At 41.1% G+C, this 71,711-nt stretch overlaps 1 protein-coding gene, 1 long non-coding RNA gene and 14 other non-coding genes across 21 annotated transcripts; all 16 read right to left on the bottom strand.

Moving 5' to 3' along the window:
* Positions 1–15,484: 15,484 nt before the first annotated feature.
* LOC127440916 (uncharacterized) lies at positions 15,485–23,997 on the bottom strand. 6 transcript variants are annotated; one of them, XR_007897226.1, is made up of 7 exons: positions 23,472–23,627; positions 23,071–23,362; positions 22,759–22,888; positions 22,417–22,601; positions 22,191–22,307; positions 22,067–22,112; positions 15,485–21,960 (listed from the first exon to the last, which is right to left on the bottom strand). It is a non-coding gene; the product is annotated as an uncharacterized LOC127440916 (long non-coding RNA). The 6 variants fall into 6 exon arrangements; XR_007897222.1 differs by lacking the exon at positions 23,472–23,627 and adding an exon at positions 23,860–23,997 and having other exon boundaries at positions 22,417–22,888; XR_007897225.1 differs by lacking the exon at positions 23,472–23,627 and adding an exon at positions 23,860–23,993 and having other exon boundaries at positions 22,417–22,888; positions 23,071–23,338.
* An 8,638-nt stretch (positions 23,998–32,635) lies between these two features.
* On the bottom strand, positions 32,636–32,708 carry trnak-uuu (transfer RNA lysine (anticodon UUU)). Its single transcript has one exon. It is a non-coding gene; the product is annotated as a tRNA-Lys (tRNA).
* A 1,133-nt stretch (positions 32,709–33,841) lies between these two features.
* On the bottom strand, positions 33,842–33,923 carry trnas-aga (transfer RNA serine (anticodon AGA)). The gene has a single exon. It is a non-coding gene; the product is annotated as a tRNA-Ser (tRNA).
* Positions 33,924–41,706: 7,783 nt separating this feature from the next.
* On the bottom strand, positions 41,707–41,787 carry trnas-aga (transfer RNA serine (anticodon AGA)). The gene has a single exon. It is a non-coding gene; the product is annotated as a tRNA-Ser (tRNA).
* A 1,124-nt stretch (positions 41,788–42,911) lies between these two features.
* On the bottom strand, positions 42,912–42,992 carry trnas-aga (transfer RNA serine (anticodon AGA)). The gene has a single exon. It is a non-coding gene; the product is annotated as a tRNA-Ser (tRNA).
* A 1,466-nt stretch (positions 42,993–44,458) lies between these two features.
* trnak-uuu (transfer RNA lysine (anticodon UUU)) lies at positions 44,459–44,531 on the bottom strand. The gene has a single exon. It is a non-coding gene; the product is annotated as a tRNA-Lys (tRNA).
* A 1,136-nt stretch (positions 44,532–45,667) lies between these two features.
* On the bottom strand, positions 45,668–45,749 carry trnas-aga (transfer RNA serine (anticodon AGA)). Its single transcript has one exon. It is a non-coding gene; the product is annotated as a tRNA-Ser (tRNA).
* Positions 45,750–46,873: 1,124 nt separating this feature from the next.
* trnas-aga (transfer RNA serine (anticodon AGA)) lies at positions 46,874–46,954 on the bottom strand. Its single transcript has one exon. It is a non-coding gene; the product is annotated as a tRNA-Ser (tRNA).
* A 260-nt stretch (positions 46,955–47,214) lies between these two features.
* trnak-uuu (transfer RNA lysine (anticodon UUU)) lies at positions 47,215–47,284 on the bottom strand. Its single transcript has one exon. It is a non-coding gene; the product is annotated as a tRNA-Lys (tRNA).
* Positions 47,285–48,419: 1,135 nt separating this feature from the next.
* Positions 48,420–48,501, bottom strand: trnas-aga (transfer RNA serine (anticodon AGA)). The gene has a single exon. It is a non-coding gene; the product is annotated as a tRNA-Ser (tRNA).
* Positions 48,502–51,163: 2,662 nt separating this feature from the next.
* Positions 51,164–51,245, bottom strand: trnas-aga (transfer RNA serine (anticodon AGA)). The gene has a single exon. It is a non-coding gene; the product is annotated as a tRNA-Ser (tRNA).
* Positions 51,246–52,368: 1,123 nt separating this feature from the next.
* Positions 52,369–52,449, bottom strand: trnas-aga (transfer RNA serine (anticodon AGA)). Its single transcript has one exon. It is a non-coding gene; the product is annotated as a tRNA-Ser (tRNA).
* Positions 52,450–52,709: 260 nt separating this feature from the next.
* Positions 52,710–52,782, bottom strand: trnak-uuu (transfer RNA lysine (anticodon UUU)). The gene has a single exon. It is a non-coding gene; the product is annotated as a tRNA-Lys (tRNA).
* Positions 52,783–53,917: 1,135 nt separating this feature from the next.
* trnas-aga (transfer RNA serine (anticodon AGA)) lies at positions 53,918–53,999 on the bottom strand. Its single transcript has one exon. It is a non-coding gene; the product is annotated as a tRNA-Ser (tRNA).
* A 6,352-nt stretch (positions 54,000–60,351) lies between these two features.
* LOC127440554 (uncharacterized) lies at positions 60,352–61,884 on the bottom strand. Its single transcript, XM_051697227.1, has one exon. It carries the CDS (start codon positions 61,882–61,884, stop codon positions 60,352–60,354), a length of 1,533 nt encoding a protein of 510 aa, XP_051553187.1.
* Positions 61,885–69,963: 8,079 nt separating this feature from the next.
* On the bottom strand, positions 69,964–70,045 carry trnas-aga (transfer RNA serine (anticodon AGA)). The gene has a single exon. It is a non-coding gene; the product is annotated as a tRNA-Ser (tRNA).
* Between the last annotated feature and the right edge of the window lie 1,666 nt (positions 70,046–71,711).

Below are 71,711 nucleotides of genomic sequence, written 5' to 3'. Positions count from 1 at the left end.
TTATGGACCCCCAGGAGTATGTTGGGGATGCAATCAGTCAGGACACAGCAAAAAAGACTGCCCTGTTAATCCATGGCTAAATAGCCAGCCACCAAGCCCAAACAGCAACCCATGGCAACAAGAATACCCAACTCAAGCGCAAGGTTCACTCAAACCATGGCGTGGACCACTACAGGGCTTCTAGGGCTGCCCAGAGAATCCTACAGGGAGGGGTCAGCTTCCAATGATTTCATCTGATGCTGATCAAGAACCTATGCTGTAGGTTAAAATAGAGGGCAAAATAACACCAGTTATGCTAGATATTGGAGCTATGTTCACGTGTATAAATCCAAATTATGCCTCTCACCTCCCCAAGTCTGGAAAATATGTAAAGACGTTAGGATTCTCGGGACAAATGCAGCTAATTCCAATGAAGGGCTCCAGTAAGCATACGAGTAAAAGACACAGAGATAAAAAATCCCATTTTAATATCAGAACAAATACCTGTCAACCTATTGGGGAGAGATGCTATATGTAAAATGAATTTACAGATATGGTGCTCTCCAGAGGGAATATTCATAGATAGTAGAGGAATCAAACAAATGGTTGTTACAAAACCCCAAGATCTCCAAGAGCCCCAAGCCAACATTTATTGGTTAGGAGGTTTAGGGCAAGGGATAGTGGATACAATAAACAAATGGGGAAAATACATTGAAGTGCAGCTTGGTGAATCCAGTGTACCAAAAACCGAATATCACAGTACCCTAATATATGATCAGAGCAGGGACACAGAGCTTGAAAAGAAGTGGCTAAATGACACAAAAGAACAAAAAGTTCCCTTACACTCACAACATATAATTGTGGGACCAGAAAGAGCTGCGATACAAATTGAAAGAGGTAGCTTTATTGAAAAATGGTTTCAAGTATCAGACTCAACTCCACATGTTACCTTATATGTAAGTAAAGGAATTCAACAAAAAGAACTAGGACCAATGATGCAGAGAGCAGAACAGGTAAAATGGACAGGAACAGATAATCCTCTGATCTTTGAATCAACAAACAGAACATACTTAAAAATCTTATGTACCACTGACATGATAGGTACTCCAAGGGTTGTGGTTACTACTAAAGAAAAAGAAAAGCCAGAATCAAAAACAGCTGAATTAATGATGGAAATGGAGGAACAAGTACCAGTTAAAGTATGGTCGCAACATGACACAGATGTAGGCTTAGTGAAATCTGCTAATCCGATCGGAATTAAAATCAAACCAGGAGCACAACCACCAAGAAAACAGCAGTATCCATTAAAACAGGAAGCTATAGAAGGCATTAAAAAGACTATTGAGGGATTACTTAAGGCAAGAGTACTGATTGAAACATTGAGCTGTTGTAATACACCCATACTACCAGTTGCTAAAGCAAATAAATCAAAATGGCGTTTAGTGCATGATCTAAGGGCAGTTAATGAGGTAGTGGAAGATTGGCCCGCAGAAGTTCCAAACCCGCATACACTGTTGACTAATGTTCCTCCTGCTGCCAATTACTTTACTGTGATTGATCTGTGTTCTGCCTTTTTCAGCATTCCTCTAGCAGAAGAGAGCAGACACCTTTTTTCATTCACCTATCAAGGTAAACAGTATACTTACACCAGAATGCCCTAGGGATTTAAACATTCACCACATGTGTTCAACCAAGTACTGAAAACTGATCTAGAAGATCTCAGACTTGACAGCACATTAATACAATATGTAGATGACCTGCTGATTTGCTCATCAACAATAGAACAGTGCCACCAAGATACTATCAAAGTGCTTACTAAACTGGCTGAGGGGGGCCACAAGGTCTCTAAAGAGAAACTGCAATACTGCTTACCACAGGTAGAATACCTAGGAAGAATTATTGCACATAAAACCAAGGCTATATCACCCAGTCAGTTGGAAGGAATTAGTAAAGCACCTCAACCACAGACAGTGGGGCAGATGATGACCTTTTTAGGAATGACAGGGTTTAGTGCTGACTGGATAGAAGATTATGCTATCAAAACGGCCCCATTAAGGGCACTGATGAAACAAACAGGACATCAAAATCTGCGAGCTCAACTGACATGGGATGTGGATGCATTGATAGCATTTGAGTCATTGAAAAAAGAGCTACAGACAGCGCCTGCTCTAGCAACCCCAGATTATACCAAACATTTCACTTATATGTAGCAGACAGAAGGGATGGATATGCATCAGCAGTTCTAATGCAAGAAATCTGTAGTGGAAGGAAAAAACAACCAACAGCTTACTACAGTGCCAAACTGGCAATGTAGCGCATGGTTACCCACCATGTTATCAGGGGCTTGCTGCAGTACACTATGCTTATGACAAAGCCTCTTCTGTGACAATGAGGTACCCGGTAGTAATCTACACTCACCATAAAGTTACAGAATTACTGGAACAAGGGAGATTTGTGTTAACCCAGGCTAGATGTTTGGCATACTCAACGTTGCTAACCTGCCCAGACATTACCATAAGGCGATGCACAATGGTCAATCCAGCCAATTACATTCCTCTAGGAGGAGAGGGGACCCCTCATGAATGTGTAATGGAGTCCTTAGCTTTTACTCGTTTGAGACCAGACCTAGAATCAACACCAATCAATAATGCAGAAGCAGACTATTTTGTTGATGGGTCATGCTTTAGAGACCATTTGGGGAATCATGCTGGGTATGCCATTGTCAAGAGAGGAGACAAGAATTTCATCCCAGTTGTGGTCCAGCATTGTGAACAACCATGCTCAGCACAATTGGCAGAACTAAAAGCACTCACTGAAGCATGTCTGCTGGCTAAAAACCAAATTGTAAACATTTATACAGATTCAGCCTATGCACATGGAGTATGTCATCTATTTGGAGCAGTGTGGAAACAAAGGGGGTTTAAAAAAAGTGATGGCACTCCAATTCAGCACAATGAGCAGATCATTAAGCTAATTTCTGCAATGATGCATCCAAAGAAATTGGCTATAGTTAAATGTCAAGCTCATAAGAAAGGCAATGACTTTGTCATCCAAGGTAACAATGAAGCTGACTCTTATGCCAAAAGAGCTTCAGGATGTCAAGTAGCAGTAATGGCAACAGTAGAAATTTTGCTTCAGCCCCAACCTCAATTGGATGATATTGCACGAATGCAACACCAAGCAGGTGCTTACGAACACGCACTCTGGCAACACAGAGGAGCAAGTAGGGATGTAAATGGTATATGGCGGTCCCATGAAGGACACATGATTGCTCCAACAGCACTTCTTAATATTCTAATCTCAGATGCGCATGGGTTTGACCATTGCACAAGGGGGGAGGTGATTAGAAAAATAAAACGACAGGGGTATTGGTCTCCATATCTACAGGCAATGGTAGATGAATTCTTGGCTGAATGCGAAATCTGCGCTAAACATAATGTCAGGAAGGGCACATCTGCACCAACAGGTCACATACCAGTTCCAGAAGGACCGTTTAAACATCTGGTAATGGACATATAGATATGATAAAAGCAGTAAGATGCAAAAGGTACATGTTGGTAATAATAGACACATTTAGCAGATGGGTAGAAGCAGTACCATCAGTAGATCAGGGAGCACAAACTGTGATCAAATTTCTGACCAGAGAAGTCATTCCAAGATTTGGCATACCATCTCAAATTAGTTCTGACAATGGCTCAGCATTCATTCAAAAAACAGTGAAAACAGTGATACAACAGCTAAGGATAAAGCAAAGATTGGGATGTGTTTATCACCCACAGTCACAGGGAATTGTGGAAAGGGTAAATGGAAACCTTAAAACTAAAATTCTCAAGATCTGTGCTGACAATCAACTAAACTGGATGGAAGCTTTACCTCTTGCATTAATGCAGTACCGCATGCAGACTAATAGAAACACTAATCTGACACCACATTAAATTTTAACAGGAAGACCCATGCCAGTACCGTACCTGAGAGGTCCCTATGAAGGTCCACCCCTAGAACAGTTGCAAATGGAATTAGGGGCTTACATGAGACAACTAACTGCTATACATAAAGCCATCTATTCACAGGAACAGAGCAAGGAACCCAGACAAGAAGAAGAAGTGCCCTGTCCAATAGTGCCCGGTGACCGAGCATACCTGAGAGTTTTTAGAAGGAGATGGAATGAACCCAGAAGGGAAGGACCTTTTGAAGTAGTAAGGGCAACCCCAACAGCAGTACAGGTGAAAGGTAGCACAACGTGGTATCTTTTAAACCACTGCACTAGAGCTCCTATGCCAAGACTTCCACCAGATCAGGTACAGAGAGTAGAAGAGGAACAGGACAACTCAAGTGTAACTTCCCCTGAGGTTGAAAGAGAAACTGAAATTCATTACCATGAAAGAGAAGAACAAGGGGAAGGAAGTGAAGGGGAGGAAGAAGAAAGTAGTAATGATGTTACAACTCATTCTAGGACAACTGAGGATGCTGAGACAGGAGATGAAGGGCAGATGCAGGAGGATGTACCGCAGGCAGTGGAGACAGGACAGGAAGGTGAGAGAAGTCCTGACACTGATAGTAATGTTGATACACCTGATGCAGCAGCTACCCCAGACCCAAGGCTTTCCAGAGAACCAACTCCAGAAAACCCATGGAGCTTTGAGTTTCCCACACTCAATTTTGCCGACCTCAAGTGGTCTCCTTCATAATTCCAGTGGACTCCATGAAGGCATTGAAGCACCACAAGGTACTCGAGTAAACAAATCTATTAAAAAGAGGTATGCCTCTTACCCAGCATATGATGATTATGAAAACCCAAGAGGTGATTATGAAGACTATCAGAATGTACAAAGTATAAAACTACGACCACCCCCATGGTTATATCAGACGAAACAATCACCAGTACCAATGACTTATGAAGATACAGAATATGATGCAGACCTACCAATGAGCAAGGAAAGGCTGTTAAAAAATGCACACCAAAATGACTGGTTCAAATGGGCTGAATACACAGTAAAACAGTCAGGAATGCCTAGTTGCGTGTTATGTTCACCATCACCCATGAAAGAACTGACTATAGTCCCGAATAGATATGACTATGGGCATTGTGCGCAATATTACTCGAACAAATGTGCTGAAGGAGAAAGGACATCTTTTTGTCCTGCTGAATGTCTGGCATTTCTGGGAAATCCAGAATTCAACAGATACTATGACTCAGAAAGCTGGGGGAATGAATGCAGAAGAATAGATATCAGAATAAATAAGAGAAAAAGAGAAAGCCCTCTAACATATATAATAAATCGAGATATGGCATCTAAACAAACAAATGTTCAAGCAGGAAAATGTGATTACGTTTGGAGGGGACATATATGCAACAGCAACAATAGAGACAAAATTTACAATAATAAAAGGTATGAGATGTGTGGGCAGACTCACAGGAGATTGCCTTAGAAATTGTGAGAATCAGACTCTAGCTTCCCCTGTAGTAAAAATATATGAGGAACAAACAGCAGTTATAGCAGATTACTTTTGGTTATGTGGAGGAAGACAGTTGAGAGCAATACTACCAAAAAATTGGAAAGGAATATGTACCAGAGTAAGGTTAGTGCAAGAAGTAACCATGTTAACATGGGACCCCCAAGATCCTGAATCCCAGACTACACCCAGAAATATTGCCCAAAACCAACATAGGGTAAAGAGAGCATATAAGCCAGATCCTAATGTCTACTTAGATGCATTTGGACAACCCAGAGGGATTCCAAAGGAATTTAAAGCTAGAGATGAGATAAAATCAGGTTTTGAATATATATTTTTATGGATAACACCCAATAAGAATGCAGAATGGATTAATTACATTTATTACAATCAACAAAGATTAATTAATTACACTGATGAAGCACTGAAAGCTTTAGGAGAACAGTTAGCAGCTACAAGCAAAATGACATGGCAAAATAGACAGGCATTGAATTGGCTGTTGGCAGAAAAAGGAGGAGTATGTGTAATGTTTGGAGCTGACCGTTGTACTTATATCCCAAATAATACAGCACCTGATGGCTCCTTTACAGCAGCAATGAAGAAGTTGCAGAATTTAAGAGAAGAAGTAACTGCAAATGCAGGCAGTGACCAACAATTGGGAAACTGGTTTGATAACTTATTTGGGTCATGGAGACAATGGCTAATTAAAGTGGGAATAATGATAGTCACAGCATTTGCTATTTTTATGTTATTATTCTGTTGTGTTGTGACTTTCCTTAGATCAGTGATGACTAATGTGGCAGCCAGACAGATGGTTAATGTATCTGTAAGACAGTCCGGGTTTGACATTGCGACCACAATGCGTCCCATAACCACAGGTCCTGGACTGGATGAGCTGGATGAATTTTAAGATAGCAGGGAAGGGGAGCCTTTTCATTTTTTGACCTTTTTATTTTCACTTTATATTGTTTCTGACATTGAGGGAGTTAGCATATTCATTGTGTTTTCTTTTATTATACAATTAGGTAGAACTCTAAGATGGATAGAGTAGGCAGGAAGATAGAGGGTGTTATGTTTGTTATTTTGGCATATACCCCTTCCTGAAGTTATTAGTAATGTACTATGTTACTCATTGAGTTTAGTTATCAATTCTTAATTATGTTTACATTTTTATCAAGTAAAAGTCTGATTTATAATAGAATGCATTATGATTAAACAAATTATTTTACACTGAAATATATATATAAAGTCTTGTGAAACACTGAATCAACAAATGCCAAGAAGAAATGAAGAAAGGATCGACGAGCACCTCAGAGCTTAGAAAAAAGAACAAGACTCCACTGGAGGTTTAAAAACCCATTGTATGCTTCAACATAACCAGATAGCACTCCAGGCTACCGGAAATGTATTTGTTTTTAATTGATGTAACCCCCAAGAAAGAGTTTAGCTAGGGAAGTGAGATCTTTTACTCCATCCTAGTAAAAGTGGAGGCAGATGTTTAATATAATTTTTCCACCAGAGTGCAATTTCATAAGAGCAGTCATTGGTAGAAGAATGTGTGACTTGTATTGGTCACTTGACAGGGATAAAGGAGATTGACTTGTGAGGTTGCACTCTGGGAAAGGGTAATAGGGGTGAGACTATGAAAAGTCCCAAAGGGGGGATATATATGGTATATTTTTAAGAAATAGAAGTAGTAACAAGCATTATATGAATCAGAGATATGTAAATGTGACAATTGTAATAAGAAAAACATGTGAGTGTGTAACAGACTCAGTCAACATACAGAGCAAAGACAGACACACATGATCATTAAGCAAGGAGCTCAGTATGGTTAACAACGAATGATTGACTGTGTTAGTTTAACATTATGTTGTTTGGTTAGAATGTATACTTTCTAAAATAAATACTCTTAGTAAAAAATAGATAGGTTGCTAAGTTTCCACCATTAGAAAGTAACCAGAAGGTCTAAGAAATAATGGTAGCGAGCTGAAGTAATGTAAAATGCAAGTCCATTGGTTAAAGATAACCAGGGCAAATAATTTATGGACTCAGAAGAGATAGCAAATGTGTATAAAACTGGACGTAGGGAACAGTGAAGGCAGAATGGACAGCTGGCATTCTCAGGTTTATTGGTTGCTCAATAAACTATTACCTTTGACATCTGGAACCCCTGACTCTGAGAGTTTTCTTGCAAAGAGGAGAGAATCTTCAACAATTTTCCACGACAGCTCTCGTAAGGTGTGAGACCCCAGGGAACATGAAGACAGTCCAGCCAAAATGTGCATTTGACCTGTTGACTAAGTTAATTTGCCATGAATCCACAAAAAATAAGGACTGAGAGCATTGGGCTGCTCTTGGCAGGAAGGGAATGCTAAAAAAGGCTGTGATCCCTTTATGGCAGCTTGCCAAATATTTTTGTGGTCTAGAGAGCAGAGTAATTATTACTCGAATGTTATAATGAGCACACTTCAGCTTCATTTATCTAAAAGAGCACATAACAGTTCTTTGAGTGGAGCACCTTTGCATTGACACGAGACTTTCTTCTCTTGTGGAAGATAAAGCAGTCATGTTCCAAAACGCCAGCAGAAAGGCAATATTTCATTGCTCTGATATGCAAGTTTTTCTACTTGACATAAAGCAGTTACTCTTGAGCTGTCTATTTAAGACCTCTAAGTCATCAGGGGGTTCCAAAGCCACAGCTCCTACCGCCTGAAATGTATGGACAATTTAAGGGATGACATGGGCCTTTTGGAACATTGCCCACTTCAGGCTCGAAACGAGACGCGGGTCAGCAAGTGAAATTGAAAAAAGTATCTTGTACAAAGACACGGCCAAAGGCATAATTAATGAATCTAAGTGACACCCACTCTAAACAAAGAGGATAAAGCAAAAGCAAAACAGATAGCAACCCTAGTCAGCTTAACAACTCGGCCACTACTACACACTTCTGCACTACTGTACTCTTTTGGCTTGATGGGTAAAGCACAGGACACAGCAGAGCTTGAGGGAACACACACTCAGTTGAAAGGTTGGCGTGAGCAGAAGTGGCAAAATGAGCTAGTTTTCTTTGTCTATTGAAAAAGACTTCCGTGACGCAGATTTGAACCGGGGTTGCTGCAGCCACAACAGAGTACTAATCACTGTATGATCACTGAACACCACTCCCCCTGTGCTTATATAACCTGCTCAGACCTGTCTAAATATAAAAAGCCTTTGGCTTGCCTGTCTTGCAATGTACTTTTAAAAAGACTTCTGAAGCATACATGGACCACAATTCATTTCAAAATTCATAACATTGTCACAGAACTTTTTTATTAACCATTGTAATACCAAAAAAAAGGAAAGTAGCTGAAGAGCAGCGCCGTAGTCGGCAGGATATGAACTTGCGCAGAGAGACCCCAAAGGATTTCCAGTCCATTGCCTTAACCACTCGGTCACGACTAATTGAAAATTGGTAAGTATAGCTTTTATCTGGCTTGTTGCATCACTACAGCCCAAGTGAAGGGCAGAACTGCTTGGTCAGGCAAAACCTGCCAGTGTTGCTCTCAAAGCAGCTCCTTTGCCTGCTTCGTCATACTTCCTTGGAGAGATTGCCACCTAGCCCTCCAGTAGCTTAAACTAAATATCATAGTGATATAACTAAACTTGGATATTATACATTTTGGAGGTCACATACAAAGAGCAAGACGACATTTATTTTGGAAGGAAATGTAGAAGCTAGAATGTGCCCACAGTAAACTGACAGCCTATTGCCTGAATGGGTACATGAACCCTGGACCCTCAGATTAAAAGTCTGATGCTCTACTGGCTGAGATATCCTGGCTCTCATAAGGTATGAGACCCCCAGGAGCATAAAGACAGTCCATCCAAAAATGTGCACTTGAACTGTTGACTAAGTTAATTTGCCATGAACTCTACAAAAAATAAGTAAGGGAATGTAGACGGTTCGTGGGATCGAGGCATATTCATTTAAATTGCCATTGGACCCATAGTTGGTGCGATGGATCGTACCCCTTACATGGACACCCACTTGCCCACTAGCTTGTAGGCCATGTGGCACTTCCCCATCACTTTGGGGTAAAGTTTGGTTTCCCCCTTATCTCGCCGTATGGACACCTCTAGGGGCACTCATGCATGGTCACTTTGGGGTCGGTCCACTAACCCCCTACTGCCCACGGGGCATTTAATAATGTAAACAGTGTCCACAGAGCCTCTTTTTGACCACTTTACCCACTATTCTTGTAAAGGGGCTTCCTGTTGTCCACGAACTCACTTCCTGTGACCCCTTACCCACTATTCTTGTAAAGGGGCTTCCTGTTGTCCACGAACTCTCTTCCTGTGACCCCTTATCCACTATTCTTGTAAAGGGGCTTCCTGATGTCCACGAACTCACTTCCTGTGACCCCTTACCCACTATTCTTGTAAAGGGGCTTCCTGTTGTCCACGAACTCACTTCCTGTGACCCCTTACCCACTATTCTTGTAAAGGGGCTTCCTGTTGTCCACCAACTCACTTCCTGTGACCCCTTACCCACTATTCTTGTAAATGGGCTTCTTGTTGTCCACTAACTCACTTCCTGTGACCCCTTACCCACTATTCTTCTAAATGGGCTTCCTGTTGTCCACAGAACCACTATTTGTCCCTTACCCACTAAATACCACTTTGGCATGCCTTTGCAACCAGTGTGGCCCTTGATGCCATACATCGCCCTAATTCGTGCCGGGCAGCACCCAGGCGTCCCACATGCCCCCTCTAAGTGTGTTTTTATGCGTTCCTGACACAAATTATTTTTTGTTACATTTTTTAATCAATTTCATCATGGGGCACACGGTGAGGGCCTGCTGTGCCCGCCCAGAGTCCTTTAAAGCCATTTTCTGACGTTCGACCAAAACTTCACCGAAATCCTTAGCACTCTTAGTATGTCTTCAAGAGTCCCACGAGGGGTCACTATGTGAAATTTGGGGTCTCTGGGACCTCTGGGCACATTGCCAGGGCACATCCCATGTGCAATTTATACCATCCATTTCTATAGGTGTTTCGTGGACACCCCCCAGAAAGCTCCAAATGACTCCAATTTTAAATATACAGCTTCTCAGGGGCCCCTTAGTAAGTGTGCAAAGTTTGAAGGCTGAATGAATTTGTTAAGAGCTTAAAAGTTATTTTTCTATAATAATTTTCTTGATTTCTTTTTTAAAGTACTTCCCAAACTCTGAGGGACAAGGCTTATTAATAGGTTGTTTCTAAGTGCCCTACAATGAGGCATTTGAAGCCCCCAGGTCTTAGCAGCTAATTCAAGGCGGTCCACGAAACACCTATTGAATTGCATTGCTTTAATGGTCAAGTGGGCCGTCTAGAAAAGGGGGTTCAAAAAGTCACAGGACCTTGAAATTTGAGATACTCGACCATCAGGGGCCCCCAAATCAGGATCTAGAACTTGGAGGCCGTAGCTGCTGGCTAAGTATTAAAACCTCTGATGAATGTACTGATGCACATGGGCCTACAGGGCAGGTTGTCTCATTGAGTCCTATGACAAGCAGGGAGATCTATTGAAAATAATGAAAAATATTGTTTTTCATCCTAGGCTTTAGTCCCTGGAGTCGCTGGGACCTCTGGGCACGCTGCCAGGGTGCATCCCACGAGCAATTTATTCCATTCATTCCTATAGCTGTTTCGTGGACACCCTTCAGAAAGCTCCAAATGAACCCAATTTGAAATCTATAGCTTCTCAGGGGTCCCTTAGTAAGTGGGCAAAGTTTAAAGTCTGAATGACTTCGTTAAGTGCTTAATTGGCTAACTTGTGTATGAAAAGTGACAGTTATTTTTCCTTAATATTTTTCTTGATTTTTTTTAAAGTTCTTCCCAATATCTGAGGGACACTAATTTTTAAATACTTTGTTTATGAGAGTACAAAGATGAAGTACTCGAAGCCCCTAGGTCTTAGCATAAAATTTAAGGTTATTTTCACCAGGTCACACAGGAAGTGCCCACGTTCAATTTAATTGAATGGTGGCAAATACGTGGCTCGTGAACAGCCATTTTTTAGCTAATTATACATTTTAAAGAGTTGTAAGTTGCATAAGTGGTTTCCATTGAGTATGTTGAGTGTTATACAGGGTGTATTATTGATAATGTTTCATATACATGCTACTAAAGTCATATAGAGACCAGTACCAATCGACTTGGTGCCGAGTCTCTAAGACGTAAATGGCAATTCTTACGAGGGCCAATCAGGTTGAGGCACTAGCTGACCTCGGAGAGACGCCATTGGAAAGAGTGCCCTCGAAAATGAGGGCGTAGGACTCGGTTTCGTGCCTCTGCCACCTTCCCGGCAAATGTTATGGCAATCCCACATGAGCGTGATGGTTTTTATCCCTATATCCCTAAGGTCTGACCCCAAGCCTGCCATGGGCACCCAAAAAATCTCCCCACACACCTATAGCAGTCGACTCCAAATGCCCCGAAACGCGCTCCTAGCACGGTCCCCTGGGGCGCCCCCGGGAAACCCACCCTCGCTGGACTTAGAGTCCGGCTGTCAATTCTCACTACGGCCCGCATCATATATGGTGCGGGCCATAGCGAAGCCCCGTACAATTTATTTGAATGGTGGCAAATACATGGCTTGTGGACAGCCATTGTTTAGCTAATTACACGTTATTTTGAGCTGCAGTTTGCATAAATGGGTTCCATTGGTTATTTTGAGTGATATACTTGATGTTTTAGTGATAATATTGCATAGAAAATAGCAAGAAAAGCTTTCAAAATGACGGCCACGAACCATGTATTTTCCACCATTCAAATAAATTGCACGTGGGCACTTCCTGTGTTTTTGCCAAGTCATGCAGGAACTGCCCACATACAATTTATTTGAATGGTGGCAAATACATGGTTCGTGGACAGCCATTTTTTAGCTAATTATACATTTTAAAGAGTTGTATGTTGCACAAGTGTGTTCCATTGAGTATGTTAAGTGTTATACAGGGTGTATTATTGATAATGTTTCATATACATGCTACTAAAGTCATACAGAGGCCAGTACCAATCGACTTGGTGCCGAGTCTCTAAGACGTAAATAGCACTTCTTACGAGGGCCAATCAGGTTGATGCACTTGCGGAGAGATGCCATTGGAAAGAGCGACCTCGAAAATGGGGGGATAGGACTCGGTTTCGTGCGTCTGCCACCTTCCCTGCAAAGGTTACGGCAATCCCACATGAGTGTGGTGGTTTTTATCTCTATATCACTAATGCCTGACCCCAAGCCTGCCATGGGGCCCCAAAAAACCTCCCCACACATCTATACCAGTCGACTCTAAACGCCCCGAAATGCGCTCCTAGCACGGTCCCCCGGCGTGCCCCCTAGAAACCCGCCCTCGCTGGACTTAGAATCCGGCTGTCAATTCTCGCTACGGCCCGCAACATATATGGTGCGGGCCATAGCGAAGCCCCGTACAATTTATTTGAATGGTGGCAAATACATGGTTCGTGGACAGACATTTTTAGCTAATTATACATTTTAAAGTGTTGTAACTTGCATAAGTGGGTTCCATTGAGTATGTTGAGTGTTATACAGGGTGTATTATTGATAATGTTTCATATACATGCTACTAAAGTCATATAAATAAAGAGTGTGGCAATTTTTCCTCAAAAAATGTCTAAGTCCAAAAGAAAGGTCCCATCTGCAGCTTATTTAATGGACGCCAAATACATGGTTCATGGACAATCATTTTAATGCAAATAATACAGTATTATGAGTTGTAACTTGCTCAAATGGGTTTCATTGAGTATGTGGAGTGCTATACAGGGTGTTTGATGGATAATATTGCATGCAAATAGCAAGAAAAGCCATACAAATGACCGTCCACGAACCATGTATTTTCCACCATTCAAATAAATTGCACGTGGGCACTTTTGTCTTTTTGCTGTCTTGAAGGAAGTGCCCACGTAACATTTATTTGAATGGTGGCAAACACATGGTTCGTGGACAGCCATTTTTTAGCGAAATATACAATATTTTGAGATGTAAGTTAAATAAATGGGTTCCATTGATGATTTTGAGTGATATTCTTTATGATTTATTTATAATTTTGCATAAAAATAGCAAGAAAAGCTATACAAATGACCGTCCACGAACCATGTATTTTCCACCATTCAAATAAATTGCACGTGGGCACTTTTGTGCCATCTTGTAAGAAGTGCCCACGTACAATTTATTTGAATGTTGGCAAATACATGGTTCGTGGGCAGTCATTTTTTAGCTAATTATACATTTTAAAGAGTTGTATGTTGCATAAGTGGGTTCCATTGAGTATGCTGAGTGTTATACAGGGTGTATTATTGATAATGTTTCATATATATGCTACTAAAGTCATATAGAGAACAGTAACAATCGACTTGGAGCCGAGTCTCTAAGACGTAAATGGCACTTCTTACGAGGGCCAATCAAGTTGAGGCACTTGCCGACCTCGGAGAGACGCCATTGGAAAGAGCCCCCTTGAAAATTGGGGGGTAGGACTCGGTTTTGTGCCTCTGCCGCATTCCATGTAAAAGTTATGGCAATCCCACATGAGCGTGGTGGTTTTTATCCCTATATTCCTAATGAATGACCCCGAGCCTGCCATGGGCCCCAAAAAAAGCTCCCCACACACCTATACCTGTCGACTCCAAACGCCCCGAAACGCGCTCCTAGCACGGTCCCCCGGGGCGCCCCCTGGAAACCCACCCTCGCTGGACTTAGAATCCGGCTGTCAATTCTCACTACGGCCCTCATCATATATGGTGCGGGCCATAGCGAAGTCCCGTACAATTTATTTGAATGGTGGCAAATACATGGTTCGTGGACAGCCATTTTTAGCTAATTATACACTTTAGAGAGTTGTTAGTTACATACATGCAATAAAAATGATATTAAAGTCATATAGATAGATAGATAGATAGATAGATCGATACATAGGTGACATATTGAGAACTGCACTGTGCAAAATTGCTTAAAAGTGTATGTTTTTTAACAAAATCACAGACAGTTTAAATTTTTGCCGTGAAATTTTTGGACTTTCTCTGATTCTCTCAAAAGTCACACCATAGAGAGAGGAGAATGAAGAGCACACTGACACTGTCCCTTTGGATCTCAAGTGCACCTGCTAGGATAAATCACCATACTTACCTGTTGTTTCAGCACCTCCAGGGGCCTGGGGCAAGTTGTCAATGCGGTGACACACACACCCTCCTCGGTTACAGTCACTCTCACGGTCAACATGGATCAAAAGCTCATCCAGACTGCACTGACTTAGTTATTTTACACAAAATACTCTTTATTCCAGGCACTTTGTGCTATTTTGTCATGCCCAGAGGAATCACACAGCTCGTATAAGGTCATATACACTGTCTCCCCATTGAAATCAATTGAACCTGACCCTTTCCCCATGGACATCAATTAAATCAGAAAAAAAAAAATTCAACATCACTTTTTTGACATCCAGGCAGTACATAGAGCTGCTTCATGCCCGGCAAGGTGCACCCTCTCGGACTCAGCCGGTTCGGCGGAGGTTCTGGTTCTTATACCCTCTCCCAAAATTACTTAGTCATTTTTTCAACATCACTTTTTTGACATCCAGGCAGTACATGGAGCTGCTTTATGCCCACCAAGGTGCACCCTCTTGGCCTCACTCTCAGTCACTGCTCACCGCCCGTCTTAGCAAGCTGTATGTATGTGACTAAGCGGCAATATCGTCTGGTTAGGAAACAAGCCAAACCAGACCATATTAGTTAACCCTACAACCACTGGCTAAGAACAGAACTGGCCATCCATTTTCGAGAGGTTTACGTTATTTAATAATGTCCGGCTTAAGTCTCCAAAGATCGAAAGGACAATGAATAGAAGAGGATTTAGAGTAATCAATTACCTAAAAATGTTAAATTAAAAGAATGATCAGAAATTAGAGCTTAAATCTAAATTAGAGGTCAAATTAAAATTGGAGTCAGATAAAATTAATAACGGAAAAGTGTGAATTAACATTAATTGCTTCATCGCTCAGAAAAGACAGAACAATGCAGAGACCTTCAAGGGCAATTTATTGAAGTTCCACTTAACGGATAGAAAATTATCCCTTTTTATAACTGCTAAACAAAATTAAAATCAAAGAACATGATTAACACAAATAAACCTTGTTAACTATAAAAACATAACTGAAAAACAAATAATAAAAACAAGGAACATGACTTTGATTAACCAAAATAATAAACTTTATAAACACAACTTGGTATTGGTAACTTACTCCCGACTCGGGGAGTGACAAAAAATAACAATACAGGTCTCTTTCGAGGCCCTGTAATTGGAAGGAGCGTATCCAAAAACCCATGGGTGAAGACCCACTGATGGTCGAGGTCACCTCCTGCTGGCATGAAACAGGACACAGCAGATTCTTGACTTTGTTTTGTCTGCCGAGTCCCCAAAGCTGGGTTCAGTGGGAACCACCATATTGCTTAACTATATGTGCAACAGTAGTTGCAAGGGTGGGATGAACATGCGGCCAATCCTTGTAAAACACAACTGCCAAAAAAAAATATAATAAAATAAAAACAAAAGAACATGTTTAACAAACAATACAACTTGTTAACTATAAAAACACAACTGCAAAACAAATATAAAAAAGGAACATGAATACAAAACTATATACACATGAGTTCTCATCTCGCCATCCTTTAACCACAGATGCTTGATGTTTTTTTCGTTTTTTTTTTTTTGGGTGATCCACATTTAAGAGCTTCTTGATCAAATCTTTGGCTTCATTTGAAACCACCTTCCACTAAGAATGAACGAAGTGATAGTGGCCGTTAATGATCTCTTCGCATACAGTCACTGCACCGCCTTTGTCCTGTGTTAAAAGACTGGGGCAATGTTGGCTCAGCAGTTAAGCCTCTGGGTTGCTGAACAGAAGGTCAGGGTTTCAAGCCCCAGCACTGCCAAGATGCCACTGTTGGCCCCTTGAGCAAGGCTGTTGACCCTATCTGCTTCAGGGGTGGCATATCATGGCTGACCCTGCAGTCTGACCCCAGCTTAGCTGGGATATGTAAAAAAAGAATTTCACTGTATATGTGCAATTGTATAATGTGTGATAAATAAATACAATTATAATTAAACTCCACAATCCAACTAATTTATCGTGAAACGTATGGCACAAGAGGGAGAGGGTGAACCATCATCCAAGAGAAGACCTGTTTCTTGATGTTCCCACACTTTTTTTCACATTTTCTGGTGGCCTTATTGCGCCGAGGTGAAATTCTTGGACCGGCGCAAGACGGACCAAAGCATTTGCCAAGAATACGATGCCGACCCCTCAATCCGGTGGTGTTATTCCCAAAAACCACGAGTCTTTGGGTTCCGGGGGAGTATGAATTCTGGTGCAAGATAGGTGGGCGTTCCACATAGTGGACCAGAATAAAATCAGTCTTATATGTGGAGAGCATGAAGACAGACACATGCTGTCTTCATGCTCTCTGTTTGTGCACTTTTTTCTTTAAAACACTTTATCAAAAGTCAAATAATTTATATAAACTCTTAACACACCGTGAAGGATATGTTTAAGAGACCTAGAAAAATAATATTTAACCATTCTAACTAAAGGCATATAGTCATAGCAGTATTTGTATTAGTACACATTTACCTTAAATATATCTAATAACATATTTCTAAATTATGGATATATTACTTCAAATAAATTTTCTCTGCAAGTCTTTGTCCTGGGCTCTGTATCTAAGAATCCAAGTGAAGGGCCACCACATCCAAGGAAGGCAGCAGGCGCGCAAATTACACACTCCCGACTCGGGGAGTGATGAAAAATAACAATACAGGTCTCTTTCGAGGCCCTGTAATTGGAATGAGCGTATCCTAAACCCATGGGTGAGGACCCACTGATGGTCGAGGTCACCTCCTGCTTGCATGAAACAGGACATGGCAGACAAGATAGAAAGTCAGGAATCTGCTGTGCTCTGGTAGCGGAACCTCATGTCGTAATTCTGACCGTAAACGATGATGACCTGCGATCTGGGAATTGACGGAAGGGCACCACCTGTTGTGCTGGATCTTGTTAATCAAGCAGCACTATGCCATCCTATGTGTTAAATCAGACATAGATGATGTCCCATGCAAGAATGTGAGCGGAGCGTTAACTTTGAAAAAACCAGTGTCCAAAGGACGCTGCGTAACGCCCAAATACCACACCTAGAAATAATGGAATAGGACTCCTGCCCATTATGATCAAAATGATGATTTTCCTGGGTGGACTTGATCAGTATGGAGATGATGGCGAGTTCCCCTACTGCTGGCATGATGACTTTGTGGAGGATGTGCTGTTTTGGCCATGTGTGTGAGAGTCTTCAAACACATCGCAGCAACAGTCATACAAGAGCAGAAAGATTATCGTTGGGGAGATGAGGTCGGCAAATTAGATTCTCTCAAAAGTGAGAGACAGGACATGGCAGACAAAACAGAAAGCCAATAATTTGATGAGGTCTGGGAGCGGAACCTCATGAATCCTGGGGCAAGATAGATGCTAGAAATAATGGCATAGGACTGCTGTTCTATTTTGTGCTGGCACAATGAGCGACAAGGGCTGCTGCAATAAGAAACCCCTCATTGGCAACAGTCAAATTAAATCAGCAAATGAGGATATTCAAAAACAACCACTGCATCCAGGTCTACTGATTTGAATTAAGTTTTCATTATTTTAATTTTTTTTTCATTATATCTATATTTTTTCTATTACATTTTTTCTATTTATTTTATTACCTATATTTTTTATGTTAATTGTATTATATCGTAAGCACCGGGGCTCTGATGCGGGAAGACGCCGCCAGCGTGACGCGTGGCCCGGACCACCTCTCTGACATTGCTCGCCTGATCCGGGCGTTCAAGCTGTCCTGTCTGGGGACCAGGCCGTCCTCCAAGGGCCGTGACAATGCCACCAAGAAAGCAAAGCGGGTCACGGCGTTCTTCGAGTGGTGTGCCGGGAAGGGGGAGCGTGGTTCGTCACGGACCTTTCGCTGCCGGACGAGGTGCGAGGGTGGGTACAGGCATTAGCGGAGAGGGGCCTCGCGGTCACCATGGCCAGACACTACCTGCTCGACCTTCGCCTCTTCTGCTCCTTCATAGAGGACAACACCGACAAGCGGGAATACTTCACTGATGCCGCCGTGAGGCAGCTCCGGCGGGTATGCAAGCGGCAGATGGCCCATCTGAGAGCGGAGCTGGTGGTCCACAGGTGCGACGCACGGGCTGCCAGTTCCAGGTGGGTCATTGACGTGGCCACCTTGAGGCGCTACTGGCGGTGAGCTCGGGACAGGGTGCCCGCTCTCCTGGAGCGACTGCGTGAGTCGCCCAGCCCGAACAACTTCCGCGTCGCTCAGGGAATGATAGCGGGGTACCTTATCATCAGCTTGGGTCACCGCCGGTGCGTCATGGTAAACATGACCGTGGAGGAGTTCCGGGGGGCCAGCGCGTTGGACAATGGCGAGAGGGTGGTGGCGGTCAGGCACCACAAGACGGCGGCCTTCTTTGGGAGAGCCAATGTGGCTTTCGACCCGGAAGAATTTAACTGGGTGTCTGAACTCATAGAGCTTCAGGCGAGGTCTCTTTTGCTGGAGCGTCCGGAGTTCAGAGAGCATCTGTGCCCGGAAAGCCTATAATTTCATACCTATATTTTTTTATGTTAATTTGTTTTATTTTTTTTTATATTTATTTTATTATTATCTATTTTTTTTATATATATTTATTTTATTATTATCTATTTTTTTAATTAATTTTTTATATTAATTTTTATTATATCTATATGTTTTATATTACATTTTTTCTATTTATTTTATCTACATTTTTATATTAATTGTATTATTATATCTATAATTTCATATTTACCTATATTTTTTATGTTAACTGTATTATTATATCTATAATTTCATACTTACCTATATTTTTTATGTTAATTTTTTTATTTTTTTTATTTTTTTATATTTATTTTATTATCTATTTTTTATTAATTTTGTATATTAATTTTTATTATATCTATATTTTTTATATTCATTTTGTTTGATTTAGATTACGGATTTTGGCTAGTGCCCAATACACATGGATGTATGTAAAAATCAAATGGGCGTATCTCGGGTTGCGTTATTTAGCGCGCTTACCTGCCATGCAAAAAAACGCATTCATTTTAAATGTGTCTTCCGGGGTGGCCCAAACGATGGATCTAAACATATTGGACCACAGATTAAGGATGACATGTGTCAGCAAACCTGGACTGGAGCTTTACACACACACCCTGATCAAACTGATATTTTTAAGAAACAGGACGAGATGCACATTTTTCAGTCTGATGGAAAACATGAAAACGTGTCCGTCTTCATCCTGTCCACATACCAGACTGATTTTACTCTGGTACACTATGATCAAAATGATGATTTTCCTAGGTGGACTTGATCAGTATGGAGATGACGGCGAGTTCCCCTACTGCTGGCACGATGACTTTGTGGAGGACGTGCTGTTTTCGGCAAATTAGATTCTCTCAAAAGAAAGAGACAGGACATGGCAGACAAAATAGAAAGCCAATAATTTGATGAGGTCTGGGAGCGGAACCTCATGAATCCTGGGGCAAGATAGATGCTAGAAATAATGGCATAGGACTGCTGTTCTATTTTGTGCTGGCACGATGAGCGACAAGGGCTGCTGCAATAAGAAACCCCACATTGGCAACAGTCAAATTAAATCAGCAAATGAGGATATTCAAAAACATCCACTGCATCCAGTTCCGACCGTAAATGATGCAGACCCACGATCTGTGGCGTTATTCCCATGACCCATTAGCAGTCATCTCATGCGTGTGGAGGGCAGTCAGAGAGCCCAGTACCATGAGGACCTACACACCAGAAGGCATAGTGAGTTTGCCCTACGAGTCCCCAAAGTTCAGTGGGAACCACCATATTGCTTAATTATATGTGCAACAGTAGTTGCAAGGGTGGGATGAACAGGCGGCCAATCCTGACCATTATAACCTTGGAGACATAGGATGGGCATCCTGTCCAGTCCGTGACCGAAAAACTGAGGAAAAGTATCTAAAATATCTTCACCTACTGCTGGCACGATGACATAATGCAAGAAATATTACACATAACCACTCATGCCCAACCGAGAGAGCGGTCAAGCCCAACCGAGAGAGCGGTCAGTCTCCAGGTAATGTCCCATGGTCCTTTTAAGGAAGGGGACAATGTGACACTAAAATGCATGGCAGACAGAAACCCCCCTCCTAAAAGCTACAGACCACATTTTTCTGGAGGAGAGACTCCTTTTTTAACAACAGTGACGGAATATGAGCACACCAAAAGATCTAAAAGGGATCTCTGGGCCCAAACTTTAGAGAGGCTCAAAGGTCTACTGATTTGAATTAAGGAGTTTTAATTATTTTAATTTTTTATTATTATATCTATATTTTTTTTATATTAATATCTATTTTTTTTATATTTATTCTATCTATATTTTTTTATTACATATTTTCTATTTATTTTATTATCTATATTTTTTATGTTAATTCTATTATTATATCTATAATTTCATACTTACCTATATTTTTTATGTTAATTGTATTATTATATCTATAATTTCATACCTATATTTTTTATGCTGTCCACATACCAGACTGATTTTACTCTGGTACACTATGATCAAAATGATGATTTTCTTGGGTGGACTTGACCAGTATGAAGACGACGGCGAGTTCACCTACTGCTGGCACGACGATATAATGCAAGCAATTTTCCACACAGCCACTCATGCCCAACGGAGAGAGCGACAAGGGCTGCTGAAATATTTGGCAGACGCTTTTATCCAAAGCGACTTACAAAAGAGGCAAACATAAGCAAATCATCTTAAGGAGCCAGTGGTACAAAAAGTGCCATATTACAAAGTTTCACTATCATCAGAATAGTAACGTAAAGTGATTAAAGTTCTACAAAAAATGTTTATTTTTTTGTGACTGGTTAAGTGCTCATGGATAAGATGTGTTCTTAGCCGTTGTTTGAAGACAGAAAGGGAGTCAGCTTCACGTATGGAGTTGGGAAGGTCATTCCACCAACGTGGTATGATGCAGGCTGTAGAAAGGTCCAGCAGAATCAGGACAGATGATCTGGATTCCGCTTTCGCCTGTCTCAGCGACAGCAGGGCAGTCTCAGTGGAGTGTCCACTTTTGAAGCCTGACTGATTGTCATCCAGCAGCTTGTTCTGTGAGAGATAGGCAGAGATTTGATTGAAAACTGCCCTTTCAAGTGTTTTTGCCGTGACTGGTCTGTAGTGTTCTATTTGTGTGGGGTTAAGTGCAGGTTTCTGCAGCAGCGGAGTTACACGAGCTTGCTTAAATGTCATGGGAAAAGTGTCGATATGCTGGATCTTTAGATTTACGCCGTCTCCTCTCAGCTGCCCTGAGGTCAGTCCAATGTTCACGAAGGACGTCAGAGAGCCAGGGTCTGGGTGGAGTAGTACGTGCTGGCCTAGAGGAGAAGAGGACAGATGTTGTCTAGTGTGTCTGTGGCAGTGTTTACATCATGGGTGGAAAATACATTTTGTGATGAAATAAAAATAACCTGTCAGTAGTACCACTGTTGTATCCAGGCCGAATTCTCTCATAGTACACCCGAAATCACTGTGGAAACAAGAAAGACTGTTACTTGAGTGTAAAACATTGTAAGCAGTATACACTTTGAATCATACTAAAACTTACAGCTTCCTCCTCCTGCGTCAAGGCAAATGCAACGATCTGCATGGTCGCCGTTTTGCGTTTGCTGATGCCAGCCACTAGCCTGCCATTAGATGCCTTCCTGTTCACCATCTCTGAGACCTGAAAAACATTGAAATCTTTAAATTTACTAATGCATACATATCCAAATAACCATTACAGCACATGACAGGGACAAACTCCTTCTAGCTGTTTAAATAGATGAGCTTACAGTCAAGCCTTCCACAGCTCCTGGGCACTGAAAATGACAGAAGACCACGATTGCTTCACAGTAGTGACGTCGTCTTGTCAATATTGTCCACCTCGGCACCTGAGATTAACTGCACAAAGATGTTTAGGAAGTCTGCCTTCGCAACCCGCAAAATCTCCCGGCACTCTCTTGATGCTGCGTGAGCCCTCAACAAATCAATCGTACATAGATTAAACAAAAAATAGAGAAAAAGAGAGACAGGTTATTAAAAACACCACACTCAGGACTGTAGTAGTAAACAACAATAACATTAGTAATAAAAGGACAAAATAAAATGAACAACAAAGGCTTTCTTTCGCACACTGCCTGTGAGTTGGACTTTGAACCAGGCTTGCGCGGGGTTTCCAGCATCTCCTTGTAAGTCTGTCATTTGTTACGGAGCTGTGGGTTTGTCTGCTCCAGATCCAGTCTTGTCTTCAAATAGTCCAAGAACCTGATCAGAGGTAGAGACAGCAGTGTAAAGGCGAGAGGGTGAAAGAGAATGGAGGTTATGGCGAAAGGAAACCAAAGGTGGAGTCTTTTTTAATGTAGATGGGAGAGTCATGTTGAATTGAACAAAGTAGTGTTCGGAGACATGTGAAGGAGTAACAAGAGTATTTGAGTTGGTACAGTTACCTGTAAAAATGAGGTCCAGCTGGTTGCCCAATCTGTGAGTTGCTGTAGTGCTTAGTCTTTCCAAGTGAAATGAAACCGGTCAAACCTGTGGATCGAGGGATGTGAGAGGAGTTGTTGTTGTTGTTGTTGGAGAGAACAGCAGGTGTTGCTGTATCCTCTGGACGTATCCATGTTTCTGTTAGTGCCAGGATACTGAGGGTGGACTGTGTGGCGAAGGCTTGAATGAAGTCAGCTTTGTTCACAGCTGACTGGCAGTTCCAGAGTCCCACTGAGAAAGAGAGTGGAGCAGGTGCTGAAGTGCAAAGTAAACAAACAGCACAAGTTCAAGACAGTAAACAAACAGCACCAGTCTAGCAGTGAATACCACTCTTAAACAAAGTAAAACAATGAAATAAACACACTTGCACGCAACTGCAGACTCCTGTGGATAGATTCGCTTCTCCTGGAATGACTATGGATCCAGCGGTTTAAATATATTAGCTCGCACTGCTAACGCATTGATGCTACTTTGCGCAACAAAGATAGTCACGTGGGCAACCGAAACTACGGGTCACGAGAGGTGACACACGCAAATTCAGTACACCGCAGGTAAATTATGATAAACTTTAGCAATAAATAATACTCTAAAACAAGTGAAGCAATGTTTATAGACACTAAAAACAACGATGTGGCGCGCGCACACCAACACACGTTTAAGCGATGCGAGTTCAAGACAGTAAACAAACAGCACAAGTCTAACAGTGAATACCACTCTTAAACAAAGTAAAACTATGAAATAAACACACTTACACGCAACTGCAGACTCCTGTTGATAGATCACTTCTCCTGGAATAACTATGTATCCCGCGGTTTAAATATATTAGGTCGCGTTGCTAACGCATTGATGTTACTTAGCGCAACAAAGATAGTCACGTGGGCAAATTACGGGTCGCGCGAGGTGACAAGCGCGGGACCAAACGCGACTTCAGTACACCGCAAATAAATTATGAATGCCTTTTCAATTAGTTGCATAAAAATAATTTAGCCTACTATTGGCTTGATAACGATTACTTCTGTTTCAAGTGCTTAACTACATACTTTTTTATTCTAAATGTATAACTGGAGACTGCATAAATGAAAAGAGATATATTTTGTTTGTATAGCCTAGCTTTCAATAAAATAAACATCTAAAACAGAAAAATAAACTGTGAAAAGCATATAATTTCCTTTCATTGGTTATAATGCTTTGCACAATGTATTTTGTTCCAAAGCAGCTAAATTGCAGCATATATTGCATTAAAATTCCACCTGTGAGCAAAGACTGGGAAATAAAATGAATGCATTAATAATTCCATTTGATAATTTATAAAAGTATATATGAACATCAAACATCTTCCTACCAATGAACCACTGTCCTGTGGAGGCTGTGAAACAGAGTGGAAAAGATAATTATTTTGAAAAATAAAAAATAATAATATTTTGCTTATTTACTTGTGGCTTTTAATTTAAGATTATAGTGAATGGAAAAACGCTACAGTACTATCACAGCAAACACCTTACGATTTTTGAGCAATTTAAAACAATAATGAATATCATCAGAGCAGAGAAATAATGACAGACAAGTAGTTTAAATGACAAAACAGAACATTTACTTATTTGAAAACTCAAGTGTACATGAAAAACGCTCCAAACGAAAATGCACAGAGAACATTTTACATAGAACACAGAATCAAGATTTAACATCACACTTAAAAGAAAAGTTTCAAAAAGTCCAATAGTCCTAAAGGAAAAAAAAAGGGCTAGGCCAAATATAAATGCAAAATACAGAGCATGCAACACAGAATCAAGATTTAACATCACGTATTAAAAAAAAAAAAAAAAAAGAAGTTTCAAAAAGTCCAATATAGTCCTAAAGGAAAAAAAGGGATAGTCCAAATAGAAATGCAAAATCCAGAGAATGCAAGATTTAACATCACACTTAAAAATAAATAATATTTTAGATCATAGATAGAGGAGACTGAGATGAGCACAGGAGTGCAGGTTTGAAGTGTCTGAGTTGTCCCAGTCTGGAGTTATGGAGATCCCATGTTCAATTTATCCCATTCAAAAATTTAGATGGTTTGTGGACAGTCGAAGTTTGAGGTTTTGAAGGGTGTATGTTGTTCAGGGGGTGTCACACACTCACCTAAATATGACATTTAGTGAACTAATCTATCCCATATATTAAAAACAGAGGTCCATCAAGTAACTATTTCAGGCAATGCAAATAAATTGTACATGGGCATTTCTGTCTTTTTGCTGTCTTGTAGGAAGTGCCCACGTACAATTTATTTGAATGATGGCAAATACATGGTTCGTGGACAGCCATTGATTAGCTAATTATACATTTTAAAGAGTTGAAGTTGCATAAGTGGGTTCCATTGAGTATGTTGAGTGTTATACAGGATGTATTATTGATAATGTTTCATATACATGTTATTAAAGTCATATAAATAAAGAGTGTGGCAAGTCTAAAAGAAAGAACCCATCTGCAGCTTATTTAATGGACGCCAAATACATGGTTCATGGGCAATAATTTTAATGCAAATAATACAGTATTATGAAATATAAGTGGCATAAATGGGTTTCATTGAGTATGTGGAGTGCTATTCAGGGTGTTTGATGGATAATATTGCATGCAAATAGCAAGAAAAGCCATACAAATGACCGTCCACGAATCATGTATTTTCCGCCATTCACATAAATTGCACATGGGCACTTTTTTCTTTTTGCTGTCTTGTAGGAAGTGCCCACATAACATTTATTTGAATGGTGGCAAATATATGGTTCGTGGACAGTCATTTTTTAGCGAAATATACAATATTTTAGATGTAAGTTGCATAAATGGGTTCCATTGATGATTTTGAGTGATATTCTTGATGATTTATTGATAATTATGCATGCAAATAGCTAGAAAAGCCATACAAATGACCATCCACGAACCATATATTTTCCACCATTCAAATAAATTGCACGTGGGCACTTTTGTGCCGTCTTGTAGGAAGTGCCCACGTACCATTTATTTGAATGGTGGCAAATACATGGTTCGTGGAATGCCATTCTTTAGCTAATTATAAATTTTAAAGAGTTGTAAGTTGCATAAGTGGGTTCCATTGAGTATGTTGAGTGCTATACAGGGTGTTTTATTGATAATATTTCATATACATGCTACTAAAGTCATATAAAAAAAGAGTGTGGCAATTTTTCCTTAAAAAATGTCTAAGTCCAAAAGGAAGGTCCCATCTGCAGCTTATTTAATGGAATTCAAATACAGGGTTCATGGACAATCATTTTAATGCAAATTATACAGTATTATGAGTTCTAACTTGCATACATGGGTTTCATTGAGTATGTGGAGTGATATTCAGGGTGTTTGATGGATAACATTGCATTCAAATAGCAAGAAAAGCCATACAAATGATAGTCCATGAACCATGTATTTGCCACCATTCAAATAAATTGCACATGGGCACTTTTGTCTTTTTGCTGTCTTGAAGAAAGTGCCCACTTACAATTTATTTGAATGGTGGCAAATATATGGTTCGTGGACAGCCATTTCTTCGATAAATAAACATTTCAGAGAGTTGTTAGTTACATACATGCAATAAAAATGATATTAAAGTCATATAGATAGGTAGATAGATAGATAGATAGATAGATAGATAGATACATACATACATACATACATACATACATACATACATAGTTGACATATTGAGAATTGCACTGTTCAAAAGTGCTTAAAAATGTGTATGTTTTATAAAAAAATCACAGACAGTTTCAATTTTTGCCGTGAAATTTTTGTACTTTCTCTGATTCTCTCAAAAGTCACACCATAGAGAGAGGAGAATGAGAAGAGCACACTGACACTGTCCCTTTGGAGCTCAAGTGCACCTGCTAGGATAAATCACCATACTTACCTGTTGTTTCAGCACCTCCAGGGGCCTGGGGCAAGTTGTCAATGCGGTGACACACACACCCTCCTCGGTTACAGTCACTCTCACGGTCAACATGGATCAAAAGCTCATCCAGACTGCACTGACTTAGTTATTTTACACAAAATGCTTTTTATTCCAGGCACTTTGTGCTATTTTTTCATGCCCAGAGGTGTCACACAGCTCGTATAAGGTCATATACACTGTCTCCCCATTTAAATCAATTGAACCTGACCCTTCCCCATGGACATCAATTAAATCAGAAAAAAAAAATTCAACATCACTTTTTTGACATCCAGGAAGTACATAGAGCTGCTTTATGCCCACCAAGGTGCACCCTCTCGGCCTCGGCTGGTTCAGCGGAGGGTCTGGTTCTTACACCCTCTCCCGAAATTACTTAGTCATTTTTTCAACCAAAATTTTTTTCAACATCACTTTTTTGACATCCAGGCAGTACATAGAGCTGCTTTATGCCCACCAAGGTGCACCCTCTCGGCCGATTCGGCAGAGGGTCTGGTTCTTACACCCTCTCCCAAATTTACTTAATCATTTTTTCAACCCAACATTTTTCAACATCACTTTTTTGACATCCAGGCAGTACATAGAGCTGCTTTATGCCCACCAAGGTGCACCCTCTCGGCCTCAGATGGTTCGGCGGAGGGTCTGGTTCTGACACCCTCTCCCATAAATACTTAGTCATTTTTTCAACAAAATATTTTTCAACATCACTTTTTTGACATCCAGGGTGCTCGGCAACGTTTTCAAGCCAGAGACCCTCACTGTTCCCGGCTTGGGTATACGGCCAGAGGAACCAGTTACAATTTATCCCATTCAAAATTTTAGGTGGTTCGTGGACAGTCGAATTTTGAGGTTTTGAAGGGTGTATATTGTTCAGGGGGTGTCATACAGTCACCTAAATGTGATATTCAGTGAATTAACCTATCCCACACATTAAAAACAGATGTTCACCAAGTGACTATTTCAGGCAATGCAAATAAATTGCCCGTGGTCCATCCCACTTACAATCTATCTAATGGACTTAAATAGGTGTTTGGTGGACATCATTTTCATAACTCCAGGATAAAATGTATGAAACAAAATCACATTTAGATGACTCTATGATGCCCCCTGTACAGCATATACCCTTCAAAACCTCAGAATTTTACTGTCCACAAACCACCTAAAATTTTGAATGTGATAAATTGTACGTGGGACTTGCACATCTCAGCTCTGGGTTTAGCTAGGAAGTTGAAACTGGTACTTCTGTGCTCATCCCAGAAAATGGACATTTAGTATATTGGTGGACTTAGGGGTAATAGACCTATACAATAAATTGAAAATGGACATTTAGTATGTTGGTGGACTAGGGTTTTTACACCAATACAATAAATTGGAAATGGACATTTATTATGTTTGTGGACACAGGGGTAATAGACCAATATAAGAAATTGGAAATGGACCTTTAATATGTTGGTTGACTTAGAGTGAATACACCAATAAAATATATTGGAAATGGACCTTTAGTATGTTGGTGGACTTAGATTAAATACATTAATACAATAAATTGGAAATGGACATTTAGTATGTTGGTTGACTTAGAGTGAATACACCAATAAAATATATTGGAAATGGACCTTTAGTATGTTGGTGGACTTAGATTAAATACATCAATACAATAAATTGGAAATGGACATTTAATGTGTTGGTGGAGACAGGGGTAATAGACAAATATAATACATTGGAAATGAACATTTAGTATATTGGTGGATTTAGATTAAATTCATTAATACAATAAATTGGAAATGGACATTAAATATGTTGGTGGAGACAATAGACCAATACAATAAATTGGAAATGGACCTTTAGTATGTTGGTGGACACAGGGGTAATAGACCAGTACAATAAATTTGAAATGGACATTTAGTATGTTGGTGGATTTAGGGTAATAGACCATTATAATAAATTGAAAATGGATATTTAGTATGTCGGTGGACACAATAGACCAATACAATAAATTGGAAATGGACCTTTAGTATGTTGGTGGACACAGGGGTAGTAGACCAATACAATAAATTGGAAATGGACATTTAGTATGTTGTTGGACTTAGGGTAATAGACCATTATAATAAATTGAAAATGGACATTTAATATGTTGGTTGACACAATAGACCAATACAATAAATTGGAAATTGACCTTTATTATGTTGGTGGACACAGGGGTAATAGACCAATACAATAAATTGGAAATGGACCTTTAGTATGTAGGTGGACTTAGATTTAATACACCAATACAATATATTGGAAATGGACATTTGTTATGTTGGTGGACACAATATACCAACACTATTAACTGGAAATTGTCATTTAGTATGTTGGTGGACACAGGGTTAATAGACCAATACAATATATTGGAAATAGACCTTTAGTATGTTGGTGGACTTAGGGTAATAGACCATTATCATAAATTGAAAATGGACCTTTAGTATGTTGGTGGACACAGGGGTAATAGACCAATACAATATATTGGAAATGGACATTTAGTATGTTGGTGACTTAGAGTGAATACATCAATACAATAAATTTGAAATGGACATTTAGTATGTTGGTGGACACAGGGGTAATAGACCAATACAATAAATTGGAAATGGACATTTAGTTTTTTGGTGGACTTAGGGTAATAGACCATTATAATAAATTGAAAATGGACATTTAGTATGTTGGTGGACACAATGGACCAATACAATAAATTGGAAATGGACCTTTAGTATGTTGGTGGACTTAGGGTAATAGACCATTATCATAATTTGAAAATGGACCTTTAGTATGTTGGTGGACACAAGGGTAATAGACCAATACAATATATAGGAAATGGACCTTTGTTATGTTGGTGGACTTAGGGTAATAAACCATTATAATAAATTGGAAATGGACATTTAATATGTTGGTGTACACAGGGGTAATAGACCAATAGGATAAATTGTAAATGGACATTTAGTATGTTAGTGGACACAATAGACCAATAAAATACATTGGAAATGGATATTTAATATGTTGGTGGACACAATAGACCAATACAATAAATTGAAAATGGACCTTTAGTATGTTGGTGGACACAGGGGTAATAGACCATTATAATAAATTAAAAATGGACATTTAGTATGTTGGTGGACACAATAGACCAATACAATAAATCTGAAATGGACATTTAGTATGTTGGTGGACACAGGGGTAATAGCTCAATACAATAAATTGGAAATGGACATTTAGTATGTTGGTGGAAGGGTAATAGACCATTATAATAAATTGAAAATGGACATTTAGTATGTTGGTGGACACAATAGACCAATAAAATACATTGGAAATGGATATTTAATATGTTGGTGGACACAATAGACCAAAACAATACATTGAAAATGGACATTTAGTATGTTGGTGGACACAGTAGACCAATACAATAAATTGGAAATGGACATTTAATATGTTGATGGACTTAGAGTGAATACACCAATATAATATATTGGAAATGGACATTTAGTATGTTGATGGACACAATAGACCAATACAGTATATTGGAAATGGACCTTTAGTGTGTTGGTGGACTTAGATTGAATACATCAATACAATAAATTTGAAATAGACATTTAATATGTTGGTGGACACAATAGACCAATACAATAAATTGGAAATGTACCTTTAGTATGTTGATGGACATTTGGCCCTATAGGGTTTTCGTGGTCAGCCCCCACCTTCCCCCAAAAAAGAGCCCACCTGTGGTTTATTTGAATGGAGAGGGAGCCCACTGCAAAAAGCCTGAGGTGGGACGTGGTGGCGCCACCCAGTGGTCGGATGCAGGACTGCATGTAAATGCTTTCAATTTTTGAATGCTCATAGCCCGGCCACCTTGGGGCGCAGCCCCGAGCAGCGCTGCGCGTCGGCAAAAATCATCTAGGGGGCGTCACGCGGCGTCCACGAACAAGCGTCGACGGAGCTACCGAATAAGCGCTCCGAGGACCTCCCGTCCTTACTACTTTCCTACTGTAAGGACTGAGATCATTGGGATGCTCTTGGCAGGAAGGGAATGCTAAAAAAGGCTGCGATCTCTTTATGGCAGCTTGCCAAATCTTTTGTGGTCTAGAGAGCAGAGTAATTATTACTCGAATGTTATAATGAGCACACTTCAGCTTCATTTATCTAAAAGAGCACATAACAGTTCATTCAGTGGAGCACCTTTGCATTGACACGAGACTTTCTTCTCTTGTGGAAGATAAAGCAGTCATGTTCCAAAGCGCCAGCAGAAAGGCAACATTTCATTGCTCTGATATCCATTTTTTCTACTTGATATAAAGCAGTTACTCTTGAGCTGTCTATTTAAGACCTCTAAGTCATCAGGGGGTTCCAAAGCCACAGCTCCCACCGCCTGAAATGTATGGACAACTTAAGGGATGACTTGGGCCTTTTGGAACAGTGCCCACTTCAGGCTCGAAACGAGACGCGGGTCAGCAAGTGAAATTGAAAAAAAGTATCTTGTACAAAGACACGGCCAAAGGCATAATTAATGAATCTAAGTTACACACACTCTAAACAAAGAGAATTAAGCAAAAGCAAGACAGATAGCAAAAAATTAAGGACTGAGAGCATTGGGCTGCTCTTGGCAGGAAGGGAATGCTAAAAAAGGCTGCGATCCCTTTATGGCAGCTTGCCAAATCTTTTGTGGTCTAGAGAGCAGAGTAATTATTACTCGAATGTTATACTGAGCACACTTCAGCTTCATTTATCTAAAAGAGCATATAACAGTTCTTTGTGTGGAGCACCTTTGCATTGACACAAGACTGTCTTCTCTTGTGGAAGATAAAGCAGTAAAGTTCCAAAACGCCAGCAGAAAGGCAACATTTCATTGCTCTGATATGCAAGTTGTTCTACTTGATATAAAGCAGTTACTCTTGAGCTGTCTATTTAAGACCTCTAAGTCATCAGGGGGTTCCAAAGTCACAGCTCCTACCGCCTGAAATGTATGGACATTTGAACCGGGGTTGCTGCAGCCACAACAGAGTACTAATCACTGTATGATCACTGAAAAACACTCTCCCTGTGCTTATATAACCTGCTCAGACCTGTCTAAATATAAAAAGCCTTTGGCTTGCCTGTCTTGCAATGTACTTTTTAAAAGACGTCTGAAGCATACATGGACCACAGTTCATTTCAAAATTCATAACATTGTCACAGAACTTTTTTATTAACCATCGTAATACCAAAAAAAAAAGGAAAGTAGCTGTACAGCAGCAGGATTCAAACTTGCACGGGGAAACCCCAACGGATACCTAGTCCATCGCCTTAACCACTCGGCCACGACTGCTTGAAAATGGGTAAGTATAGCTTTTATCTAGCTTGTTGAATCACTACAGCCCAAGCAAAGGGCAGAACTGCTTGGTCAGGCAAAAGCTGCCAGTGTTGCTCTCAAAGCAGCACCTTTGCCAGCTTTGTCATACTTCCTTGGAGAGATTGCCACCTAGCCCTCCAGTAGCTAAAACTAAACACATCCAAAGAGCAAGAGGACATATAATTTGGAAGGGATGGAGAAGCTAGATTGAGCACCCAGTAAACTGACAAACTATCGCCCAAACAGGGACTTGAACCCTGGACCCTCAGATTAAAAGTCTAATGCTCTACCGGCTGAGCTATCCGGGCTCTCAGAAGGTGTATGACCCCCCGGAACATAAAGACAGTCCAGCCAAAATGTGCACTTGACCTGTTGACTAAGTTAATTTGCCATGAACTCTACAAAAAATAAGGTCTGAGAGCATTGGGCTGCTCTTGGCAGGAAGGGAATGCTAAAAAAGGCTGCGATCCCTTTATGGCAGCTTGCCAAATCTTTTGTGGTCTAGAGAGCAGAGTAATTATTACTCGAATGTTATAATGAGCACACTTCAGCTTCATTTATCTAAAAGAGCACATAACAGTTCTTTGAGTGGAGCACCTTTGCATTGACACGAGACTTTCTTCTCTTGTGGAAGATAAAGCAGTCATGTTCCAAAGCGCCAGCAGAAAGGCAACATTTCATTGCTCTGATATCCATTTTTTCTACTTGATATAAAGCAGTTACTCTTGAGCTGTCTATTTAAGACCTCTAAGTCATCAGGGGGTTCCAAAGCCACAGCTCCTACCGCCTGAAATGTATGGACAACTTAAGGGATGACTTGGGCCTTTTGGAACAGTGCCCACTTCAGGCTCGAAACGAGACGCGGGTCAGCAAGTGAAATTGAAAAAAAGTATCTTGTACAAAGACACGGCCAAAGGCATAATTAATGAATCTAAGTTACACACACTCTAAACAAAGAGAATAAAGCAAAAGCAAAACAGATAGCAACCCTAGTCATCTTAACAACTCGGCCACTACTACACACTTCTGCACTACTGTACTCTTTTGGCTTGATGGGTAAAGCACAGGACACAGCAGAGCTTGAGGGAACACACACTCAGTTGAAAGGTTGGCATGAGCAAAAGTGGCAAAATGAGCTAGTTTTCTTCGTCTATTGAAAAAGACTTCCATGACACAGATTTGAACCGGGGTTGCTGCAGTCACAACAGAGTACTAATCACTGTATGATCACTGAACACCACTCTCCCTGTGCTTCTGTAGCCTGCTCAGACCTGTCTATATATAAAAAGCCTTTGGCTTGCCTGTCTTGCAATGTACTTTTATAAAGACTTCTGAAGCATACATGGACCACAATTCATTTCTAAATTCATAACATCGTCACAGAACTTTTTTATTAACCATCATAATACCCAAAAAAAGGAAAGCAACCGAACATTAACGGCGTAGTCAGCAGGATTCGAACTTGCGCGAGTAGACCCCAATGGATTTCTAGTCCATCGCCTTAACCACTCAGCCACGACTACTTGAAAATGGGTAAGTATAGCTTTTATCTAGCTTGTTGAATCAGTACAGCCCAAGCAAAGGGCAGAACTGCTTGGTCAGGCAAAACCTGCCAGTGTTGCTCTCAAAGCAGCACCTTTGCCAGCTTTGTCATACTTCCTTGGAGTGATTGCCACCTAGCCCTCCAGTAGCTAAAACTAAATATCATAGCGATGAAACTAAGCTTGGATATTATACATTTTGGAGGTCACATCCAAACAGCAAGACAACATTTATTTTGGAAGGAAATGTAGAAGTTAGATTGAGCACCCAGTAAACTGACAGCCTATCGCCTGAACTGGGACTTGAACCGTGGACCCTCAGATTAAAAGGCTGATACCAGCTGAGACATCCAGGCTCTCATAAGGTGTCAGACCCCCAGGAGCATAAAGACAGTCTAGCCAAAATGTGCACTTGACCTTTTGACTAAGTTAATTTGTCAAAACTCGACATGTCAGCGCGTGAAATTTGGGGTCTCTGGGACCTCTGGGCACGCTGCCAGGGTGCATCCCAAGAACAATTTATTCCATTCATTTCTATAGGTGTTTCGGGGACACCCTCCAGAAAGCTCCAAATGACTCCAATTTGAAATCTATAGCTTCTCAGGGGCCCCTTAGACAGTGTGCAAAGTTTGAAGTCTGAATGACTTCGTTAAGTGCTTAATTGGCTGACTTGTGAATGAAAAGTGACAGTTATTTTTCCTTAATATTTGTCCTGATTTTTTAAAGTACTTCCCAAACTCTGAGGGACACAGCTTTTTAATATGTTGTTTCTAAGGGCCCTACGATGAAGCATTCGAAGCCCCCAGGTCTTAGCACCTAATTTAAGGCGGTGCACGAAACACCTATGGAATTACAATGCTTTAATGGTCAAGTGGGCCGTCAAGCAAAGGGGGTTCAGAAGGACTCAGGACCTTGAAATTTGAGATCCTCGACCGTCAGGGGCCCCCTAGTTGGGCCTTAAAATTTGGGGTGTCTAGATGCTTCCTGAGCGTACATCCAAACCCTACCATAGTTGTCTCTAATCTAACTCAAAAGGCTCTGTCAGGCTGTGAGTGCAAGAGGCCAGTGTGTGAATCTTGCATAAACTGTCAAAAATACTATTACTCTTTTCTAGAGCCTCGTGCTCTCGATATGTATTTCGAGGGTCATCGGGCTACCACCGTGTGAAATTTGGGGGCTGCAGGACTTTTCTAGAAAAGTTCCACCTGCAATTTATTCCATTCATTTCTATAGGTGTTTTGTGGACACCCCTCAGAAAGCTCCAAATGACTCCAATTTGAAATCTATAGCTTCTCAGGGGCCCCTTAGACAGTGTGCAAAGTTTGAAGTCTGAATGACTTCGTTAAGTGCTTAATTGGCTGACTTGTGAATGAAAAGTGACAGTTATTTTTCCTTAATATTTGTCCTGATTTTTTAAAGTACTTCCCAAACTCTGAGGGACACAGCTTTTTAATATGTTGTTTCTAAGGGCCCTACGATGAAGCATTCGAAGCCCCCAGGTCTTAGCACCTAATTTAAGGCGGTGCACGAAACACCTATGGAATTACAATGCTTTAATGGTCAAGTGGGCCGTCAAGCAAAGGGGGTTCAGAAGGACTCAGGACCTTGAAATTTGAGATCCTCGACCGTCAGGGGCCCCCTAGTTGGGCCTTAAAATTTGGGGTGTCTAGATGCTTCCTGAGCGTACATCCAAACCCTACCATAGTTGTCTCTAATCTAACTCAAAAGGCTCTGTCAGGCTGTGAGTGCAAGAGGCCAGTGTGTGAATCTTGCATAAACTGTCAAAAATACTATTACTCTTTTCTAGAGCCTCGTGCTCTCGATATGTATTTCGAGGGTCATCGGGCTACCACCGTGTGAAATTTGGGGGCTGCAGGACTTTTCTAGAAAAGTTCCACCTGCAATTTATTCCATTCATTTCTATAGGTGTTTTGTGGACACCCCTCAGAAAGCTCCAAATGACTCCAATTTGAAATCTAGAGCTTTTCAGGGGCCCCTTAGACAGTGTGCAAAGTTTGAAGTCTGAATGGCTTCGTTAAGTGCTTAATTGGGTGACTTGTGAATGAAAAGTGAAATTTTTCTATAATACATTCTTGTTTTTTTTAAAGAACTTCCAAAACTCTGAGGGACATGGCTTTTTAATATGTTGTTTCTAAGGGCCCTACAATGAAGCACTCGAAGCTCACAAGTCTTAGCACCTAATTTAAGGTGGTCCACGAAACACCTATGAAATTGCATTGGATTAATGGTCAAGTGGGCCGTCTAGAAAAGAGGGTTACGAAGGCCTCAGGACCTTGCAATTTGAGATCCTCGACTGTCAGGGGCCCCCTAATCGGGCCCTAATATTTGGGGTGTCTATATCCTTCCTGAGCGTACACACAAACCCTACCCTAGTTGTCTCTTATCTATCTCAATAGGCTCTGTCAAGCTATGAGTGCAAGAGGCCTGTGTGTGAGAATCTTGCATAAACTGTCAAAAATACTTTTCCTTTTTTCCAGAGTCTCATGCTCTCGATATGTCTTTCGAGGGTCATCGGGCTACCACCGTGTAAAATTTGGGGGCTGCAGGAACTTTCTAGAAAAGTTCCACCTGCAATTTATCCCCTCAGAAATCTCCAAATGACTCCAATTTGAAATCTAGAGCTTCTCGGGGGACCTTTAGACAGTGTGCAAAGTTTGAAGTCTGAATGTTTTCGTTAAGTGCTCAGTTGGCTGACTTGTTCACGTAAAGTGACAGTTATTTTTGTTTTAATATTTTTCTTGATTTTTTTATAAAGTGCTTCCCAAACTCTGAGGGACACGGCTTTATAATATGTAATATGTTGTTACTAAGGGCCCTACGATGAAGCATTCGAAGCCCCCAGGTCTTAGCACCTAATTTAAGGCGGTCCACGAAAACACCTATGGAATTGCATTGCTTTAATGGTCAAGTGGGCCGTCTAGAAAAGGGGGTTCAAAAAGTCACAGGACCTTGAAATTTGAGATACTCGACCATCAGGGGCCCCAAAATCAGGATCTAGAACTTGGAGGCCGTAGGTGCTTAATAAGTATCAAAAGGTGTTTCATGGACACCCTTCAGAAAGCTCCAAATGACTCCAATTTGAAATCTATAGCTTCTCAGGGGTCCCTTTGTAAGTGGGCAAAGTTTGAAGTCTGAATGACTTCATTAAGTGCTTAATTGGCTGACTTGTGAATGAAAAGCGACAGTTATTTTTCCTTAATATTTTTCTTGATATTTTATAAAGTACTTTCCAATATCTGAGGGACACTAATTTTTAAATACGTTGTTTATGAGAGCACAAAGATGAAGTACTCGAAGCCCCTAGGTCTTTGCATAAAATTTAAGGTTATTTTCACCAGGTCACACAGGAAGTGCCCATACACAATTTAATTGAATGGTGGCAAATACATGGTTGGTGAACAGCCATTTTTTAGCAAATTATACATTCTAAAGAGTTGTAAGTTGCATAAGTGGTTTCCATTGAGTATGTTGAGTGCTATACAGGGTGTTTTATTGATAATGTTTCATATACATGCTACTAAAGTCATATAGAGGCCAGTACCAATCGACTTGGTGCCAAGTCTGTATGACGTAAATGGCAATTCTTACGAGGGCCAATCAGGTTGAGGCACTTGCCGACCTCGGAGAGACGCCATTGGAAAGAGTGCCCTCGAAAATGAGGGCGTAGGACTCGGTTTTGTGCCTCTGCCACCTTCCCGACAAAGGTTGGTGCGGTCCATAGCGAAGCCCCGTACAATTTATTTGAATGCTGGCAAATACGTGGTTCGTGCACAGTAATTTTTTAGCAAAATATACAATATTTTGAGATGTAAGTTGCATAAATGGGTTCCATTGATGATTTTGAGTGATATTCTTGATGATTTATTGATAATTTTGCATGCAAATAGCTAGAAAAGCCATACAAATGACCGTCCACGAACCATGTATTTTCCACCATTCAAATAAATTGCACGTGGGCACTTTTGTGCCGTCTTGTAGGAAGTGCCCACGTACAATTTATTTGAATGGTGGCAAATACATGGTTCGTGGACTGTCATTTTTCAGCAAATTATACAATATTTTGAGATGTAAGTTGCATAAATGGGTTCCATTGATTATTCTGAGTGATATTCTTGATGATTTATTGATAATTTTGCATGCAAAGAGCTAGAAAAGCCATACAAATGACCGTCCACGAACCATGTAATTTCCACCATTCAAATAAATTGCACGTGGGCACTTTTGTCTTTTTGCTGTCTTGTAGGAAGTGCCCACATTCAATTTATTTGAATGGTGGCAAATATATGGTTCGTGGACAGCCTTTTTTTAGCTAATTATACATTTTAAAGAGTTGTAAGTTGCTTAAGTGGGTTACATTGAGTATGTTAAGTGTTATACAGGGTGTATTATTTATAATGTTTCATATACATGCTACTAAAGTCATATAGAGGCCAGTACCAATCAACTTGGTGCCGAGTCTGTAAGACGTAAATGGCAATTCTTAATAGGGCCAATCAGGTTGAGGCACTTGCCGACCTCGGAGAGACGCCATTGGAAAGAGCGCCCTCGAAAATGGGGGGAGGACTCGGTTTCGTGCCACTGCCACATTCCCGGTAAAAGTTATGGCAATCCCACATGAGTGTGGTGGTTTTTATCCCTATATCCCTAAGGCCTGACCCCAAGCCTGCCATGGGCCCCCGAAAAATCTCCCCACACACCTATACCAGTTTACTCCAAATGCTCCGAAATGCACTCCTAGCACGGTCCCCCGGGGCGCCCCCGGGATACCCGCCCTCGCTGGACTTAGAATCTGGCTGTCAATTCTCACTACTGCCCGCATCATATATGGTGCGGTCCATAGCGAAGCCCCGTACAATTTATTTGAATGTTGGCAAATACGTGGTTCGTACACAGTCATATTTTAGCAAAATATACAATATTTTGAGATGTAAGTTGCATAAATGAGAGTTTTATGCTGCATAAGTGGGTACCAATGAGTATGTTGAGTGCTATACAGGGTGTTTTATTGATAATGTTTCATATGCTTGCTACTAAAGTCATATAAATAAAAAGTGTGGCAATTTTTCCTCAAAAAATGTCTAAGTCCAAAAGGAAGGTACCATCTGCAGCTTATTTAATGGAATTCAAATACAGTGTTCGTGGACAGTCATTTTTTTTTGCGAAATATACAATATTTTGAGATGTAAGTTGCATAAATGGGTTCCATTGAGTATCTTGAGTGCTATACAGGGTGTTTTATTGATAATATTTCATATACATGCAGCTAAAGTCATATAAATAAAGAGTGTGGCAATTTTTCCTCAAAAAATGTCTAAGTCCAAAAGGAAGGTCCCATCTGCAGCTTATTTAATGGAATTCAAATACAGGGTTCATTGAGAATCATTTTAATGCAAATTATACAGTATTATGAGTTGTAACTTGCTCAAATGGGTTTCATTGAGTATGTGGAGTGCTATACAGGGTGTTTGATGGATAATATTGCATACAAATAGCAAGAAAAGCCATACATATGACCGTCCACGAACCATGTATTTTCCGCCATTCAAATAAATTGTACGTGGGTACTTTTGTCTTTTTGCTGTCTTGAAGGATGTGCCCATGTAACATTTATTTGAATGGTGGCAAATACATGGTTCATGGAACGCCATTCTTTAGCTAATTATACATTTTAAAGAGTTGTAAGTTGCATAAGTGGGTTCCATTGAATATGTTGAGTGCTATACAGGGTGTTATATTGATAATATTTCATAGACATGCTATTAAAGTCATATAAATAAAGAGTGTGGCAATTTTTCCTCAAAAAATGTCTAAGTCCAAAAGAAAGGTCCCATCTGCAGCTTATTTAATGGACGCCAAATACATGGTTCATGGTCAATCATTTTAATGCAAATAATACAGTATTATGAGCTGTAAGTGGTATAAATGGGTTTCATTGAGTATGTGGAGTGCTATTCAGGGTGTTTGATGGATAATATTGCACGCAAATAACAAGAAAAGCCATACAAAAGACCGTGCAGGAACCATGTATTTTCCACCATTCAAATAAATTGCAATTAATTCATAATTAATGAATCTAAGTTACACACACTCTAAACAAAGAGAATAAAGCAAAAGCAAAACAGATAGCAACCCTAGTCATCTTAACAACTCGGCCACTACTACACACTTCTGCACTACTGTACTCTTTTGGCTTGATGGGAAAAGCACAGGACACAGCAGAATGAGCTAAATGAGCTAGTTTTCTTCGTCTATTGAAAAAGACTTCCATGACACAGATTTGAACCGGGGTTGCTGCAGTCACAACAGAGCACTAATCACTGTATGATCACTGAACACCACTCTCCCTGTGCGTCCAGAGCCTGCTCAGACCTGTCTAAATATAAAAAGCCTTTGGCTTGCCTGTCTTGCAATGTACTTTTAAAAAGACTTCTGAAGCATACATGGACCACAATTCATTTCTAAATTCATAACATTGTCACAGAACATTTTTATTAACCATCGTAATCACCAAAAAAAAGGGAAGCAGCTGAACAGCAACGGCGTAGTCGGCAGGATTCGAACTTGCGCAGGGAGACCACAATGGATTTCTAGTCCATCGCCTTAACCACTCGGCCACATACTTGAAAATGGGTAAGTATAGCTTTTATCTAGCTTGTTGAATCACTACAGCCCAAGCGAAGGGCAGAACTGCTTGGTCAGGCAAAAGCTGCCAGTGTTGCTCTCAAAGCAGCACCTTTGCCAGCTTTGTCATACTTCCTTGGAGCGATTGCCACCTAGCCCTCCAGTAGCTAAAACTAAATATCATAGTGATGAAACTAAACTTGGATATTATACATTTTGGAGGTCACATCCAAACAGCAAGACAACATTTATTTTGGAAGGAAACGTAGAAGTTAGATTGAGCACCCAGTAAACTGACAGCCTATCGCCTGAACAGGGACTTGAACCGTGGACCCTCAGATTAAAAGGCTGATACCAGCTGAGACATCCAGGCTCTCATAAGGTGTGAGACCCCCAGGAGCATAAAGACAGTCCAGCCAAAATGTGCACTTGACCTTGTTGACTAAGTTAATTTGCCATGAACTCTACAAAAAATAAGGACTGAGAGCATTGGGCTGCTCTTGGCAGGAAGGGAATGCTAAAAAAGGCTGCGATCCCTTTATGGCAGCTTGCCAAATCTTTTGTGGTCTAGAGAGCAGAGTAATTATTACTCGAATGTTATAATGAGCACACTTCAGCTTCATTTATCTAAAAGAGCATATAACAGTTCTTTGAGTGGAGCACCTTTGCATTGACACGAGACTGTCTTCTCTTGTGGAAGATAAAGCAGTAAAGTTCCAAAACGCCAGCAGAAAGGCAACATTTCTTTGCTCTGACATGCAAGTTGTTCTACTTGATATAAAGCAGTTACTCTTGAGCTGTCCATTTAAGACCTCTAAGTCATCAGGGGGTTCCAAAGTCACAGCTCCTACCGCCTGAAATGTATGGACATTTGAACCGGGGTTGCTGCAGCCACAACAGAGTACTAATCACTGTATGATCACTGAACACCACTCTCCCTGTGCTTATATAACCTGCTCAGACCTGTCTAAATATAAAAAGCCTTTGGCTTGCCTGTCTTGCAATGTACTTTTTAAAAGACTTCTGAAGCATACATGGACCACAATTCATTTCAAAATTCATAACATTGTCACAGAACTTTTTTATTAACCATCGTACTACCAAAACAAAAGGGAAGTAGCTGTACAGCAGCAGGATTCAAACTTGCACGGGGAAACCCCAATGGATTTCTAGTCCATCGCCTTAACCACTCGGCCACGACTGCTTGAAAATGGGTAAGTATAGCTTTTATCTAGCTTGTTGAATCACTACAGCCCAAGCGAAGGGCAGAACTGCTTGGTCAGGCAAAAGCTGCCAGTGTTGCTCTCAAAGCAGCACCTTTGCCAGCTTTGTCATACTTCCTTGGAGCGATTGCCACCTAGCCCTCCAGTAGCTAAAACTAAATATCATAGTGATGAAACTAAACTTGGATATTATACATTTTGGAGGTCACATCCAAACAGCAAGACAACATTTATTTTGGAAGGAAACGTAGAAGTTAGATTGAGCACCCAGTAAACTGACAGCCTATCGCCTGAACAGGGACTTGAACCGTGGACCCTCAGATTAAAAGGCTGATACCAGCTGAGACATCCAGGCTCTCATAAGGTGTGAGACCCCCAGGAGCATAAAGACAGTCCAGCCAAAATGTGCACTTGACCTTGTTGACTAAGTTAATTTGCCATGAACTCTACAAAAAATAAGGACTGAGAGCATTGGGCTGCTCTTGGCAGGAAGGGAATGCTAAAAAAGGCTGCGATCCCTTTATGGCAGCTTGCCAAATCTTTTGTGGTCTAGAGAGCAGAGTAATTATTACTCGAATGTTATAATGAGCACACTTCAGCTTCATTTATCTAAAAGAGCATATAACAGTTCTTTGAGTGGAGCACCTTTGCATTGACACGAGACTGTCTTCTCTTGTGGAAGATAAAGCAGTAAAGTTCCAAAACGCCAGCAGAAAGGCAACATTTCTTTGCTCTGACATGCAAGTTGTTCTACTTGATATAAAGCAGTTACTCTTGAGCTGTCCATTTAAGACCTCTAAGTCATCAGGGGGTTCCAAAGTCACAGCTCCTACCGCCTGAAATGTATGGACATTTGAACCGGGGTTGCTGCAGCCACAACAGAGTACTAATCACTGTATGATCACTGAACACCACTCTCCCTGTGCTTATATAACCTGCTCAGACCTGTCTAAATATAAAAAGCCTTTGGCTTGCCTGTCTTGCAATGTACTTTTTAAAAGACTTCTGAAGCATACATGGACCACAATTCATTTCAAAATTCATAACATTGTCACAGAACTTTTTTATTAACCATCGTACTACCAAAACAAAAGGGAAGTAGCTGTACAGCAGCAGGATTCAAACTTGCACGGGGAAACCCCAATGGATTTCTAGTCCATCGCCTTAACCACTCGGCCACGACTGCTTGAAAATGGGTAAGTATAGCTTTTATCTAGCTTGTTGAATCACTACAGCCCAAGCGAAGGGCAGAACTGCTTGGTCAGGCAAAAGCTGCCAGTGTTGCTCTCAAAGCAGCACCTTTGCCAGCTTTGTCATACTTCCTTGGAGCGATTGCCACCTAGCCCTCCAGTAGCTAAAACTAAATATCATAGTGATGAAACCAAACTTGGATGTTATACATTTTGGAGGTCACATCCAAACAGCAAGATAACATTTATTTTGGAAGGAAACGGAGAAGCTAGATTGAGCACCCAGTAAACTGACAGCCTATCGCCTGAACAGGGACTTGAACCGTGGACCCTCAGATTAAAAGGCTGATACCAGCTGAGACATCCAGGCTCTCATAAGGTGTGAGACCCCCATGGAGCATAAAGACAGTCCAGCCAAAATGTGCACTTGACCTTGTTGACTAAGTTAATTTGCCATGAACTCTACAAAAAATAAGGACTGAGAGCATTGGGCTGCTCTTGGTAGGAAGGGAATGCTAAAAAAGGCTGCGATCCCTTTATGGCAGCTTGCCAAATCTTTTGTGGTCTAGAGAGCAGAGTAATTATTACTCGAATGTTATAATGAGCACACTTCAGCTTCATTTATCTAAAAGAGCACATAACAGTTCTTTGAGTGGAGCACCTTTGCATTGACACGAGACTTTCTTCTCTTGTGGAAGATAAAGCAGTAAAGTTCCAAAGCGCCAGCAGAAAGGCAACATTTCTTTGCTCTGACATGCAAGTTGTTCTACTTGATATAAAGCAGTTACTCTTGAGCTGTCCATTTAAGACCTCTAAGTCATCAGGGGGTTCCAAAGTCACAGCTCCTACCGCCTGAAATGTATGGACATTTGAACCGGGGTTGCTGCAGCCACAACAGAGTACTAATCACTGTATGATCACTGAACACCACTCTCCCTGTGCTTATATAACCTGCTCAGACCTGTCTATATATAAAAAGCCTTTGGCTTGCCTGTCTTGCAATGTACTTTTTAAAAGACTTCTGAAGCATACATGGACCACAATTCATTTCAAAATTCATAACATTGTCACAGAACTTTTTTATTAACCATCGTACTACCAAAACAAAAGGGAAGTAGCTGTACAGCAGCAGGATTCAAACTTGCACGGGGAAACCCCAATGGATTTCTAGTCCATCCCCTTAACCACTCGGCCACGACTGCTTGAAAATGGGTAAGTATAGCTTTTATCTAGCTTGTTGAATCACTACAGCCCAAGCGAAGGGCAGAACTGCTTGGTCAGGCAAAAGCTGCCAGTGTTGCTCTCAAAGCAGCACCTTTGCCAGCTTTGTCATACTTCCTTGGAGAGATTGCCACCTAGCCCTCCAGTAGCTAAAACTAAACACATCCAAAGAGCAAGAGGACATATAATTTGGAAGGAAATGGAGAAGCTAGATTGAGCACCCAGTAAACTGACAGCCTATCGCCCGAACAGGGACTTGAACCCTGGACCCTCAGATTAAAAGTCTGATGCTCTACCGGCTGAGCTATCCGGGCTCTCAGAAGGTGCGTGACCCCCCGGAACATAAAGACAGTCCAGCCAAAATGTGCACTTGACCTGTTGACTAAGTTACTTTGCCATGAACTCTACAAAAAAATAAGGACTGAGAGCATTGGGCTGCTCTTGGTAGGAAGGGAATGCTAAAAAAGGCTGCGATCCCTTTATGGCAGCTTGCCAAATCTTTTGTGGTCTAGAGAGCAGAGTAATTATTACTCGAATGTTATAATGAGCACACTTCAGCTTCATTTATCTAAAAGAGCACATAACAGTTCTTTGAGTGGAGCACCTTTGCATTGACACGAGACTTTCTTCTCTTGTGGAAGATAAAGCAGTCATGTTCCAAAGCGCCAGCAGAAAGGCAACATTTCATTGCTCTGACATGCAAGTTGTTCTACTTGATATAAAGCAGTTACTCTTGAGCTGTCTATTTAAGACCTCTAAGTCATCAGGGGGTTCCAAAGCCACAGCTCCTACCGCCTGAAATGTATGGACAACTTAAGGGATGACTTGGGCCTTTTGGAACAGTGCCCACTTCAGGCTCGAAACGAGACGCGGGTCAGCAAGTGAAATTGAAAAAAAGTATCTTGTACAAAGACACGGCCAAAGGCATAATTAATGAATCTAAGTTACACACACTCTAAACAAAGAGAATAAAGCAAAAGCAAAACAGATAGCAACCCTAGTCATCTTAACAACTCGGCCACTACTACACACTTCTGCACTACTGTACTCTTTTGGCTTGATGGGTAAAGCACAGGACACAGCAGAGCTTGAGGGAACACACACTCAGTTGAAAGGTTGGCATGAGCAAAAGTGGCAAAATGAGCTAGTTTTCTTCGTCTATTGAAAAAGACTTCCATGACACAGATTTGAACCGGGGTTGCTGCAGTCACAACAGAGCACTAATCACTGTATGATCACTGAACACCACTCTCCCTGTGCGTCCAGAGCCTGCTCAGACCTGTCTAAATATAAAAAGCCTTTGGCTTGCCTGTCTTGCAATGTACTTTTAAAAAGACTTCTGAAGCATACATGGACCACAATTCATTTCTAAATTCATAACATTGTCACAGAATATTTTTATTAACCATCGTAATCACCAAAAAAAAGGAAAGCAGCTGAACAGCAACGGCGTAGTCGGCAGGATTCGAACTTGCGCGGGGAGACCCCAATGGATTTCTAGTCCATCGCCTTAACCACTCGGCCACGACTACTTGAAAATGGGTAAGTATAGCTTTTATCTAGCTTGTTGAATCACTACAGCCCAAGCGAAGGGCAGAACTGCTTGGTCAGGCAAAAGCTGCCAGTGTTGCTCTCAAAGCAGCACCTTTGCCAGCTTTGTCATACTTCCTTGGAGCGATTGCCACCTAGCCCTCCAGTAGCTAAAACTAAATATCATAGTGATGAAACTAAACTTGGATATTATACATTTTGGAGGTCACATCCAAACAGCAAGACAACATTTATTTTGGAAGGAAACGTAGAAGTTAGATTGAGCACCCAGTAAACTGACAGCCTATCGCCTGAACAGGGACTTGAACCGTGGACCCTCAGATTAAAAGGCTGATACCAGCTGAGACATCCAGGCTCTCATAAGGTGTGAGACCCCCAGGAGCATAAAGACAGTCCAGCCAAAATGTGCACTTGACCTTGTTGACTAAGTTAATTTGCCATGAACTCTACAAAAAATAAGGACTGAGAGCATTGGGCTGCTCTTGGCAGGAAGGGAATGCTAAAAAAGGCTGCGATCCCTTTATGGCAGCTTGCCAAATCTTTTGTGGTCTAGAGAGCAGAGTAATTATTACTCGAATGTTATAATGAGCACACTTCAGCTTCATTTATCTAAAAGAGCATATAACAGTTCTTTGAGTGGAGCACCTTTGCATTGACACGAGACTGTCTTCTCTTGTGGAAGATAAAGCAGTAAAGTTCCAAAACGCCAGCAGAAAGGCAACATTTCTTTGCTCTGACATGCAAGTTGTTCTACTTGATATAAAGCAGTTACTCTTGAGCTGTCCATTTAAGACCTCTAAGTCATCAGGGGGTTCCAAAGTCACAGCTCCTACCGCCTGAAATGTATGGACATTTGAACCGGGGTTGCTGCAGCCACAACAGAGTACTAATCACTGTATGATCACTGAACACCACTCTCCCTGTGCTTATATAACCTGCTCAGACCTGTCTAAATATAAAAAGCCTTTGGCTTGCCTGTCTTGCAATGTACTTTTTAAAAGACTTCTGAAGCATACATGGACCACAATTCATTTCAAAATTCATAACATTGTCACAGAACTTTTTTATTAACCATCGTACTACCAAAACAAAAGGGAAGTAGCTGTACAGCAGCAGGATTCAAACTTGCACGGGGAAACCCCAATGGATTTCTAGTCCATCGCCTTAACCACTCGGCCACGACTGCTTGAAAATGGGTAAGTATAGCTTTTATCTAGCTTGTTGAATCACTACAGCCCAAGCGAAGGGCAGAACTGCTTGGTCAGGCAAAAGCTGCCAGTGTTGCTCTCAAAGCAGCACCTTTGCCAGCTTTGTCATACTTCCTTGGAGAGATTGCCACCTAGCCCTCCAGTAGCTAAAACTAAACACATCCAAAGAGCAAGAGGACATATAATTTGGAAGGAAATGGAGAAGCTAGATTGAGCACCCAGTAAACTGACAGCCTATCGCCCGAACAGGGACTTGAACCCTGGACCCTCAGATTAAAAGTCTGATGCTCTAGCTGAGCTATCCGGGCTCTCAGAAGGTGCGTGACCCCCCGGAACATAAAGACAGTCCAGCCAAAATGTGCACTTGACCTGTTGACTAAGTTACTTTGCCATGAACTCTACAAAAAATAAGGACTGAGAGCATTGGGCTGCTCTTGGTAGGAAGGGAATGCTAAAAAAGGCTGCGATCCCTTTATGGCAGCTTGCCAAATCTTTTGTGGTCTAGAGAGCAGAGTAATTATTACTCGAATGTTATAATGAGCACACTTCAGCTTCATTTATCTAAAAGAGCACATAACAGTTCTTTGAGTGGAGCACCTTTGCATTGACACGAGACTTTCTTCTCTTGTGGAAAATAAAGCAGTCATGTTCCAAAGCGCCAGCAGAAAGGCAACATTTCATTGCTCTGACATGCAAGTTGTTCTACTTGATATAAAGCAGTTACTCTTGAGCTGTCTATTTAAGACCTCTAAGTCATCAGGGGGTTCCAAAGCCACAGCTCCTACCGCCTGAAATGTATGGACAACTTAAGGGATGACTTGGGCCTTTTGGAACAGTGCCCACTTCAGGCTCGAAACGAGACGCGGGTCAGCAAGTGAAATTGAAAAAAAGTATCTTGTACAAAGACACGGCCAAAGGCATAATTAATGAATCTAAGTTACACACACTCTAAACAAAGAGAATAAAGCAAAAGCAAAACAGATAGCAACCCTAGTCATCTTAACAACTCGGCCACTACTACACACTTCTGCACTACTGTACTCTTTTGGCTTGATGGGTAAAGCACAGGACACAGCAGAGCTTGAGGGAACACACACTCAGTTGAAAGGTTGGCATGAGCAAAAGTGGCAAAATGAGCTAGTTTTCTTCGTCTATTGAAAAAGACTTCCATGACACAGATTTGAACCGGGGTTGCTGCAGTCACAACAGAGCACTAATCACTGTATGATCACTGAACACCACTCTCCCTGTGCATCCAGATCCTGCTCAGACCTGTCTAAATATAAAAAGCCTTTGGCTTGCCTGTCTTGCAATGTACTTTTAAAAAGACTTCTGAAGCATACATGGACCACAATTCATTTCTAAATTCATAACATTGTCACAGAACATTTTTATTAACCATCGTAATCACCAAAAAAAAGGGAAGCAGCTGAACAGCAACGGCGTAGTCGGCAGGATTCGAACTTGCGCGGGGAGACCCCAATGGATTTCTAGTCCATCGCCTTAACCACTCGGCCACGACTACTTGAAAATGGGTAAGTATAGCTTTTATCTAGCTTGTTGAATCACTACAGCCCAAGCGAAGGGCAGAACTGCTTGGTCAGGCAAAAGCTGCCAGTGTTGCTCTCAAAGCAGCACCTTTGCCAGCTTTGTCATACTTCCTTGGAGCGATTGCCACCTAGCCCTCCAGTAGCTAAAACTAAATATCATAGTGATGAAACTAAACTTGGATATTATACATTTTGGAGGTCACATCCAAACAGCAAGACAACATTTATTTTGGAAGGAAACGTAGAAGTTAGATTGAGCACCCAGTAAACTGACAGCCTATCGCCTGAACAGGGACTTGAACCGTGGACCCTCAGATTAAAAGGCTGATACCAGCTGAGACATCCAGGCTCTCATAAGGTGTGAGACCCCCTTGGAACATAAAGACAGTCCAGCCAAAATGTGCACTTGACCTTGTGACTAAGTTAATTTGCCATGAACTCTACAAAAAATAAGGACTGAGAGCAATGGGCTGCTCTTGGCAGGAAGGGAATGCTAAAAAAGGCTGCGATCCCTTTATGGCAGCTTGCCAAATCTTTTGTGGTCTAGAGAGCAGAGTAATTATTACTCGAATGTTATAATGAGCACACTTCAGCTTCATTTATCTAAAAGAGCATATAACAGTTCTTTGAGTGGAGCACCTTTGCATTGACACGAGACTGTCTTCTCTTGTGGAAGATAAAGCAGTAAAGTTCCAAAACGCCAGCAGAAAGGCAACATTTCTTTGCTCTGACATGCAAGTTGTTCTACTTGATATAAAGCAGTTACTCTTGAGCTGTCCATTTAAGACCTCTAAGTCATCAGGGGGTTCCAAAGTCACAGCTCCTACCGCCTGAAATGTATGGACATTTGAACCGGGGTTGCTGCAGCCACAACAGAGTACTAATCACTGTATGATCACTGAACACCACTCTCCCTGTGCTTATATAACCTGCTCAGACCTGTCTAAATATAAAAAGCCTTTGGCTTGCCTGTCTTGCAATGTACTTTTTAAAAGACTTCTGAAGCATACATGGACCACAATTCATTTCAAAATTCATAACATTGTCACAGAACTTTTTTATTAACCATCGTACTACCAAAACAAAAGGGAAGTAGCTGTACAGCAGCAGGATTCAAACTTGCAAGGGGAAACCCCAATTGATTTCTAGTCCATCGCCTTAACCACTCGGCCACGACTGCTTGAAAATGGGTAAGTATAGCTTTTATCTAGCTTGTTGAATCACTACAGCCCAAGCGAAGGGCAGAACTGCTTGGTCAGGCAAAAGCTGCCAGTGTTGCTCTCAAAGCAGCACCTTTGCCAGCTTTGTCATACTTCCTTGGAGAGATTGCCACCTAGCCCTCCAGTAGCTAAAACTAAACACATCCAAAGAGAAAGAGGACATATAATTTGGAAGGAAATGGAGAAGCTAGATTGAGCACCCAGTAAACTGACAGCCTATCGCCCGAACAGGGACTTGAACCCTGGACCCTCAGATTAAAAGTTTGATGAGCTATCCGGGCTCTCAGAAGGTGCGTGACCCCCCTGGAATATAAAGACAGTCCAGCCAAAATGTGCACTTGACCTGTTGACTAAGTTACTTTGCCATGAACTCTACAAAAAATAAGGACTGAGAGCATTGGGCTGCTCTTGGTAGGAAGGGAATGCTAAAAAAGGCTGCGATCCCTTTATGGCAGCTTGCCAAATCTTTTGTGGTCTAGAGAGCAGAGTAATTATTACTCGAATGTTATAATGAGCACACTTCAGCTTCATTTATCTAAAAGAGCACATAACAGTTCTTTGAGTGGAGCACCTTTGCATTGACACGAGACTTTCTTCTCTTGTGGAAGATAAAGCAGTAAAGTTCCAAAGCGCCAGCAGAAAGGCAACATTTCTTTGCTCTGACATGCAAGTTGTTCTACTTGATATAAAGCAGTTACTCTTGAGCTGTCTATTTAAGACCTCTAAGTCATCAGGGGGTTCCAAAGCCACAGCTCCTACCGCCTGAAATGTATGGACAACTTAAGGGATGACTTGGGCCTTTTGGAACAGTGCCCACTTCAGGCTCGAAACGAGACGCGGGTCAGCAAGTGAAATTGAAAAAAAGTATCTTGTACAAAGACAGGGCCAAAGGCATAATTAATGAATCTAAGTTACACACACTCTAAACAAAGAGAATAAAGCAAAAGCAAAACAGATAGCAACCCTAGTCATCTTAACAACTCGGCCACTACTACACACTTCTGCACTACTGTACTCTTTTGGCTTGATGGGTAAAGCACAGGACACAGCAGAGCTTGAGGGAACACACACTCAGTTGAAAGGTTGGCATGAGCAAAAGTGGCAAAATGAGCTAGTTTTCTTCGTCTATTGAAAAAGACTTCAACGACACAGATTTGAACCGGGGTTGCTGCAGTCACAACAGAGTACTAATCACTGTATGATCACTGAACACCACTCTCCCTGTGCATCCAGATCCTGCTCAGACCTGTCTAAATATAAAAAGCCTTTGGCTTGCCTGTCTTGCAATGTACTTTTAAAAAGACTTCTGAAGCATACATGGACCACAATTCATTTCTAAATTCATAACATTGTCACAGAACATTTTTATTAACCATGGTAATCACCAAAAAAAAGGAAAGCAGCTGAACAGCAACGGCGTAGTCGGCAGGATTCGAACTTGCGCGGGGAGACCCCAATGGATTTCTAGTCCATCGCCTTAACCACTCGGCCACGACTACTTGAAAATGGGTAAGTATAGCTTTTATCTAGCTTGTTGAATCACTACAGCCCAAGCGAAGGGCAGAACTGCTTGGTCAGGCAAAAGCTGCCAGTGTTGCTCTCAAAGCAGCACCTTTGCCAGCTTTGTCATACTTCCTTGGAGCGATTGCCACCTAGCCCTCCAGTAGCTAAAACTAAATATCATAGTGATGAAACTAAACTTGGATATTATACATTTTGGAGGTCACATCCAAACAGCAAGACAACATTTATTTTGGAAGGAAACGTAGAAGTTAGATTGAGCACCCAGTAAACTGACAGCCTATCGCCTGAACAGGGACTTGAACCGTGGACCCTCAGATTAAAAGGCTGATACCAGCTGAGACATCCAGGCTCTCATAAGGTGTGAGACCCCCAGGAGCATAAAGACAGTCCAGCCAAAATGTGCACTTGACCTTGTGACTAAGTTAATTTGCCATGAACTCTACAAAAAATAAGGACTGAGAGCATTGGGCTGCTCTTGGCAGGAAGGGAATGCTAAAAAAGGCTGCGATCCCTTTATGGCAGCTTGCCAAATCTTTTGTGGTCTAGAGAGCAGAGTAATTATTACTCGAATGTTATAATGAGCACACTTCAGCTTCATTTATCTAAAAGAGCATATAACAGTTCTTTGAGTGGAGCACCTTTGCATTGACACGAGACTGTCTTCTCTTGTGGAAGATAAAGCAGTAAAGTTCCAAAACGCCAGCAGAAAGGCAACATTTCTTTGCTCTGACATGCAAGTTGTTCTACTTGATATAAAGCAGTTACTCTTGAGCTGTCCATTTAAGACCTCTAAGTCATCAGGGGGTTCCAAAGTCACAGCTCCTACCGCCTGAAATGTATGGACATTTGAACCGGGGTTGCTGCAGCCACAACAGAGTACTAATCACTGTATGATCACTGAACACCACTCTCCCTGTGCTTATATAACCTGCTCAGACCTGTCTAAATATAAAAAGCCTTTGGCTTGCCTGTCTTGCAATGTACTTTTTAAAAGACTTCTGAAGCATACATGGACCACAATTCATTTCAAAATTCATAACATTGTCACAGAACTTTTTTATTAACCATCGTACTACCAAAACAAAAGGGAAGTAGCTGTACAGCAGCAGGATTCAAACTTGCACGGGGAAACCCCAATGGATTTCTAGTCCATCGCCTTAACCACTCGGCCACGACTGCTTGAAAATGGGTAAGTATAGCTTTTATCTAGCTTGTTGAATCACTACAGCCCAAGCGAAGGGCAGAACTGCTTGGTCAGGCAAAAGCTGCCAGTGTTGCTCTCAAAGCAGCACCTTTGCCAGCTTTGTCATACTTCCTTGGAGAGATTGCCACCTAGCCCTCCAGTAGCTAAAACTAAACACATCCAAAGAGCAAGAGGACATATAATTTGGAAGGAAATGGAGAAGCTAGATTGAGCACCCAGTAAACTGACAGCCTATCGCCCGAACAGGGACTTGAACCCTGGACCCTCAGATTAAAAGTCTGATGCTCTACCGGCTGAGCTACCCGGGCTCTCAGAAGGTGCGTGACCCCCCGGAACATAAAGACAGTCCAGCCAAAATGTGCACTTGACCTGTTGACTAAGTTACTTTGCCATGAACTCTACAAAAAAATAAGGACTGAGAGCATTGGGCTGCTCTTGGTAGGAAGGGAATGCTAAAAAAGGCTGCGATCCCTTTATGGCAGCTTGCCAAATCTTTTGTGGTCTAGAGAGCAGAGTAATTATTACTCGAATGTTATAATGAGCACACTTCAGCTTCATTTATCTAAAAGAGCACATAACAGTTCTTTGAGTGGAGCACCTTTGCATTGACACGAGACTTTCTTCTCTTGTGGAAGATAAAGCAGTCATGTTCCAAAGCGCCAGCAGAAAGGCAACATTTCATTGCTCTGACATGCAAGTTGTTCTACTTGATATAAAGCAGTTACTCTTGAGCTGTCTATTTAAGACCTCTAAGTCATCAGGGGGTTCCAAAGCCACAGCTCCTACCGCCTGAAATGTATGGACAACTTAAGGGATGACTTGGGCCTTTTGGAACAGTGCCCACTTCAGGCTCGAAACGAGACGCGGGTCAGCAAGTGAAATTGAAAAAAGTATCTTGTACAAAGACACGGCCAAAGGCATAATTAATGAATCTAAGTTACACACACTCTAAACAAAGAGAATAAAGCAAAAGCAAAACAGATAGCAACCCTAGTCATCTTAACAACTCGGCCACTACTACACACTTCTGCACTACTGTACTCTTTTGGCTTGATGGGTAAAGCACAGGACACAGCAGAGCTTGAGGGAACACACACTCAGTTGAAAGGTTGGCATGAGCAAAAGTGGCAAAATGAGCTAGTTTTCTTCGTCTATTGAAAAAGACTTCCATGACACAGATTTGAACCGGGGTTGCTGCAGTCACAACAGAGCACTAATCACTGTATGATCACTGAACACCACTCTCCCTGTGCATCCAGATCCTGCTCAGACCTGTCTAAATATAAAAAGCCTTTGGCTTGCCTGTCTTGCAATGTACTTTTAAAAAGACTTCTGAAGCATACATGGACCACAATTCATTTCTAAATTCATAACATTGTCACAGAACATTTTTATTAACCATCGTAATCACCAAAAAAAAGGAAAGCAGCTGAACAGCAACGGCGTAGTCGGCAGGATTCGAACTTGCGCGGGGAGACCCCAATGGATTTCTAGTCCATCGCCTTAACCACTCGGCCACGACTACTTGAAAATGGGTAAGTATAGCTTTTATCTAGCTTGTTGAATCACTACAGCCCAAGCGAAGGGCAGAACTGCTTGGTCAGGCAAAAGCTGCCAGTGTTGCTCTCAAAGCAGCACCTTTGCCAGCTTTGTCATACTTCCTTGGAGCGATTGCCACCTAGCCCTCCAGTAGCTAAAACTAAATATCATAGTGATGAAACTAAACTTGGATATTATACATTTTGGAGGTCACATCCAAACAGCAAGACAACATTTATTTTGGAAGGAAACGTAGAAGTTAGATTGAGCACCCAGTAAACTGACAGCCTATCGCCTGAACAGGGACTTGAACCGTGGACCCTCAGATTAAAAGGCTGATACCAGCTGAGACATCCAGGCTCTCATAAGGTGTGAGACCCCCAGGAGCATAAAGACAGTCCAGCCAAAATGTGCACTTGACCTTTTGACTAAGTTAATTTGCCATGAACTCTACAAAAAATAAGGACTGAGAGCATTGGGCTGCTCTTGGCAGGAAGGGAATGCTAAAAAAGGCTGCGATCCCTTTATGGCAGCTTGCCAAATCTTTTGTGGTCTAGAGAGCAGAGTAATTATTACTCGAATGTTATAATGAGCACACTTCAGCTTCATTTATCTAAAAGAGCATATAACAGTTCTTTGAGTGGAGCACCTTTGCATTGACACGAGACTGTCTTCTCTTGGTAAGGGAATGTAGGCAGTTCATGGGATCAAGCCCTAATTATTTAAATTGCCATTGGACTCATAGTTGGTGCAATGGATCGTACCCCTTACATGGACGCCCACTTGCCCACTAGCTTGTAGGCCATGTGCCACTTCCCCATTACTTTGGGGTAATGTTTGGTTTCCCCCTTATCTCACCGTATGGACACCTCTAGGGGAACTCTTGCGTTGTCATGGTCACTTTGGGGTCGGTCCACTGACCCCCTACTGCCCACGGGGCATTTAGTAATTTAAACAGCGTCCACAGAGCCTCTTTTTAACCACCTTACCCACTATTCTTGTAAAGGGGCTTCCTGTTGTCCACGAACTCACTTCCTGTGACCCCTTACCCACTATTCTTGTAAAGGGGCTTCCTGTTGTCCACGAACTCACTTCCTGTGACCCCTTAACCACCATTCTTCTATATGGGCTTCCTGTTGTCCACATAACCACTATTTGTCCCCTTACACACTAAATACCACTTTGGCATGCCTTTGCCCCCAGTGTGGCCCCTGATGCCATACATCACCCTACTTCGTGCCGGGCAGCGTCCAGGCGTCCCACATGCCCCCTCTAAGTGTGTTTTTATGCGTTCCTGACACAAATTATTTTTTGTTACATTTTTTAATCCATTTCATCATGGGGCACACGGTGGGGACCTGCTGTGCCCGCCCAGAGTCCTTTAAAGCCGTTTTCTGATGTTCGACCAATACTTCACCGAAATGCTTAGCACTCTTAGTATGCCTTCAAGAGTCCCATGAGGGGTCACTATTTGAAATTTGGGGTCTCTGGGACCTCTGGGCACATTGCCAGGGCACATCCCATGTGCAATTTATACCATCCATTTCTATAGGTGTTTCGTGGACACCCCTCAGAAAGCTCTAAATGACTCCAATTTGAAATATACAGCTTCTCAGGGGCCCCTTAGTAAGTGTGCAAAGTTTGAAGGCTGAATGAATTTGTTAAGAGCTTAAAAGTTATTTTTCTATAATAATTTTCTTGATTTTTTTTTTAAAGTACTTCCCAAACTCTGAGGGACAAGGCTTATTAATATGTTGTTTCTAAGGGCCCTACAATGAGGCATTCGAAGTCCCCATGTCTTAGCAGCTAATTCAAGGTGGTCCACGAAACACTTATTGAATTGCACTGCTTTAATGGTCAAGTGGGAAGTCTAGAAAAGGGGGTTCCAAAGGCCACAGGACCTTGAAATTTGAGATCCTCGACCGGCAGGGGCCCCCAAATCAGGATCTAGAATTTGGAGGCCATAGGTGCTTGCTAAGTATTAAAGCTTCTGATGAATGTGCTAATGCACATAGGCCTACAGATCAGGCTGTCTCATTGATTCCTATGACAAGCAGGGAGATCTATTGAAAATAATGAAAAATATTGTTTTTCAGCCTAGGCTTTAGTCCCATGAGTATGTCGATAAGGGGCACTCGACATACCAGCGCGTGAAATTTGGGGTCTCTGGGACCTCTGGGCACGCTGCCAGGGTGCATCCCAAGAACAATTTATTCCATTCATTTCTATAGGTGTTTCGGGAACACCCTCCAGAAAGCTCCAAATGACTCCAATTTGAAATCTATAGCTTCTCAGGGGCCCCTTAGACAGTGTGCAAAGTTTGAAGTCTGAATGACTTCGTTAAGTGCTTAATTGGCTGACTTGTGAATGAAAAGTGACAGTTATTTTTCCTTAATATTTGTCCTGATTTTTTAAAGTACTTCCCAAACTCTGAGGGACACAGCTTTTTAATATGTTGTTTCTAAGGGCCCTACGATGAAGCATTCGAAGCCCCCAGGTCTTAGCGCCTAATTTAAGGCGGTGTACGAAACACCTATGGAATTGCAATGCTTTAATGGTCAAGTGGGCCGTCAAGCAAAGGGGGTTTAGAAGGACTCAGGACCTTGAAATTTGAGATCCTCGACCGTCAGGGGCCCCCTAGTCGGGCCTTAAAATTTGGAGTGTCTAGATGCTTCCTGAGCGTACATCCAAACCCTACCCTAGTTGTCTCTAATCTAACTCAAAAGGCTCTGTCAGGCTGTGAGTGCAAGAGGCCAGTGTGTGAATCTTGCATAAACTGTCAAAAATACTTTTCCTTTTTTCCAGAGTCTCATGCTCTCGATATGTCTTTCGAGGGTCATCGGGCTACCACCGTGTAAAATTTGGGGGCTGCAGGAACTTTCTAGAAAAGTTCCACCTGCAATTTATTCCATTCATTCCTATAGGTATTTTGTGGACACCCCTCAGAAATCTCCAAATGACTCCAATTTGAAATCTAGAGCTTCTCAGGGGACCTTTAGACAGTGTGCAAAGTTTGAAGTCTGAATGTTTTCGTTAAGTGCTCAGTTGGCTGACTTGTTCACGTAAAGTGACAGTTATTTTTGTTTTAATATTTTTCTTGATTTTTTTTAAAGTGCTTCCCAAACTCTGAGGGCTTTATAATATGTTGTTACTATCAGGGGCCCCCAAATCAGGATCTAGAACTTGGAGGCCGTAGGTGCTTAATAAGTATCAAAAGGTGTTTCATGGACACCCTTCAGAAAGCTCCAAATGACTCCAATTTGAAGTCTATAGCTTCTCAGGGGTCCCTTTGTAAGTGGGCAAAGTTTGAAGTCTGAATGACTTCATTAAGTGCTTAATTGGCTGACTTGTGAATGAAAAGCGACAGTTATTTTTCCTTAATATTTTTCTTGATATTTTATAAAGTACTTTCCAATATCTGAGGGACACTAATTTTTAAATACGTTGTTTATGAGAGCACAAAGATGAAGTACTCGAAGCCCCTAGGTCTTAGCATAAAATTTAAGGTTATTTTCACCAGGTCACACAGGAAGTGCCCATACACAATTTCATTGAATGGTGGCAAATTAATTATACATTCTAAAGAGTTGTAAGTTGCATAAGTGGTTTCCATTGAGTATGTTGAGTGCTATACAGGGTGTTTTATTGATAATGTTTCATATACATGCTACTAAAGTCATATAGATGCCAGTACCAATCGACTTGGTGCCAAGTCTGTATGACATAAATGGCAATTCTTACGAGGGCCAATCAGGTTGAGGCACTTGCCGACCTCGGAGAGACGCCATTGGAAAGAGTGCCCTCGAAAATGAGGGCGTAGGACTCGGTTTCGTGCCTCTGCCACCTTCCCGACAAAGGTTGGTGCGGTCCATAGCGAAGCCCCGTACAATTTATTTGAATGCTGGCAAATATGTGGTTCATATAAATAAAGAGTGTGGCAATTTTTCCTCAAAAAATGTCTAAGTCCAAAAGAAATTTGCAGCTTATTTAATGGACACCAAATACATGGATCATGAACAATCATTTTAATGCAAACAATACAGTATTATGAGTTGTAAGTGGCATAAATGGGTTCCATTGATTATTTTGAGTAATATTCTTGATGATTTATTGATAATTTTGCATAAAAATAGCAAGAAAAGCCATATAAATGATCATCCACGAACCATGTATTTCTCACCGTTCAATTAAATTGCACGTGGGCACTTTTGTGCCGTCTTGTAGGAAGTGCCCACGTACAATTTATTTGAATAGTGGCAAATACATGGTTCATGGACTGTCATTTTTTAGCAAATTATACAATATTTTGAGATGTAAGTTGCATAAATGGGTTACATTGATTATTATGAGTGATATTCTTGATGATTTATTGATAATTTTGCATAAGAATAGCAAGAAAGCCATATAAATGACCGTCCACGAACCTTGTATTTTCCACCATTCAAATAAATTGCACATGGGTACTTTTGTCTTTTTGCTGTCTTGTAGGAAGTGCCCACATACAATTTATTTGAATGGTGGCAAATACATGGTTCGTGGACAGCCATTTTTTACCTAATTACATGTTATTTTGAGCTGCAGTTTGCATAAATGGGTTCCATTGGTTATTTTGAGTGATATACTTGTTATTTTATCGATAATATTGCATAGAAAATAGCAAGAAAAGCTTTCAAAATGTGTAGCAAATTAGCTTAAAAAGGGAATTATTTATAATTAATTATAACTGGTTATAATTAATAATATATATTTAGATTAGATCTTAGAATTAACTGTAGCAGAATCGATATTACAATTACTTGATCTGTCCGTCCAGCGAGCAGACAATATAATTATTTATCAATTCTAGGAAGATTTACTTTCCTGGCCAAGGAACAATAGCCTTCCTACTTATACAGTGCTAGCAGTAGTTTAGCATGTAGCAAGGAGCAACATTCAGTGACTTTGAATTGTGAGCGGAACACAGAGACAATCAATTGTGAATATAAAGGATTTAATAAATGAAACTATAACTAACATACAAACAAACTAAGCAAAACATACATATATAGAATGAAGGAAAGTAAGGAAAAGAGAGAGAGAGAGAGAGCAAAGAATGGCAGTATTTCAAGGGCTTTAAAACTCTCAGTTAACCACAACCTAAATGAGAATCATCAGAGGCACAATACACCTTAAAAGGGGTTCAAACTTAAACGCGCATCTAATCAGTTGTAAATGGTTACTTGCATTGGTTTGTTGCTGAATAAGAGTCTTGATGCGGTAGACGAGGTTCTCGACGATTTCTTTAGGAGTGAGTTGAAGAAGTCCACAGCAAATCCACAAAGTTACTTGAAGGTAAACACTGCCAGAAGGTTAAACTCAAGAGAGAGTTTTGGAGTGGGTTGGTCTCAAGAAGAGTTTTGAGCCATGATTAGTCTGCGCTCTGGAGTTTTGATAGTTCATTGCCGCATCCATTTTGTGGGTGGAGTGGCCAATCAGAGGCATGCATTTTGAGCGGGAGAAACATCCTTTGTCTCCGTTTATGGCCCATTCGCATTTTATTGCTGATCTGGTCCGCTAGTGCAGCTTTTAATTCAAAACATAGTAAGAATTGTTCGATGCATTTCACGATCACATGGTGTACATTATTGTGTGAGAAATAAAGGGAAGATCATTTTGATACCAAGAAGGTAACCTCCAGACGATATTAAAGCAGAGATACACTCATACACTTGAATATAGGCATTTAACGTCTAACTAATACAAGTAAAGGGTTTTAACTAAGTTAATATGATAGGGGAATATACATACAACACATGCACATAGCAGATACATTTATAACTGCTTACTATGGCCTAAATAGAGAAAATGTCTTTAGGTGTGTGTGTGACGTGTATTGGAATTACTGGAGACAGACAACTGCTCTGGTGCCTGGCACTCTGGGGGGAGTCACCTCCCTTTCTGTAGAATGTGTTTGAAGCTTGATGGAGACACTTCAGAGGAGACCTGTTTTAGCATCCTTTTGATAGTGATAAAGACCATCTGCAATTTAGCACCCATATAAATGTAAACGTGGAGACCAGGTCAGTAATTTATATGCAAATGTCAAAAGGCTAAAAGGTTTTTTTTTCAAACAAAGTTTTTTTTCAAACAAAGTGTAATTAGCCATCACTGATCTTACACAGATGTTACAGACTCCCCCTTTTTGTCTGAAGATGCTCTGAATTGAGACATCATCAGACAACAGTGGATCATGATGGTTAAATGGCAGGTGGGTGGTGAAGGCCGGATGGCAGGTGGATCATGAAGGTTAAAAGGCAGCAGTGTACCTGTTCATGGACCTTTGCACCCCGTTGACTCTGTTAAACAGGACAAAGGCAAGGATGAGTGTCAGGGTGTACCCAATTGCTGTGGCGAGGCTCGGTGCCCTCTAGGGCAAGTTCTGAACTCTGATTAGTGACAGGATAGATTGTGGGGGGTTTTCCCATCTTTTCAGAAGCAGTTCTTTGTTTGGCATAGGCCTTATGGCTTAAGTCTCGCAGCTGTTGGGTGGACATAGTCCGTGGGCAAGCCAGATCCCCCAAATGGTGACTCACTGTTGGGTGCAGGTTCCGGAGGAACAGAGTTTTGAAATTGAATTCTTCTTCCATTCCTGGCTCATTCCGTGCTCCGAAGTATGCTTGTCTGAGCCTGTTGTAGAAAGACTGCGTGGTTTCCTGTCTGCCCTGTTTAAGGTCCATGGCCGTAATCAGCCCTTGCTCTGATTCTGGATCAGAGAATTCTTTAATCAAAGCCTGCTGCAGTTGTTGGTAATCCACATTGACTGTTTCTGGCTGTCGGTCTAGAAAGCTCCGGACTTCACGGCTGGCGGTGATTCTGAGCAGGTACAGTCTGTCTCGTGTGGTAACATTGGCAACAGTTTGCAAGTGAAAATCAATGTCTTTTAAATAGTCGTGCACATCGTGGCCTCCTGCAGGGCTTGGAGTGAAAGTGGGAATGTTTCTAGCCAGCTTATCCAATTCTTTAGGTGACACACCGTGACTGGAAGACAGCCTTTGGAAAGGCTCCCACCCCCTTTCTGCTGCTGGGGGTTCTGGGATGCTGGCAGGTGATGTCTTGAGCAGTGGGCTCTCTTGTCTAGGAGGTATCAATCTACTGGTTAGGGGAAATTCTGTGGTGTGCATTTCCCTTTCAGAGTCACTTGGCAGTCTATATGAATGTGTAAGCTCTCGGTGAACTGTGTCAAGTTCTTCTTTCAAATAGTCTCTTTGTTGGGCCAGGGCACTGACTTCAGCCCGGGCACTTTGCAGGTGGCCCTCACGGGCCTTGGCCCTGGCTTCTCTTTCTTTAAGTTCAGTCTCTGCTCTCCTCAGGAGAGCCTCAGCTTGCTGGAGTTTTTTACTCAGCTCCTCTCTGGTGTTCTTTTCCTGCTGCTCTCGTCGTGCTGTATCTACACGGAGATCAGTCAGGGCGTTCTGGAGTCTCTCTACTTCCTCCTGCAGCTCTGGGTCCTTTTCGTCCGCTGTCCTGTGCTGGTGCTGAGTCTCCGAGGTTAGCTGGTCCAGTTGACTCTGAGCGCGCATCCAGTTTCTCTGAGCTTCCTCAGCCTGGAGCTTCAGCGCTGCTTCCTGTTCCCGGCGGGAGATGCTTGCTTCACTCAGCTTTGCCTGGCCGAGGAGGTTATGGGCCAGTGACCCGACGATCTTGGCCAGCTCTTTGTGGCTGTAGTCCTGTGTCGGATCGTGGGCCATCAAGGTGCTCAGGTTGTCGTCGAGCTGTTCCCGGCTCATGTTCTGCAGGTCCCCGGCGGCTTCAGGAATAAGGGTGCTAGTCAGGGCACTCAGCCAGGTCTCTAGTCGATCCCAGTGGGCATCAGGGCTGGATGATCGAGACATGTTGGCTCACTGGTGAAGAGAGAGAGGGAGAGAGAGAGAGGGAGAGAGGGGGAGGGACAGCACACAGGCCAATGCAAGTTCTTATAGCGTTAGCAGGCTACAGTTATAGTAATTTTTATGTTCTATGCTCGGTCTGTTTGATGGATACAAACAGTTAACGGAGGGTAGACTTGGCACCTGTTATCTCAGCCGTGAATGGCAAGGTGAGTCTAATTGTTGTGGGGCACCGGAAAGGATCTAACAAAAGATTGTTGACGGCGTGATCATCTAAAGACTTTGGCAGCTTGGGTCGTCAATCTATTACTCTGCTTTCTCTGATGATTCTCAAAGGTTCGGTCTCTTAGAGGTTGAGGAGAAACCTGATTTTGGGGTTTCGCTAGTTGGAAGGGTCAGTATTCTATGGGTTAGGCTTAGTGATGGATCGAGGTGATCCAGTCGGGATCCCGTGGCAGCTCACTGTGATCCGCCGTGGGGGCCACCGTCGCTTCACCAACTAAGCACTAGAGGGAGTGTTACCTATAGGTGCACACAAATGGCTAGAATACAGAGATTAATTTTACATTTAAATTCAAACACTGTTTGAACTAAATTTTAAAGTGGGTGGCTAAGGCAAGAGAGAAAGAGGCCTGTATAATACAGAATGATAACAATAATTAAAAAAAAAATTAAAAAATAAAAAAAAAAAATTTAAAATTTAAAACAAAATTTTTAAAAAAAATTTAAAATAAAAAAAATAAAATTTTAAAAGTAAAAATAAGAAAATAAAAGGAGAAGAATAAAAGTTATGATAATAAAATAAATTAAAACAAACCGAGGAAGAATTGGAATACGTTTTTCAAATGCAATGACAGGGCTAACCAAGGAAAACCAACCTACTGAGAATGGCCACAAGGTGGCGTGGGTGAGCCACCCAAGGTTCAGAGGAAAACAAAAGGGGTAGAGATGAAATTTGAGAAGTGCTAGACACTTAACTAAACTGCCCTCTAGTGTTAATCAAAGGTACTGTGATTAAATCTGAGCGCGTCTAGTGTGATTGCTCTCACTCTAGCGGCTGATTTACTGCAACGATCACAAGTACAATGCAATTTGATCCGAACCGAATTTTAGTTTGTGCAAATTAACTGCACAAAGGTGTGTGGCAGGGTTTCTTCGCTGCCTGTTACACAATAACAATTATAATAACAGGATTTCTTCGCTGTTATTACACAAGTTATCAATTATGAACGAACAGGATTTCTTCGCTGCTGTTACACAAATTATCAATTATAACAGGATTTCTTCGCTGTTATTACACAAATGATCAATTATGAACAACAGGATTTCTTCGCTGTTGTTACACAAATTGTCACTTGATCAAGGTTTTTAAAACTCTCATTTACATACCAATTAGATATGATTAGATTTGAATTAGGCACCCATTCGTACGTTAATGGTTAACCCGAAAGAGTCACGATCATCTAGTTGAATGAAATTTGCAACACAAATAACTTCAGTCTAGCGATACAATCACCTAAGGCCTTTAAAAGATGATAAGAGGAGCATCGCTCAAATCCATCTTTATCGCAATGAAGGAAGTTTTCTTCGTTCCAACAGGCGATTTTGATAATATTAAAATGTACTGTAAAGAGGTTTCTTCGTCTTTACAGAACGATTTTAATATTAGGAACTGCAGTTTACTTTTACAATTACAATTAACAGTGACTAAATGTTAGTCAAATAGAGGCTGTTAAAAATACAGTACTGGAGGTGGCTTTAACCATCCAATCAAAAGAGTGAGTCCGCGTTGCGGCTTGTCTCACTCTGAGCGCGCATAATACAAAAACACAAATAAATTGATACTGAGTTTTCTCACAAACAAAGTTTGAATGTGCCCGCATTCTCCACCATTAATATATGTAGCAAATTAGCTTAAAAAGGGAATTATTTATAATTAATTATAACTGGTTATAATTAATAATATATATTTAGATTAGATCTTAGAATTAACTGTAGCAGAATCGATATTACAATTACTTGATCTGTCCGTCCAGCGAGCAGACAATATAATTATTTATCAATTCTAGGAAGATTTACTTTCCTGGCCAAGGAACAATAGCCTTCCTACTTATACAGTGCTAGCAGTAGTTTAGCATGTAGCAAGGAGCAACATTCAGTGACTTTGAATTGTGAGCGGAACACAGAGACAATCAATTGTGAATATAAAGGATTTAATAAATGAAACTATAACTAACATACAAACAAACTAAGCAAAACATACATATATAGAATGAAGGAAAGTAAGGAAAAGAGAGAGAGAGAGAGAGCAAAGAATGGCAGTATTTCAAGGGCTTTAAAACTCTCAGTTAACCACAACCTAAATGAGAATCATCAGAGGCACAATACACCTTAAAAGGGGTTCAAACTTAAACGCGCATCTAATCAGTTGTAAATGGTTACTTGCATTGGTTTGTTGCTGAATAAGAGTCTTGATGCGGTAGACGAGGTTCTCGACGATTTCTTTAGGAGTGAGTTGAAGAAGTCCACAGCAAATCCACAAAGTTACTTGAAGGTAAACACTGCCAGAAGGTTAAACTCAAGAGAGAGTTTTGGAGTGGGTTGGTCTCAAGAAGAAGAGTTTTGAGCCATGATTAGTCTGCGCTCTGGAGTTTTGATAGTTCATTGCCGCACCCATTTTGTGGGTGGAGTGGCCAATCAGAGGCATGCATTTTGAGCGGGAGAAACATCCTTTGTCTCCGTTTATGGCCCATTCGCATTTTATTGCTGATCTGGACCGCTAGTGCAGCTTTTAATTCAAAACATAGTAAGAATTGTTCGATGCATTTCACGATCACATGGTGTACATTATTGTGTGAGAAATAAAGGGAAGATCATTTTGATACCAAGAAGGTAACCTCCAGACGATATTAAAGCAGAGATACACTCATACACTTGAATATAGGCATTTAACGTCTAACTAATACAAGTAAAGGGTTTTAACTAAGTTAATATGATAGGGGAATATACATACAACACATGCACATAGCAGATACATTTATAACTGCTTACTATGGCCTAAATAGAGAAAATGTCTTTAGGTGTGTGTGTGACGTGTATTGGAATTACTGGAGACAGACAACTGCTCTGGTGCCTGGCACTCTGGGGGGAGTCACCTCCCTTTCTGTAGAATGTGTTTGAAGCTTGATGGAGACACTTCAGAGGAGACCTGTTTTAGCATCCTTTTGATAGTGATAAAGACCATCTGCAATTTAGCACCCATATAAATGTAAACGTGGAGACCAGGTCAGTAATTTATATGCAAATGTCAAAAGGCTAAAAGGTTTTTTTTTCAAACAAAGTTTTTTTTCAAACAAAGTGTAATTAGCCATCACTGATCTTACACAGACGTTACACATGTATTTTCCAACATTCAAATTAATTGCACTTGGGCACTTCCTGTGTTTTTGCCAAGTCATACAGGAACTGCCCACATACAACTTATTTGAACTGTGGCAAATACATGGTTCGTGGACAGCCATTTTTTAGCTAATTATACATTTTAAAGAGTTGTATGCTGCATAAGTGGGTTCCAATGAGTATGTTGAGTGCTATACAGGGTGTTTTATTGATAATATTTCATATACATGCTACTAAAGTCATATAAATAAAGAGTGTGGCAATTTTTCCTCAAAAAATGTCTAAGTCCAAAAGGAAGGTACCATCTGCAGCTTATTTAATGGAATTCAAATACAGTGTTCGTGGACAGTCATTTTTTTGCGAAATATACAATATTTTGAGATGTAAGTTGCATAAATGGGTTCCATTGAGTATCTTGAGTGCTATACAGGGTGTTTTATTGATAATATTTCATATACATGCAGCTAAAGTCATATAAATAAAGAGTGTGGCAATTTTTCCTCAAAAAATGTCAAAGTCCAAAAGGAAGGTCCCATCTGCAGCTTATTTAATGGAATTCAAATACAGGGTTCATGGACAATCATTTTAATGCAAATTATACAGTATTATGAGATCTAACTTGCATAAATGGGTTTCATTGAGTTTGTGGAGTGATATTCAGGGTGTTTGATGGATAATATTGCATTCAAATAGCAAGAAAAGCCATACAAATGATCGTCCATGAACCATGTATTTGCCACCATTCAAATAAATTGCACGTGGGCACTTTTGTCTTTGCAGTCTTGAAGAAAGTGCCCACTTATAATTTATTTGAATGGTGGCAAATACATGGTTCTTGGACAGCCATTTCTTCAATAAATAAACATTTTAGAGAGTTGTTAGTTACATACATGCAATAAAAATGATATTAAAGTCATGTAGATAGGTAGATAGATTGATAGATAGATAGATAGATAGATAGATAGATAGATAGATAGCATACATACATACATACATACCTACATACATACATAGTTGACATATTGAGAATTGCACTGTTCAAAAGTGTTTAAAAATGTGTATGTTTTATAACAAAATCACAGACAGTTTCAATTTTTGCATGAAATTTTTGTACTTTCTCTGATTCTCTCAAAAGTCACACCATAGAGAGAGGAGAATGAGAAGAGCACACTGACACTGTCCCTTTGGAGCTCAAGTGCACCTGCTAGGATAAATCACCATACTTGCCTGTTGTTTCAGCACCTCCAGGGGCCTGGGGCAAGTTGTCAATGCGGTGACACACACACCCTCCTCGGTTACAGTCACTCTCACGGTCAACATGGATCAAAAGCTCATCCAGACTGCACTGACTTAGTTATTTTACACAAAATGCTTTTTATTCCAGGCACTTTGTGCTATTTTTTCATGCCCAGAGGTGTCACACAGCTCGTATAAGGTCATATACACTGTCTCCCCATTTAAATCAATTGAACCTGACCCTTTCCCCATGGACATCAATTAAATCAGAAAAAAAAAAAATTCAACATCACTTTTTTGACATCCAGGCAGTACATAGAGCTGCTTTATGCCCACCAAGGTGCACCGTCTCGGCCTCAGATGGTTCGGCGGAGGGTCTGGTTCTGACACACTCTCCCATAAATACTTACATTTTTCAACATCACTTTTTTGACATCCAGGGTGCTCGGCAACGTTTTCAAGCCGGGGACCCTCACTGTTCCCGGCTTGGGCATACGGCCAGAGGACCCAGTTACAATTTATCCCATTCAAAATTTTCGGTGGTTCGTGGACAGTCGAATTTTGAGGTTTTGAAGGGTGTATATTGTTCAGTGGGTGTCATACAGTCACCTAAATGTGATATTCAGTGAATTAACCTATCCCACACATTAAAAACAGATGTCCACCAAGTGACTATTTCAGGCAATGCAAATAAATTGCCTGTGGTCCATCCCACTTACAATCTATCTAATGGACTTAAATAGGTGTTTGGTGGACATCATTTTTATAACTCCAGGATAAAATGTATGAATCAAAATCACATTTAGATGACTCTATGATGCCCCCTGAACAGCATATACCCTGCAAAACCTCAGAATTTTACTGTCCACGAACCACCTAAAATTTTGAATGTGATAAATTTTACGTGGGACTTGCACATCTCAGCTCTGGGTTTAGATAGGAAGTTGAAACTGGTACTTCTGTGCTCATCTCAGAAAATGGACATTTAGTATATTGGTGGACTTAGAGGTAATAGACCTATACATTAATTGAAAATGGACATTTAGTATGTTGGTGGACTAGGGTTTTTACACCAATAAAATATATTGGAAATGGACCTTTAGTATGTTGGTGGACTTAGATTAAATACATCAATACAATAAATTGGAAATGGACATTTAATGTGTTGCTGGACACAGGGGTAATAGACCAATATAATACATTGGAAATGAACATTTAGTATATTGGTGGATTTAGATTAAATTCATTAATACAATACATTGGAAATGGACATTAAGTATGTTGGTGGAGACAATAAACCAATAAAATAAATTGGAAATGGACCTTTAGTATGTTGGTGGACACAGGGGTAATAGACCAGTACAATAAATTTGAAATGGACATTTAGTATGTTGGTGGATTTAGGGTAATAGACCATTATAATAAATTGAAAATGGATATTTAGTATGTCGGTGGCCACAATAGACCAATACAATAAATTGGAAATGGACCTTTAGTATGTTGGTGGACACAGGGGTAATAGACCAATATAATAAATTGGAAATGGACCATTATAATTAATTGAAAATGGACATTTTGTATGTTGGTGGACACAATAGACCAATAAAATACATTGGAAATGGATATTTAATATGTTGGTGGACACAAAAGACCAATACAATAAATTGAAAATGGACATTTAGTATGTTGGTGGACACAGGGGTAATAGACCATTATAATAAATTGAAAATGGACATTTAGTATGTTGGAGGACACAATAGACCAATACAATAATTTGGAAATGGACATTTAATATGTTGGAAGACACAATAGACCAATACAATATATTGGAAATGGACCTTTAGTATGTTGATGGACTTAGAGTGAATACATCAATATAGTAAATTGAAAATGGACATTTAGTATGTTGATGGACACAATAGACCAATACAATATATTGGAAATGGACCTTTAGTGTGTTGGTGGACTTAGATTGAATACATCAATACAATAAATTTGAAATAGACATTTAATAGGTTGGTGGACACAATAGACCAATACAATAAATTGGAAATGTACCTTTAGTATGTTCATGGACATTTGGCCCTATAGGGTTTTCGTGGTCAGCCCCCACCTTCCCCCAAAAAAGAGCCCACCTGTGGTTTATTTGAATGGAGAGGGAGCCCACTGCAATAAGCCTGAGGTGGGACGTGGTGGCGCCACCCAGCGGTCGGATGCAGGACTGCATGTAAATGCTTTCAGTTTTGAATGCTCGTAGTGCAGCCACCTTGGGGCGAAGCCGCTCGGGGACGCCTCTGGTCGCCTTCGGGGGACCCACCGGTCGTTGCGGAGCAGCGCTACGCTTCGGCAAAGATCATCTAGGGGGCTACCGAATATGCGCTCCGAGGACCTCCCGTCCTTACTACTTTCCTACTGTAAGGACTGAGATCATTGGGCTGCTCTTGGCAGGAAGGGAATGCTAAAAAAGGCTGCGATCCCTTTATGGCAGCTTGCCAAATCTTTTGTGGTCTAGAGAGCAGAGTAATTATTACTCAAATGTTATAATGAGCACACTTCAGCTTCATTTATCTAAAAGAGCACATAACAGTTCTTTGAGTGGAGCACCTTTGCATTGACACGAGACTTTCTTCTCTTGTGGAAGATAAAGCAGTCATGTTCCAAAGCGCCAGCAGAAAGGCAACATTTCATTGCTCTGATATCCATTTTTTCTACTTGATATAAAGCCGTTACTCTTGAGCTGTCTATTTAAGACCTCTAAGTCATCAGGGGGTTCCAAAGCCACAGCTCCTACCGCCTGAAATGTATGGACAACTTAAGGGATGACTTGGGCCTTTTGGAACAGTGCCCACTTCAGGCTCGAAACGAGACGCGGGTCAGCAAGTGAAATTGAAAAAAAGTATCTTGTACAAAGACACGGCCAAAGGCATAATTAATGAATCTAAGTTACACACACTCTAGACAAAGAGAATAAAGCAAAAGCAATACAGATAGCAACCCTAGTCATCTTAACAACTCGGCCACTACTACACACTTCTGCACTACTGTACTCTTTTGGCTTGATGGGTAAAGCACAGGACACAGCAGAGCTTGAGGGAACACACACTCAGTTGAAAGGTTGGCATGAGCAAAAGTGGCAAAATGAGCTAGTTTTCTTCGTCTATTGAAAAAGACTTCCATGACACAGATTTGAACCGGGGTTGCTGCAGTCACAACAGAGCACTAATCACTGTATGATCACTGAACACCACTCTCCCTGTGCTTCCAGATCCTGCTCAGACCTGTCTAAATATAAAAAGCCTTTGGCTTGCCTGTCTTGCAATGTACTTTTAAAAAGACTTCTGAAGCATACATGGCCCACAATTCATTTCTAAATTCATAACATTGTCACAGAACATTTTTATTAACCATCGTAATCACCAAAAAAAAAGGAAAGCAGCTGAACAGCAACGGCGTAGTCGGCAGGATTCGAACTTGCGCGGGGAGACCCCAATGGATTTCTAGTCCATCGCCTTAACCACTCGGCCACGACTACTTGAAAATGGGTAAGTATAGCTTTTATCTAGCTTGTTGAATCACTACAGCCCAAGCGTAGGGCAGAACTGCTTGGTCAGGCAAAAGCTGCCAGTGTTGCTCTCAAAGCAGCACCTTTGCCAGCTTTGTCATACTTCCTTGGAGAGATTGCCACCTAGCCCTCCAGTAGCTAAAACTAAATATCATAGTGATGAAACTAAACTTGGATATTATACATTTTGGAGGTCACATCCAAACAGCAAGACAACATTTATTTTGGAAGGAAACGTAGAAGTTAGATTGAGCACCCAGTAAACTGACAGCCTATCGCCTGAACAGGGACTTGAACCGTGGACCCTCAGATTAAAAGGCTGATACCAGCTGAGACATCCAGGCTCTCATAAGGTGTGAGAGCCCCAGGAGCATAAAGACAGTCCAGCCAAAATGTGCACTTGACCTTTTGACTAAGTTAATTTGCCATGAACTCTACAAAAAATAAGGACTGAGAGCATTGGGCTGCTCTTGGCAGGAAGGGAATGCTAAAAAAGGCTGCGATCCCTTTATGGCAGCTTGCCAAATCTTTTGTGGTCTAGAGAGCAGAGTAATTATTACTTGAATGTTATAATGAGCATCTTCAGCTTCATTTATCTAAAAGAGCATATAACAGTTCTTTGAGTGGAGCACCTTTGCATTGACACGAGACTGTCTTCTCTTGTGGAAGATAAAGCAGTAAAGTTCCAAAACGCCAGCAGAAAGGCAACATTTCTTTGCTCTGACATGCAAGTTGTTCTACTTGATATAAAGCAGTTACTCTTGAGCTGTCTATTTAAGACCTCTAAGTCATCAGGGGGTTCCAAAGTCACAGCTCCTACCGCCTGAAATGTATGGACATTTGAACCAGGGTTGCTGCAGCCACAACAGAGTACTAATCACTGTATGATCACTGAACACCACTCTCCCTGTGCTTATATAACCTGCTCAGACCTGTCTAAATATAAAAAGCCTTTGGCTTGCCTGTCTTGCAATGTACTTTTTAAAAGACTTCTGAAGCATACATGGACCACAATTCATTTCAAAATTCATAACATTGTCACAGAACTTTTTTATTAACCATAGTACTACCAAAACAAAAGGGAAGTAGCTGTACAGCAGCAGGATTCAAACTTGCACGGGGAAACCCCAATGGATTTCTAGTCCATCCCCTTAACCACTCGGCCACGACTGCTTGAAAATGGGTAAGTATAGCTTTTATCTAGCTTGTTGAATCACTACAGCCCAAGCGAAGGGCAGAACTGCTTGGTCAGGCAAAACCTGCCAGTGTTGCTCTCAAAGCAGCACCTTTGCCAGCTTTGTCATACTTCCTTGGAGAGATTGCCACCTAGCCCTCCAGTAGCTAAAATTAAATATCATAGTGATGAAATTAAACTGGGATATTATACATTTTGGAGATCACATCCACAGAGCAAGAGGACATTTTTTTTTGTAAAGGAACACACACTAAGTTGAAAGGTTGGCGTGAGCAGAAGTGGCAAAATGAGCTAGTTTATTTTGTCTATTGAAAAAGACTTCTGTGACCCAGAGTTTTTGCAGCCACAACAGAGTACTAACCACTATACGATCACTGCACACCACTCAACCTGTGCTTATATAATCTGCTCAGACCTGCCTAAATATAAAAAGCCTTTGGC

Source organism: Myxocyprinus asiaticus, chromosome 5 (assembly GCF_019703515.2).
Source record: "Myxocyprinus asiaticus isolate MX2 ecotype Aquarium Trade chromosome 5, UBuf_Myxa_2, whole genome shotgun sequence".
NCBI classification, from domain to species: Eukaryota; Metazoa; Chordata; class Actinopteri; order Cypriniformes; family Catostomidae; genus Myxocyprinus; species Myxocyprinus asiaticus.
This window is presented reverse-complemented; position numbering and strand designations above follow the sequence as displayed.

What these genes read in the sequence shown, in the direction of transcription:
- LOC127440554 (XM_051697227.1), bottom strand. Translation starts at nt 61,884, where the DNA reads ATGTCTCGATCATCCAGCCCTGATGCCCACTGGGATCGACTAGAGACC.